The 72089-nt window shown below is 39.7% G+C and overlaps 2 protein-coding genes, 1 non-coding gene and 1 pseudogene across 6 annotated transcripts; 3 read left to right on the top strand and 1 right to left on the bottom strand.

Annotated features, from left to right (window-relative positions):
- Nucleotides 1-6076, top strand: part of LOC123576151 — an 8960-nt pseudogene extending 2884 nt beyond the window's left edge.
- A 35373-nt stretch (nt 6077-41449) lies between these two features.
- On the bottom strand, nt 41450-43619 carry ACTRT3 (actin related protein T3). The gene is made up of 2 exons (XM_045503026.1): nt 43381-43619; nt 41450-42556 (listed from the first exon to the last, which is right to left on the bottom strand). Exons 1-2 carry the CDS (start codon nt 43581-43583, stop codon nt 41638-41640), a joined length of 1122 nt encoding a protein of 373 aa, XP_045358982.1. The 5' UTR covers nt 43584-43619; the 3' UTR covers nt 41450-41637.
- Nucleotides 43620-45183: 1564 nt separating this feature from the next.
- On the top strand, nt 45184-45256 carry TRNAV-AAC. The gene has a single exon. It is a non-coding gene; the product is annotated as a tRNA-Val (tRNA).
- A 1235-nt stretch (nt 45257-46491) lies between these two features.
- MYNN (myoneurin) lies at nt 46492-62236 on the top strand. Of its 4 annotated transcripts, XR_006718518.1 has the most exons (9): nt 46492-46872; nt 47701-47997; nt 52151-52944; nt 53707-53866; nt 55873-56051; nt 56910-56993; nt 58009-58095; nt 59768-60088; nt 61711-62236. XR_006718518.1 is itself a non-coding variant. In XM_045503019.1 (8 exons), the coding sequence occupies exons 2-8, from the start codon at nt 47732-47734 to the stop codon at nt 60028-60030; spliced, it is 1833 nt and encodes a 610-aa protein (XP_045358975.1). In that variant the 5' UTR covers nt 46492-46872; nt 47701-47731; the 3' UTR covers nt 60031-62236. The 4 variants fall into 4 exon arrangements, 2 of the variants coding, with proteins under 2 accessions (XP_045358975.1, XP_045358976.1); XR_006718519.1 differs by lacking the exon at nt 56910-56993; XM_045503019.1 differs by having other exon boundaries at nt 59768-62236.
- The last annotated feature ends 9853 nt before the right edge of the window (nt 62237-72089 follow it).

Genomic DNA, 72089 nt, shown 5'->3' with positions numbered 1-72089 from the left:
ACACATGATTTAGAGTTTTTGCTCAAGAGTGTGAATTTAGTTGAGAAACGGTCTCCATTCGTCTGATAGAAGTTTTTAAAGTAATTATTATTGAGCTTTACTATGTACTGGGTGTCTGATAAGTTTTATAATATTCGATCCTTACAGCCATCCTTTTGCAGACAATGAAAGTGTGGTCCAGAGGGATTTAGTTGCCAAAGGTGATACAACTATTAAATGGAAGAGCCAGAATATAAACTTATGCATTCTAAGCCCAGAACCCATGCTTTCAATCACCCCGCATATTGCCTCCCAACTCCTAGCAGCACCCCTCTTTTAAAATTTCCCACCCTCTCTTTACACTATCCCTTGCCCAGATCACTATTATTTACGAACTTCAAGGAAAGTTTGCCACCTTGCTCCATGATATTAACCAAAAGCTGCCCCTCCACTGTTTCTCTGCCATCCCTCTGGAGCTCCTCCCACCTTAACTGCTCTGAAAACTCCTAATGCCCTGTGTCTGTTAGGATACTTTGGGCTGTAAGAATCTAAACTCCAATTTAGGCTGGCTTAACTGATAAGGATATTGATCTTATATAATAGGAATGGATAAGGTTGAATCACATGATTGAGCACTTGGCAATGCCATCAAGGATCCAAGGATCAAGGGTCTCCCCACTCTGTAAACTTGATCCAAAGGCTGGCCCCCCTCAAGAGTTTACAGTGGCTGCTAGGAGGCCTGGCACCACATGCTCCCTTGCTGTTGTCCCAGTTCAGGTGAGGGGTGGGGGTGGGAACTCTCTTCCAATCACGTCTGAGTGGACCAGTTTAGGTCATATGCCCACTCCACTAACAAGGGAAGGCTCCAAGTGATTGGTTTAAACCCAAATTCCTGAACCAATCTTTGGCTAAGAGGATGGGATTAGCATGATTGGTTTAGATTTTCAGAACCTGAGAGGAAATCACTTTGCCCTGCCCGGGTAGAGGGAGGACATATATCCTGGGTCCGCTGAGAAGGGAAATGGCTGCTACAACCATTGCTCTCGCAGTGTGTCCATCAGGGTCACTGCGTATAGTTTTGCATTGTTTTTCATTGTCCAAGGTGCCTAGATGAATGAGGGTTGATTGCTCACCCAGCTATGTGCCCTGGTCTGCCTCCCCTTACCTCCAAATACAATCAGAGTCTCCTTATGTTCACCAAGCCATGTAGCCACGGGGCTGTAAACTCCTAGAGGAGGCGCCTCTTTCTAATTTGCACGGAGGTACCTGTGGTTGGCATGCTCAGATTCCCCTTCAAGAAAGGACTAGCTGTCCAGCTGTGAGGAGTGCAATTAGTTGACAGCCTCCAGCTGTTCGCTCCTTCAGAGGCTGCCCAGCTTTCAAGGGGAGTTCATGTTTTTTTCGGCCTGGCCACAAGTCTGCATCGTGGTCTGATGGCTACCCCTGGCCAATCCTACTTCTCACCCTTCTCCATTCACTGGTGTTAACGTCTCAATAAGCCTTTAGCCTCACTCCGTTTTAGGACCTGCTCCCCAAAGAGCCCAATCTGCAGCAGTACCCTGATAACTAGCTGTGACTCTACCTACAACTTCTATTTCTGCCCACATAACTTGCATCTCCAGAAAACATGTTCTTCAACCTCTATATTCCACTCCTCCTGCTAAAACTGCTTTTTATTTGCCTCCTGACCTTCAGTCCTTGTGCCTCCCCCATTCTTAGTCCACCAGCTACCATCTAGTTTCCTTGTCATGCCTCAGCCTGGACCCCATCTCAACCATGACTTTGCTAGCACCTGATTTCTCCACCCTTAGGCCAATCCCCAGCTCTGGGAAAGCTACAGTAAAATGTCCTTCCTCCCCTCCTGCTATGAGTCTACTGAAAACTGGGTTTAATGACTTAATGACAAATCCACGCTATCTAACTTTAATTGGGCCCTCAGGGCTGCTCAGTGATTATTTTACTAATCTCTGTAGACTCCCACTGCATTGATGCCAAATGTTTTCCTCTCCTTGTTTCCTAATATCCCTTCTTCTTAATTTCTCCTCACACCCTGAGGATGAATTGTTGACCTTCTTTTCATGTTGATCAGGTTTGTAGCCCCTAAACTTCCCCCTTAGAGCTGACAGCTGACATCTGTTGTTTTTACCTACTCAGATCCATTATACCTCAATTTTCTTTGGAGGAATGGCCCCTCTTCCACCTCCAGTCTGTGCAGCTCCAGTGGACTGGCTCCCATCTCCAAAGCTGGGTATGTGACTCAGGCTGGCCAGTGCACAGTAAACAAACAGGCATGGGCTTATGAACCAAGCCAAAACAATGAACGCCTTGTCAGAATTATTTGGGGGAAGGGGGTGGGGTGCTATAAACTTTCTTTGGGGATTGCTAATCTGTAAAGAAAAAAGCCTGGTGCTGTAAGACTCCATCTTGCCCTTCAAGGGAAGAGCCTGTCTAAGAAAAAGCCAGAGGGAAACATATCTGGTCCTGGTGGCATCCTAGAGCTCCTGGATCCACCTATCTTGAAGCCATCATACCACAGGACTTTTCAATTCCATAATCCAATAAATTCTTCTTTTTCTTTTAGCCAGTTGGAAACATGTCTCTTATACTTGCAGCCAAGGGTCCTGATCTATAACCTGCTCTGAATCTCCAAATGTGTGAATATCTCTCCCTGTTTTTGACTTGTTCTCATCTGTTTCTGACAGAGGTACCATTCTTGTTTGTGTATTTTGTCTTCCGGCTATGCCTTATTTTCTTTTTTTTTTTTCCTCGATTTTTTATTTAAATTCTAGTTACTTAACATATAGAGTAATATTGGTTTCAGGAATAGAATTTAGTGATTCATCACTTACATATAACGTCCAGTGCTTATAACAAGTGTCCTCCTTAATACCCATCATCCATTTAGCCAACCCCCCACCCATCTCCCCTCCCAAATCTCAGTTTGTTCTCTATAGTTAAGAGTCTCATTATGGCTTCCTTCTCTTTCCCCCCCCCCCTTCCTATATGTTTTGTTTCCTAAATTCCACTTATGAGTGAAATCATGTATTTGTCCTTCTCTGTCTTATTTTGCTTAGCATAATATACTCTAGCTCCATCCATGTCATTGCAAATGGCAAGATTTCATTCTTTTTGATCACCGAGTAATATTCCATTGTGTGTATGTACACCACATCTTCTTTATCCATTCATCAGTTGATGGACATTTGGGCTCTTTCCGTAGTTTGGCTATTATTGATAATGCTGCTATAAACATTGGTGTGCATGTACCCCTTTCAATCTGTATTTTTGTATCCTTTGGGTAAATACCTAGTAGTGTATTTGTTGGGTCATAGGGTAGTTCTAATTTTAACTTTTTGAGGAACCTCCATACTGTTTTCCAGGTTGGCTGCACCAGTTTGCATTCCCACCAACAGTGTAAGAAGGTTCCCCTTTCTCCACATCCTCTCCAACATCTGTTGTTTCCTGTGTTATTAATGTTAGCCATTCAGACAGGTGTGTGGTGGTATCTCATCATGGTTTTGATTTGTATTTCCCTGATGATGAGTGATGTCAACCATCTTTTCATATGTCTGTTAGCTACCTGGATGTCTTCTTTGGAAAAATGTCTATTCATGTCTTCTGCCCATTTCTTAATGTTTATTTATTTTTGAGAAAGAGAGAGAGAGAGAGAGACAGAATGTGAGCAGGGGAGGGGCAGAGAGAGACACAGAACTGGAAGTGGGCTCCAGGCTCCACACTGTCAGCACAGAGCCCACGAACTGTGAGATCACGACCTGAGCCAGAGTCGGAGGCTTAACTGACTGAGCCACCCATGCGCCCCACTTCTGCCCATTTCTTAACTGGTTTATTTGTATTGGGAGGCTATGCCTTATTTCCATTTGGGGCCTTGTTGTATCAATTTCCCTTTCCCTTCTTCCCCCATTTCCCATATTTGTAACTGGTATTGGCTGAATAAATATTACCAAACTATTTCAAAAGTGTAGTCTTTGATGAGAACACACAAAAGGCATTTCTGACAGTGCAAGAATGTAATTCTTTGAGAGGGACCTTGTTCTTCAGGTGGACAGGGGAAATAATGAAGGGAGAAGCGTCCTCGATGGCACAATCTATCCTTCTGCGTCCCCTTTTGTATATTCCTCAAGAGGATGCTACGATCTCACCTCCACACTCTCTTTCTCTGGCAGCTAGTACATCCTGCTCTTCACGAGGAATTGTTTTGTGGCACAAAAGGATGTTCTGTGTGATAGGTTCTGCAGCGTCCAAAGGACTCTCAAGGGGGGAGCAGAGCAGAACGGTGTGCATCAACAGCCTTCAGAAACTCTTCAGTGCTCAGTTGTTGGGTTGTTTTCTTTTTTTTTTTTCTTCTTATTTTAACTTTATCTTAGGTAATATATTTACATGATATGAAATTCAAAACTAACTAAAAGGATAAATACAGATATAAAGCTTTCACTTCCCCTCTCCTCCTCCTTTTCCATCAAGTTTTCTGTAATTTACATACAGTAAAATTCACTCTTTATGTGTACGGTCCATAGGGAGCACAATATGCCTACAGAACTTTTAGGCATCTATTTAGAGCTAATATGAGCACTTTAAGGAAAATGTAGAAGAAGCCTTACAATTACCTAGGTCTCTCTTTAACCTTCCCCCCTTTTATGTTGTAGTTGCCGCTTATATTACTGCATCTACATGCATTGAAACCCCCACCAATCTTACATTTTTGCTGCTAACAGTCATACAGCTTTGAAGTAACTTCTGAGGAAAAAAATATTCTGTTACATGTATCCAAACATGTGTTTGTTCCTCCTTCATTCCTGCTGTTCCATCTTTCCCTCTTGAACCTTTTGCCTTTAGCTTGAAAAACTCCCTTTTATCATTTTTTTAGAGCAGGTCTGCCAGCAATGAATTTTGTTAGTTTTCTTAGTCTAGGGATATCTTTATGTCACTGTCATTCCCAAAGGATATATTCACTAGATGTAAAAGTCTCAGTTAATTCTCAGATCTTTTCTTTAAGCAGTTTAAAGATGTTGTTCCACTGTCTTCTAGGCTCTGTGTAATGTGTTATTTTTCTCTGGCTGCTTTCAAGATTTTTTTTTTCTTTACCTCTGGTTTTCAGCAGTCTGATTATAATGTGTCTGGTATGGTTTTCTTTGAGTTTATTTTGTAACCTTATATGTTTCACCATATTGGAAAGTTTTCAGCAATTATTTCTTCAAATATTTTTTCTGAACCAATCTCTTTTTCTTTGGGGGACTGAAATGACACACATGTTATATCTTAAAATATTATCCTGTAGGTACCTGATGATCTGTTCACTTTTTAAAGATATTTTCTCTTCAGTTCTTTATTTTGGATGATTTCTATTGATCAGTCTTTAAATTCTGCCATCCAGTGGCCTCACTGTTACTTCACACATTACATTTTTCATTTCTAAAATCTCCTTTTGGCTCTTTGTTTATGATTTCTATCTCGCTCCTCAGAATTGCTATCTTTCCTTCACTTCAAATGTGTTCAATTCCACTTTGTGGAGGGCGATCATAGTTGTTTTAAAGCCTGGTAACTTCAACATCTGGATCATCTCCGAGTAGGCATCTGTTGATTGTGTTTTGAGAATTGGTCGTAGTTTCCTGCTCCTTTGTCTGCTGAATAATTCTGGATTGTATTCTGGACATTTTGAATATACACTGTATTATGAAACTCCAGGTCCTATTAAAGTCCTCCGTACAATGGTGACTTTTTACATTTTTAGTTGGCCAGACACCCAGAACTCCAAGATGGCATCATCTGCACCAGTGAAGATGAAAAAGCTCACGGATGGTAAACTAGCAGAGTTGCCAGACTGTATACTGATGAGGGATTTCACCCCTAACGTCACTGTTGGAGTGTTTCAAAGAGGTTGCTACTGTATTACAGCAGGTATGTCAATGTGAGGAAAGGGGGCGTCTCTAGGATTTCGATGGTGCTGGCAGCTTATGTGCTTTTCAGCGACTGTCATTCTTAACAAGGGACTCAAACATAAGCAGCTACACAAGTACTGCTGAAGAGGGCCCAGGGTGGAGGCACATTCTACATTCCTTACCATAGCCTTTGCCGGGCACCCTTGAGTCCTTTCATGTCCGAATTAAGAAGTAACACCCAGTAAAAGATGACTGGCACGTAGAAACAAATAAACAAATACATAAATAAAATCTAACGAGCCACTGGGGCGCCTGGGTGGCTCAGTCAGTTAAGCGTCCGACTTCAGCTCAGGTCACGGTCTCGCGGTATGTGAGTTCGAGCCCCGCGTCGGGCTCTGTGCTGACTGTTCAGAGCCTGAAGCCTGTTTCAGATTCTGTGTCTCCCTCTCTCTCTGACCCTCCCCCGTTCATGCTCTGTCTCTCTCTCTCTCAAAAATAAATACATGTTAAAAAAAAATTAAAAAAAAAAATCTAACGAGCCACTAACATGGTTAGTTTCAGACTCTAAGTTCTGTCTCCTTTGGTCAGTTAGTTTGTGTCAGTTCTGTTTTCAAATCTTCTATTCTGCTGCTTTTTTCTGTACCACACATGTGCTTCTTAGGGACTAGTCTTTGAATCGTGCAGTAAATTACGATATAGATCACTTCAGTGTCTTTGTTATACAGCCAGGGATCATTTTATGCATACAAAGCTCAGGTTTGAGACACAAGATTCCAATACAGCGTTTTCTTTCATCAAGTCTAAGAATGATATGAATGTTATAATAGTGTTCTAAAGTTTTTTTTTTATTACTGCTTCTCATGCCATTGTTGTTATTCTCCTCCCATGTATACTTAATCATGATTTTTATTTGAATCACAAAACTACTAAAATTTATTTTCTTCTATTGTTGAAAGAATTTTGTTTCAAAATTTTGGGGGTTTTTGTTTGTTTGTTTTTTCATGTTTACGAATTTTTGAGTGAGAGAAACAGAACGCAAGCAGGGGAGGGGCAGAGAGAGATAGACAGAATCTAAAGCAGGCTCCAGGCTCTGAGCTGTCAGCACAGAGCCTGATACAGGGCTTGAACTCAGGAACCGGTGAGATCATGACCTGAGCCAAAGTTGGATGCTTAACCGAATAAGCCACCCAGGGGCCCCTGTTTATTTGTTTTTAAATGTGTATTTATTTTTATGAGAGAGAGAGTGTGAGCAGGGGATGGGGGGGGAGGACATGGACAGAGGACCCAAAGCAGGCTCCGAGCTGACAGCAAAGCCCGTACAGATGAAGAGCATTTTTCACCACTTTACACTGATTGTTATCCAATTTTCCTTTAGTCTCAATTTATCTCACTTTTACAAGGAGGCTTCATGTCATTCTATCTCCTCTGAGGATAACAAATGGATTCATGTTTTGTTCTTCCATTCACTAAGTATTTAAGTGCCTATCATGTGCTAGATACTGTTCTAGACACTATTTTAAAAAAAATAACTAGCTAAGCAAAGAAATGTGAGTCTTTTGAATAATTATCAACAACTTTCAGGGACAGACATTTGACACAATTTTCTTGCATCTTCCATAGCCTCTATTTACTTACAGATATCTATATGTTCTTTTGATAGTTCAGCCACTGGACTTTTACTGGTATGTTATCTAGTAAGATGATATTGCTCATGTGTTTATAATGAACTAATGAAATGAATAATATAGAAAAAAAATAACTAGCTAAAAATAAATAAATACTGACACTAGGATGCATACATTACCAGGGAAATTGGGGAACTTATTTCTCTGTAGTTTTTAAGATAATTATTTGCCTATTCCATTTTATTAACTTGAGGATAGCTTAAGGTGAAGGGAATAGACAGCCTCCTTTCAATGTGCTGAGTTCAGTGAACTCTCAAGACTGAAATATCAAGGGGATACCATCAAACAACCCAAAGCGTCTCTAAGAGAAACCAAATTGTGTACAAGCTCTTGTCTGTCATGCTGTCTCTTCTCCTATCATGCTTCTCTCCAGCACCCCATGAGTTCTGAAAGGAAAATAAGAGCTATGATCTCTGAAAAGTACTGTGAGTTAATGGCCACAGTGCAAATATCCCAGCTTGTTGTCTTCGCAGAAATGCTTCATATTCAGATTGCTCCCGTTTCTTCCACGTTGGTAAAGTCAATGGGAAAATATACAGCAGACTAACCAGGATTTTTAAAAAAAAATAGTTTTATTTTTCCGTACACAAATTCCCAGTAAGTGTGATCAGCGTAAAGATTTTTCACATCAAATAGAATTTGGCTTCAGTAAAGAGATGACCATGATACATACCCAACGTAATACCAATGGCTCTTTAAGAACATAAAAATGTAAGGAGAGAATATAATTAGCTTGTATGATTCAACCTGGGTTTATGCCCATTTACTGGCTGTGTGATCTGGGATAACTTGTTTAACCTCTCTGGGTCCCCCTTTCTTCAATTATAAAATTGAGAGAACAATAGCTATGCTAGAGTTGTCGGAATTCAATGCCTAACTTAGTAGATAATTAACATTAGGTAAATATGAATCCAAAGGTCAGTAAAACTTCTAGAAGAGAGTATATACCTCTGTCTGGAGAGTGTCCTTGGGAAGAGTTTAACTCAGCCACTTATATATTTTACAAATTGAAGAAAGCAGAAGAATCTCCTAAAACGTTGTCACATAAGGCAGAAGAACAAATCTTCTCTTTTAACAAATGTTTCCTTACTGCAATACCCAATTCAATTAGATTAGCCTGGATGTTTTTGGAAGGACCTGACTGTAATAATGCATAAAAGTTTTTCTAATAGCTGGCCAGGAGCTTTTGCTGACACTTAATGAAATCTGTTTAATTGCTCCAGCAACCCCTATATTGGCTGTTATGCTGGGGTCATTGGAAAACTCGACCCTGTGGTACTTGGGATACAAGAACACCTTCTGCTGATTGAAGCCTGTACCCTGTGGAAATGTTTTAATGTGATCCTTGAAGCGTGTCCTAGGAAATGCTGTCAACACATATTCTTCCTTGTCAGGCCTTTATTTGGTCAGGAATACTCAAGAGCTCTGTCTTTCTGCCTGTGGTTTACCACATTGTCTCCCGTTTGCTTTCAAATCTGGTTTAGTTGTGTTCAATGAAGCAGAGGTAGCTGAATAAGAGGGACATCATCAACATTACTCCTCCAGGGAAAATTTCCCATCAGATAAATCACTAAACCAGCTACCATGTTCTGATGCGCAGAAGCCACATCCTTGCCACATGATCATTCACTCGCAGAAAAACATGTTCTCAACATAGTGAGCAAAGGGGCATGCCCAACAGACCACGTGAAAAGCTGGGGTTGATGGCAAATACCCCAGATGAAGAATTTCAAAAGAAGAAGGAGAAGGCAAGAATAAAAGGGCAACTTATTCAGAATTCATACTATCACAGGTGGGTTTTTTTAATTACAAATAAAACTTTTTTTGGAGACTCCTATTGAACATAAACTAAAAGGTTTATGAAAACTCATAGCTGCTCGTATAAACATAAATGATGTATATTATGGGTTGATAAAGTAGGGTGACTAGGTATTGCCAAGCATAAAATTTTGCCATATCCAGAGGTGGTGAGATATATCCCCAAGGTGTGTTGCTGCTGTTGTTATTTGTTTTTAGTGCATCGGAATTCTCGCAGAATAAGCAATTGCCTTAACGCTGATCATCTGACCAATTAAAAGTCTTAATGTCACGAGTTTTTTACCAGTTCTGAGAATGGAGAATGTCCCAGTGCACAGAACTAACTTGATACGGGTTTTTACTCTCTAAAACAACTGGTACTTAGAGTAAAATTAAGGTTCACATTTCTTTGTATAAGAGGTAGACTTTTTAGAAATGTGGTCATTAGAAACATCTTGATTTCACAAAAATAATTCTATTTTACAGCCTATATCGATCCAAGGAAAAACTTTCAAGCCCACTGTCTATGTTTTAACCCACTTGAAGTAAACTGGAATACTTGTACTGTGTTTTCATTTTAGGCATCTAGTCCTTTCATATTAAGGAATGATACTTTAGAAAAAAATTTTTTTAATGTTTCTTTATTTTTGAGAGAGAGAGAGAGAGACAGAGGGTAAGCAGGGGAGGGGCAAAGAGAGGGAGACACAGACTCTGAAGCAGGCTCCAGGCTCTGAGCTGTCAGCACAGAGCCCTACACGGGGCTGGAACCCATGAACTGTGAGATTGTGACCTGAGCCGAAGTCAGATGCCCAACTGACTGAGCCAGCCAGGTGCCCCCAGAATGATACTTTTAGACTTGGAACCTTTTCTTCCTAATCACAGAATTCAAAAGGGAATGAAGTTCTTCAACCTGACAGTAATGAGTAAGAGCCACACTGGCCTTTCTCTTGCTCTTCAACGACCAACGGCCACGTGAAGCATCTGGATACTCCTCCCCCAAGAAGTTCCGAACAGTTACAGGGTGACAGACCTCCATACCAGAACACTAAGACATTGAACTAGAGAAAGATGAGAGGATATTTCTGAGCCAAAAAGAAAATGCGAGAACAAAAATCCACAGAATAACTAGAAATTACTATAGAAGAAATGTTCAAGACCGCTATAAGCACAATAATGAATCAAACAAAAACAGGGGCACCTGGATGGTTCAGCTGGTTGAGCACTGAACTCAATTTTGGCTCAGGTCATGATCTGTGGTTTGTGGGATCAAGCCCCACATCAGACTCTATGCTGACAGCACACTCTCACTCCCTCTCTCAAAATAAATATATGTTTTTAAAAAAACAACAAATGAGGTTAGAAAAGCCTGAAACAGATCTTATTCCTGGATAGGAGACAGCGATTCTGAAAAAAATTTTAACAATACCAAACTAATCTGTTTATTCTAATCCCGAACTGTTAGTAGTGGTTACCTGTGAGGAATGGGGCTGGGGGAAATGTTTGCAATGCATACATGACAGACAAATCTTCCAAACAGCAATTGCTAAGAAACAAATAATAATAATAATTCAATAGAAAAAACTTCACTAACAATTGAATTTCAGGTATTTCTGTTCTCAAAAGCCCTTGGCCATTCCTGCCACTGGCTCTCTTCTGCACTAGGAGGAGGACCCAGAGCTCTTCTGGGGAAGGACAAAAGATAGGAACAAACAAGTCACAGAGGAGGAAATGCAACTTGGCCTTAAATACATGAAAAGAAGCTTAGCCTCATTTGTAATAGGAGAAATGTAAAACAATACCCCGTTAACATGGCTGTGGGAAATAGAAACTCTTATACATTGTTTGAATATTATTGTATCTCTTGTATGTTATAAATTAGTTACATTTCTATGATGGGCAATTGCATAATATTAATTAAAATTATAGGGATACCTGGGTGGCTCAGTCATTAAGTGTCTGACTTAGGCTCAGGTCACGATCTCACAGCTCGTGAGTTCGAGCCCCCTGTTGGGCTCTGTGCTGACAGCTCAGAACCTGGAGCCTGCTTCAACTTCCGTGTCTCTGTCTCTCTCTGACCCTCCCCCACTCATGCTCACTCGCACTCTGTCTCTCATTCTCTCTCAAAAATCAACATTAAAAAAATTAAAATTATACATGCATGTATTCTTTGATTCAACAATTTCAGTTCCTATAGATACACACACATAATGACACAAAATGCAAAATGACACAAAGTTCATTGATGAAGCACTGTTTAAAATAGCAAAAGATTGAAAAATGCTGAACATCCTTTGGTTGGGGACTGATTAAATAAAGTATGCTACATCCATATAAAAATATCATTCAGTTGAGGGTCACCTGGGTGGCTCAGTTGGTTGAGCGTCTGACTTCGGCTCAGGTCATGATCTCACAGCTCATGAGTTCGAGCCCCGCGTCGGGCTCTGTGCTGACAGCTCAGAGCCTGGAGCCTGTTTCTGATTCTGTGTCTCCCTCTCTCTCTCTGCCCCTCCCCCACCCATGCTCAGTCTCTCTCTCTCTGTGTCAAAAATAAATAAACATTAAAAAAAATCATTCAGTTAAAAAGGAAAAAATTCTTTATGTACTGATATTAAGAAAGCAAAGTACATGAGAGTGCTTAAATATTCTAACATTTATGTATAAGAGGGAGAAACAAAAATACATATTCAATTACATAAGAATATATATACATGACATATATATGTATATATATATAAAACAAACATAACAAACAAAACATATGTATATGTATATATATGTATGTATATGTATATGTGTGTGTGTGTATATATATATATATATATATATATATATATATATAACAATAGTGACTTGGAAAAAAGGGGCCTGGGTTTCAGGAAATACAAGAGAAGGGAAATTTTCATGATTTAACTTTTCATAACTTACGGATTTTTGAACAGTGTGAATGTACCACCTACTGAAAAAATTTTAACTAAATTTTAGTTGGACATTTTTTCTTTTTTCTTTTTTTAATGTTTATTTATTTATTTTGAGAGAAAGAGAGACAGCATGAGTTGGGAAGGGGCAGAGAGAGAGGAGAGAGAGAATCCCAAGCAAGCTCTGCCCTCTCAGCACAGAGCCCGATGTGGGGCTCAAACTCACAAAACTGTGAGATCATGACCTGAGCCGAGATCAAGAGTCAGCATCTTAACCAACTGAACCACCTAGGTGCCCCTGGACATTTCTTTCATTATGAATTATTTGCAAATCATCTTTTTTTACACCATGAAATGACTTTGTAATTATGTTCATGAAAATCCAGTTTTTTACCATGGTAAAGGCAATTATATTTCAATTAGAAGTATTAATTGCTTTCTCATATTTAACTTTAACATAAAATGTATCACATTGCCATTGTTTAACAAACAAAACATTTCCAAATATTTTAATATTGAGACAGGTGCAGGAAGATAAATGGGAAAATAGATATTATATTATATTATATTATATTATATTATATTCACAAAAATATAAAGGAACTGAAGTTAATTTTTAGACAATATTGTACTATCTCAAAACCTTATCATTGGTTTAAATTTGTCACACAACCAGCATATCCCACAACAAATGGATTCTTGTTCACATATAAAGAAAGAGTGTGTGCTTAAACAATGGCTTATTTACTGATTAGGGGAAAAAATAACACATTGAAATCAGTGGACTTCTGCCCTTGAATGTAATGAACTGGTCTATGGATAAAAGTTCCACAGTGCCTAGTGGTGAAGGGCACAGGATTTTGGAGTAAGACCCATCTAGATTGAATCCATCACCTATGTGACCTTGGGTGAGTTACTTCACAGGCGACAGTTTCCTACCCCACAATAGATTCCTCATAAAATTGTTCATTAAACAAAATAATGCACATAAATGGCTTAGCACAGGCACCTACTTAAACTCTATTTTCATTATGAACCTTGGCTCTCCTAGTCAGACACATGTCACCAAAAAGGCCCACAAGTAGTCCAGAAACTCTATTTGAGAAGTCACCTGATTCCTCAGGCAAATCCCCTGTGAACATGCAAATATTTCTAGAAAGATATTAATCCAGCAACTATTAATATTTAGCATAGTACATTAAATCAACGTTACTTTAATAGCTAGTAGCAGAATTCGTCTCAGACAACAGTCTGTTTGGTGAGATACAGAATCCTGATGTGCCCGTTTGGTTGTAGAATCCTTGGGGCACAGCTTGAATGAGGCAGGAATAAGACAAAGAGAGCAAAACTGTCCTGTGGAAGAAGAGAACCCGACTCTGTGGGCTTAAGGGACACATGCTGGTCTGAGTAAAAGGGAAGACTTTGAAGGAAGAAGAAAGGGAGCTGATTCCTCCACCCAGTCCAGAAGAGAGCAAGTGCCCAGTGGCAGGACTGGCCAAGAGCTTTTGAGAACAGAAATATCTGAAATTCAGCTGTATTTACGCAGCTTCATGACCCCAACCCTTTCGTAAGATCTCCACGTAACCCTGAGTTGTCAGGACTTGGAGCAGTGAAGGGATTTGAGTGATGCCCAAGAAGAAGACACATGCAAAGGCAGGCAGGAAGTACAGACAGTAAGATAAACACACAGTAGAGACTCCCAGAAACAGAAAAGCAGGATCAAAGGGCCTTGGTTTGGGACACAGTCTCCTCCAAAAGCCTTCAGACATAGTGGGGATGAGGGTAGGGGCAAGGGATACCTCCTTCCCCACTACCTCCTTGCCTACTCAGGAGGGGCTGAGTCAGTTTGATGAAGTCTCAGAATGGAGTGATCTGGCTGCATGTTGGTTGCACTAGCTGTCCTTCACCCTGGCTCTCCAAAAGTGGGGGAAAGCTAAAGCAGACCCCAGAGCATGAAGCCATGGTTGACAGAAGGGTAACACCGGTGGGGTTAGAAGAGAAAGCCTAGGAGGGATGATACATAGGGGCATCAAATGGGGACAACTTAAAAGGAGTTTGTTGTTCTGAATAGAAAGTAGCACCCATGGCTTGAGCAAGCCATATACTGATTACATTTTAAATATTATTTACCTAAAGTTAAATTTCGTATATGTTATATGGGTAAGTGATCAGATACCATATTATCTAGGATAAGTTACTGAGAGGAAATATTAAACCTGTAACATGACCAAAAAAAAAAAACCTGAAATTAAAAAAAACAACAACATGAAAATGGTATTTTCTTCCCAGCAGTCTATTTAAAAGAGTTAAATTAAGACACGAAATGATCATATCAGCCTTAATTCTTCTCTGTTATTAATTGAACTCCTTCTTGGAAACATGCAGATAAAAGTTCCACCTTGGAGAATTTGAGATAAGAGTGAATGGAAAGGAAGAGAAATTAGCGGGCTTTACCAGTTCACACTCAGAACCATCACGCTCTATTTGTTCAAAGCTGCCCACAGATGCATAATATTAAATTGAACCTTTAATGTATTCTGATGTGGGGGAGCTTACAATCATAAGGCCTGTTCTTAGGTTCACACTTTTCTTTGTACATAGTAGGGGCCATAAAACCAGGTGAACAGCGAAAGGCTGTTGGGAAACAAGATAAATGAGAGTTCCGTGGGTTATAAAGAAATTCAAGCTGCTTCCTGTGATGAAATATACATAGATGTACATACACACTGTAGATATTCCTCAGCTAAATATAACAGACCCTATAATGCATTAGTTTACAGATATACTAATATGATAAAAGAAATGATGAGATTTGGATCTTTGCCTAAGGAAGACTTGTTATAAATAGTAAAACTGGCCCGATGTCCAGTGATCCTAAAAATAGTTAAGCTTCTACTGTGAAACCCATCACTTCACAGGAAATAATGAGAGAAACACAGCCGTACTCTATGGAAAAGATCCACCATGAAATAGCCAAGATAATTTCCTTCATTTGACCATAAACCCATCAAAACTTCATGGAATGTGGTTACTTTATTTATGCAGTAACTGTGTTCAGTTAACCACACATGCCGTAGACTTCTTAAATAATGAGAGAGACAGACAGACTGCCATTGGACCTGTTCTTTAATAGGAATTCAAGTATCAGTGAAAATCTCCAGAATCCTAAGGAATTTTCTACTGACATCAACAGTCACCAACACAGACTGACCCAGAAATAGATTATATCTCATTCCTCCTTGGCTCCTCAAAACATTTATTTTTAAAATCTGACTACTTAAAGTGAACCACTTTTTAAAAAGAACCCAAAAGGACTATTACCCTTTTATATACTACAATTGGATATTTTTATTCCAGGAGGATGATCATCACTATAAAAATAAGGGAAGAGTCATTTTTCAATGAAAATTGGCCCAGTGTTAATGCGGTCCATAAAAACATGTGAAGTCTTGATCAGTATGATGTCAAGGAAGCTAGACCTATTTGATACTATCAGCTATGCCCCACTTTTTCTTTTTCTTTGTACTTTGTATAGGGGTTGCCGCTTGGGGATGCAGTAGCAGTCTCTTGCCATGCTTCCCAGCTGTTCTCTTCAAAATAGTTGTTTTCTTATCCACAGTCCTCCAAAGAACAAACTATCAATGAGACTGTTGTTTTTTTGTTTTTTTTTTTTTAATTCCAGGATAATCAACATACAGTGTTATGTTAGTTTCAGGTGTACAATCAATGAAATTCTTTTGGCAAAAGGATGACTTATTTTAAGATACAGAACAGAGAGGGGCCTGGGCGGCTCCATCGGGTTAAGCGTCCAACTTCAGCTGAGGCCATGATCTCCCGGTTTGTGGATTCCAGGCCCACATCAGTCTCCCTGCTGACGGTGCAGAGCCTACTTGGGATTTTCTCTCTCTCCTCCTCTCTTTCTGCCACTTCTGCATTCGCGCTCTCTCTCTCTCTCAAAATACATAAACTTTAAAAAATAAAATATAGGGGCGCCTGTGTGGCGCAGTCGGTTAAGCGTCCGACTTCAGCCAGGTCACGATCTGGCGGTCCGTGAGTTCGAGCCCCGCGTCAGGCTCTGGGCTGATGGCTCAGAGCCTGGAGCCTGTTTCTGATTCTGTGTCTCCCTCTCTCTCTGCCCCTCCCCCGTTCATGCTCTGTCTCTCTCTGTCCCAAAAATGAATAAACGTTGAAAAAAAAAATAAATAAATAAAAATAAATAAATAAAAATAAAATATAGAACAGAAAGTTCTAGAAAAGTTATAGTTATAGAAAATTATAGCCAATAAGCAATCCAATGAGTACTATATTTTCCATATTAAAGATATATTTTAATGAAGATAGCATTCATTATGGAAATTCCTAAAGTAAAAGCTAGGGAGTTGTGGTATGTCAATATATTTCTCTCATCATAGCACAGAATACCACACTTAGAGTTTTCAAAGACATAGATGATGTTAGATGTTAAGATTTGTTTACTGTTCTTTCACAGAGGTAAAGCTGTATAACCTGTAGCACAGCTAGTTTTTTAGGCCATTAACTGTAATTTTTGAACTTTTTGAAACTGGGGAGCCATTTCTTCAAACACGTGTTAGAAATCCACTTTATAAAGACGTGCTACTGTCCCTGTTGATGCGATCAGAAGGAGGGTCACATGAAGGAAACCTCTCCCAAATCCTAGTCTTACCCGCCCCCCCCACCCCCCTCCCCCCACTTACTCCTTGAGAAGCAAAGCGTAAACGTAGGCATTGGGTATAAAACTGGCATTGTTTTATTTCTTTATTTCTTATTTTATTTCTCAAAAATAAAAACGTGTGAAGCTTAAAATTTTCTCGGCAAAAAAACCACACATTGGAACTTAAAAAAATAAGCAAACAATCTCTATGGGTATGTAACAAGATCTGAGCATAAATTTTAACAGAACTAGCTAAAAATTGTTAGCTTAACCTCTTGTTCTTGCCTCAGACGGTCTACTGCTAGGCTGTCTTTGTTCACCAGATCCAGCAGCCTTTCCTAGACCCGCCAGCCTCTCTATCCTGGAGTGAAAGAAGGCATAGTTTTCATCTACTCATATACTTTTGCACCCCTTCAACCAAAATTTTAAAAGATTGTACTGACATGCAAACTGCTTCTGTCTTCAATTTTACAATTTTAAATAGACTGATTCCACTTTACAGGGTGGAGGGAATAAAAATCTGTAAGTCTTTGGTCATTACTGTGATTGAGGCTTTTGCTACAGGTGAACAGATATTGCCATCTACTGTTGAGAAAAAATAAAATGGCTAAGCCAAAACTTTTCAACCTTACTAAGGTTTTGACAGATCATAAATTTAAAATGGAAAAAAAAAATGGCTTTATGAAAATAGTTTCTCCTCACTTGTACAACTATTTAGTATTCATAAAGTAGTTTGAAAACTAAAGAGAATAGAAAATATAGCAAACCAGAAAAATTTCAACCCTAACATCAGAAAAAATTGCTCTGTGTAATTATTCTCACCTTGGATTACAAATTGAAAGTGAATCATCACTTTTTCAGTCTCCGTGTGGTACACAATTTTAGATACTACACTAAAAATGAAATATAAGTAAGTTATCCCTTTTAAATTATCTTAACATCATTTCAAAATTTAGGATAAAATTTATTTTCTTTGTTTTTTCATAAAGCCACTAGAAATGCATAAGACAAAGTCAGTTTTTGACTTTAGATTTAGCTATAAATAAATGTTCTCTAGAAAAATAGGGTAGTTAACACTTAGCCTCCTTTAGGCTTCTAATGGTACATACTTAAGTTCAAATTTAGAGAAAGTCCCTGTAGGGCAAAAAGGTACTACGAAAGCAATGTATCTGAGTCAGACAATCTAGCACATTAAAACTCACCTACTAGTAAGGGGAGACAGAGTTCTGTGACTCCAGATCTATCAATGTGAAGAATGACCTGTCCTTATTCTGATGGCTGGTGTTGAGCCAGAGGACATGATGTGGTGGCCGAAATTCAGTTGGGTTTGCACATAAAAAAGTATTTTCCCCTTTAAAGAGTATTTATTTAACTCCGTCAGCAGCCGAGCACCACACCACATCCTATGCCCGCTATCTCACAGTCTAGAGAAGCGGATGTGAAGCGTGAGGTGTGGATGGTGTGGAGTAAGCCCCTTCTACGAAGAGAAAGGAGAGAGACCCCAATCTTGCAGCGTGTTAGTCCCAGTATGAAAACTGATTGCATGCTATGCGCCATGTATGTTACAGACATGTATGTATACATGTGTCTGTGTATATGTGTCTGGAGGGATTAATGTATTGGTAACTGATTTTGCTATATCAGCAATTCTGGTTCATATGGCTTATCTTGCTGTCTTCATTAAGGTGCTTTCATCATAACTAATATTGGTATAGCGTTTACTATTTAAAGGGCCCTCGCACATGTCACAAGTCATTTGCTCATTTAACAAATGTGTACCGAACACCAGCCATGTGCAAGGCTCTCACAAGCATCAGAAATACAAAGCTAAAATGAAACCATCTCATCCTTCAAAGAGTTGGATAGTCTAGGTGAGACGAGAAGGAAGCAACCTCACCACTGGGCTTATAAAACAATGTTAGAAGTTCCCTGACGGAAGAATGAAGGGGCCCTATGTAAAAATGAAAGCTAGTAGGCCTGTTTCTGTTTGGGGGACATGGCAGGAATCAGGAAAGTGATAGAAAGCCAAACAGCACATGAGGCAGCAGAGGGTACACTTCCTGAGAATTATGGGTCATTGTTGGACGCCACATGCTCAGCGGGCATCAGCCGGTGAGTCTGGTGAGACAGCATCACGCAGAGTACTTCCAGGCATATACACCTAAGTGTCATATATGCAGCAAGATATAAAATAGAGGTTATAGGAGAACAGCTTACCAGCAGAGAAGTAGTGAAGTGTTCATAGTCCCCTGAACTCTCATTATCCCACAGCTCAGGCCCTGCATAGATGGTCCACATGCCCCAGGGCTAACATCCCAATAGAAAGAGGTCCTGCTCCATAATACTCTAGGGAATAGGAAACATCAATGCACCACAGAGGCCCCTGGTCAGAGTTGTAGCCTTGATAGAATGAGAGAAACTTTGAAGCCCATGCACTGGTATCAGCTTGTCTTTCTGGTCTACTCTGAGTTGCTAACCCAGCTATCTAACCTACTAAAACTGCAGAGGAGACACGACTCCAGGACATGCAGATTTATTCCTCCTACGAGGAGGAGAGAACAGGAACTGAAGGCTCCTGTTTACCAAGCTAAGTTGATTTGAAACAATGGGCATCAGGGAGCCACCAACTGTTCTTGGGCAGGAAAGTAAAAGGATCTGATTCACATTTTAAAGAAGTCACTGACATTAGAAAAGATAGGTGGCGGATAGGAAGCCAGCCAGGGAGATACTGTAGAAGGGCAGGCTGGAGGGTGTGACTCGGGGCAGAGACAGAGAGCTGCACGCTCAGGAGTGACATGAATGTCAGGACATGAACGACAGAATGGACAGACAGGACTTTAAGACTGGTTAGATTTAGGGGGAAGGGAAAGAACAGAGTCTAATGCAGAAGAAGGAGATATTTCCTTTCTTCTTCCCAGGTTCTTCTAACTAGTTTAGGAATTGACATGAGACAGATGAACAGGAGGAAAAAGAAACAAAGTTTTATTACATACTGCATGGAGGTCCAATAGTGAAATTGAGACCCAAAGAAATGACCAGGGCAAGCAGTTTTTATACACTGTAGACAAAGAGACAATACGTTTGTGAGGAGTTAACAGAATGAAGAAAACAGATGTTTGGGAGCTTTAAGTAGTAAGAAATTCTAAGCAGAATTTAGGCTGAGGTAATAGGTTTTTTAAAAATAATAAGATTTATTTCTACAGCTCTCTCAGCTTTAAAGTTCCTAACTGATGATAAGGATATCGGTTTACTTCTTAGTACAGGGAGGGTATCTTTCATATGGGAGTTTTATTTCCTGATTTCAGGGGGACAGAAGAGATCCGAGTGTGCCTGCATCAGACCTTCCCCAAGTAGCTACAATTCAAGATAATCAATATGCCATTGGGATACATTTTGAGGTGGCTAGCCCTGGGCCCCTACACTAATATTGCTTGGTCTCTGGCTGAGTGACAAGCTGGATTGAGGAAGAGGATGTAGAGAGGGAAGTGAGAGACAATGAGGCTATTTTTTTAGCTTTCTATTTTGAAATAATTATTGATTCCCAAGAAGTTGCAAATATAGAACAGAGAAGTCCCATATACCTCTCACCCACTTTCCCCTAATTACATAGCTATAGCACACTATCAAAACTAGGAAAATGACATTGGTACAATGTACGTGTACAATTCTTTGTCATTTTATCAAATGTGACTCATGTAGCCCACAATACAATCAAGACATAAAACTATTTCACAAAGATCCCCTCCATGCTACTACCCCTTTATAGATACATCTACCCTCCCCTTTCTCCACCATTCCTATTCCCAGCAACCACTAATCCTGTTCTCCACCTCTATAATTCGATCACTTAGAGAATGTCATGTGAACAGAATCATACAGTATATGACCTTGGGTGACTGGCTTGTTCCACTCAGCATAATGCCTGACATTTATCCAAGTTGTCGTATGTATCATTAGCCTGTTCCTTTTTATTGCTAAGTAACATCCCATAGTACAGATGTCCCAGCTTGGTTAGCCATCACCCACTAAAGGACATATTGGTTATTTCCACTTTAGGGCTGTGGAGAATAAAGCTGCTATGCACACTAGTGTGCAGGTTTTTGTAAAAACATAAGTTTCATTTCTCTGGGATAAATGTCCGGGAGTGTAATTTCTGGGCCATATGGTAAGTATATGTTTAGTTGTTTTTTTGTTTTTTTTTTTTAAGAAATTAAATAAGGCTTATCTTGCACATTAAGTATGATTTTGTTCCTGTTTTGAAAGAAATGAAAAGCATGATGAATAGCAACCAAACAGACTTCGAGACAAATAGACTTGGGCTTGAATCCGGCGCGGCCACCATCCACCGTGAGACTTGGTAAACTACATAACCCTGCTATATTTATACGCCATTTTCTTTCGTGTGTAAATTTCTGTAATCTTTTAGTGGCTTCAGAAAAGCCCCAGAATGATAATTTCTTGCTTTGCTTGAATGAATAAAGATAGGTAGGATTCCTAGGATGAAATGTATAATTATGCAGTCATCAAGTAAGGAAAAGAGGAGCTAGGCTGACTAGAACTGAGAATGTGGGAGAAGGTGAGGTTAAAATCGGCAGCGACTGTCCTGGTTTAGACAATATATGGCCAAGTTCAAGTCACCGGCAGAGGCACCAAAAGCCAGAGATATACCCAAGCCCAGGCAACCAGAGTCAATTATCAGGAGTTCCACAGACTAGATGAAGCAAGTGGTGGAGTAGGGGGGAAAGGGTGGAATTTCTGATTCTAGAACAAACTTTTGCTTTTTATCTATTTTCTGCTATGTGCTGCTTCTGTGAAGCCCTGCGCCTTTGGGTGTTAGTTCGAGCCAGGAAGAGATCAAAAAAGAGATCATAAAAGCCTATCTTTGAGGAGAATAAAGGATTAGGTTACCTCATGTAAAATTAGTAGAGGCAAATGTATTGAGATGCTTTTGGATGCAAATAACAGGTAAGCCCAACTGAAGGAGCCTCAAATAATAAAGAAACCTATGATCTCATGAACAAAGTCCAGGGGCAGGGGATTCCAGAGCCAGTCAAAATAGCAACGCAGCAGTGTCATCAAGAACCCCGTCTATCCCACACTTCCCTCTGCCATCTGCCTCACACTTTCCCAGTGCAGGGTAATGTACATAGATGGACAATGGGGTAAATCACAGGATAAATTCAAGAAATGTTTTTTGGGGTTTAGAATCAAAAAATTTTTAAAGTTTATTTATTTTGAGAGAGAACATGCACATGCACACAAGTGGGGGAGAGGCCAGGGGAGGGAATCCCAAGCAGGCTCCTTGCTGTCGTGCAGAGCCCAGTGCAAGGTTTGATCCCATGGACCAGGAGACTATGACTTGAACAGAAATCAAGAGTCAGACGCTGAACTGACTGAGCCAGCCAGGTGCCCCTAGAATCAGAAAATTTAAAAACTAATCCTGATTAATTAAAGGTTGTAGTTAGTTGAATTCTAACTAATTGAAACTCTTCCTTACATCATTCTTCGTATTTTATACTTTTCCTAAGATTCCTCTCTAACATGAGAATCAGGCCACTTTCATGGGTGTAGATGAATTTTCTTTATTCTCATTTTCAGGACATGAAATGATGACTCAAAATATTTCTTTTAAGGAAAGAAGTTGTATAACTTAAATTTGCACAGCAATGTACTTTCACATGGCTTGTCTAATCTTTATAAATCTTTGTGAGTTAGAAAGAACAGATATTAATAAGCTCCTTTTAGAGAGGAGGAAACAGTTTCAGTGAAATGCCCAACGTCAGTGAGAAACTACACGGCAAAATTGAGATTTAAGCCCAGATATCATATCTCTCATTTTAGTGTTCTTTCTACTTTCAGGGACAATAAGTCTGATTTCTCTGGCTAGTCAGATTTCACATGTGAAGCCATAGTCTCCCCATTACTACACTCATAATTGTTCGAATATAAGAGTTGGTTTTCAAGTTAAGAAGACACAAGCACTGGGACTTCCTGGCTGGCTCAGTTGGTAGAGCATGCAACTCTTGATCTCGGGGATGTGAGTTCGAGCCCCATGCTGGGTACAGAGATGACTTAAACACTAAAAAATAGAGAATACATAAGCACTAAGATCAAATTGTGGGAGGACTCCCAGGTCAGACACTCAAGCTAATACTGTAAATTTCAGTGCAGTTAAAGGATGGCTATCTCTCATCTCCTTCCACCACCCCCCCACCCCACGAAAGAGCGGAAAGAAGAAAGGTTGAATAAGTAACATGGGGCATAGCGAAATTGGAAGTACAAAAACAGCGCCACTCAAGAGAGAGTATCACAGACCTTGCTCACCCTCGATTTAATCCTATATAAAATTCAGATAATAGTTAGCTATAGTACAATGTTTTTGTACTACTAAAATAAGGTAATTATTTTCACATATTCTACAAAGAGTTGTTTGAGGATTAGAAGAATGAAGGAATCCTTGCATGTGACCTAGGCTCTAACTTCACATGGTGGGGGGGGAAAGGGGACTGAAAAGTTCCAGCCTCCTAACCATGTGGTTGATTCCTCTAGCAACCAGACTCATCCTCAGGTGCTTTCCAAAAGTTACCTTATGAGCATAAACTCGGGTATGCCTAAAAGGGGTTTGTCATGAATATCAAGACATCATTATCACTCTTGTCACTTAGGAAATTCCAAAAGTTTTAGGAGCTCTGTGCCAGAAATGCAGTACAAGACCAATATGTATTTCTTATTCTAAATAACAATATCACACCTCTCCAATTTACCAAAACTACTCTTGCCAACACACAGGATGACCCTGTAATGTATTGCACAATCCAGGATTTTTTTTTCTTTTTTTTTTTTTAATTTTTTTTAATGTTTTATTATTTATTTTTGAGAGAGAGAGAGACAGAGCATGAATGGGGGAGAGTCAGAGAGAGAGGGAGACACAGAATCCAAAGCAGGCTCCAGGCTCTGAGCTGTCAGCACAGAGTCCAACACAGGGCTTGAACTCACGGACCGTGAGATCATGACCCGAGCCAAAGTCAGACGCTTAACCGACTGAGCCACCCAGGCGCCCCCACAATCCAGGATTTTTGAGACTAAAAAGGAACATTATTAATAATTACATTGGGATGTACACACAAACGGGCCCTGTCCTATATACAAACTTAGACTTTCACATCTCACCTCAACATGAAAACAGTGAATCATTGCTTTTTCTAAAAAACTTGTTTCCCTCATATTATTAAATCCCATCTATACTTATCCCATTTGCTCAAGCCAGAAACCTGGGAATCATGCCCAATTCCCTCTTCTATTCTCTTATGGCCATTTCATAAAATATCTATCATAGATCTACCTACAAAGTATAATCAGAATACATACACTTCTCTCCTCTATCCACTATGTAAACCCTCCTCTTTCACCCATTGTACCTTAGCCCATCACCCTGTTCATTTCCTTCACACTCTGAAATTACATATTTGTTAATTTACTTGTCACTGTATGTCTTCTCTAGTTTACTGCCAGGACCCCAGTTTGATCACCCAGTGCCTGGCATTCCTAGCACCTAACGTAACACTGAAACATAGCAGGTGCTCAGTAAATGGTTATTGGATGAATGAATACATGAATAAACAAATAGAAACAATAAACATTGTGCCGAACACCTCTGGGAAATACTGGTATAAGTAGTGTGAAATTGAGAATAATATAGCTGAGTCTTTGTGCCCTATTAAAAAATCAGCATCTGAATCTCTGAGACAAAGACCAAACAACCAAGGTCAGAGTTAGTGCTGGAAAAAGGCAAAATGAAGACAGGAGTGGAGAAAAGTAGAGAGACCTGGTGAATTCAAATCATCCCCTCTGTTCCTCTCTGCTCTCAATATAACTGTTTCATATTTTTAATGTTTTTTTTTTAATTTATTTTTGAGAGAGAGAGAAAGAGAGAACAAGTTGGGGAGAGGCAGAGAAAGAGGGAGACAGAGGATCTGAGGCCAGCTCTGCACGTGGGGCTCCATGCGGGGCTTGACCTCACAAACCGTGAGATCATGACCTGAGCTGAAGTCTGCCACTTAACCAACTGAGCCACCCAGGCGCCCCTATAACTCTGTTTTAATTCCGTATCTTGCACTAGCAGAGAAAATTACATTAATGAGCAGGTCAAAACAGTATTTCTGATTAAGGAACACCACTCTGTCTGAGAGCGAAGGGGAAGTCTGTAAATATGGAAGTCAACCACTCAGAAGTATCATCATCAGCAGTGTTACTTTTTGCTAGAGTCAGCTTCTTGCAGTAAATACCAAAGGAAGACTTACTCCATACCAGGAATAACACCTTGGACAGTCATCTAATTCCATGCGTTAATTCTTTTAAAACATTAACTTTAAGACCAAAATAAACTAGATAGATATTCTCACTTCAGTTACACCATCATTCATGTGAATCCCTCTGTCATAAACAAGCCACTGAATAAGGTGAGAGCTAGCGTGGGGGGAAAGGACAGAATGGGAGTGGAAGATGGAGAAGAGCAGGAGAAGTGCGAATTTTCACTGCTGTGTGCCACACACACAAACACACAAACACAATTTTTTTTCACCACTATGAATAAACATTTCAAGCACACTCTGTGGTTCCAAGTTCCTAGCCTTTGGACCTCTATCTCTGATTAGCCTAGGGCTGTTGTCCAGATTGCTTCTGCCTCAGAATTACAGCCCTTGTGCTTCTGCTATTTGATATTATATTATATTGCTTATATATTTATAAATCATATTACACAATTTTAAAATAAAATATATATAACAGGGCACCTGGGTGGCTCAGTCGGTTAAGCGTCCGACTTTAGCTCAGGTCATGATCTCACAGTCTGTGAGTTCAAGCCCCACGTCAGATTCTGTGCTGACAGCTCGGAGCCTGGAGCCTGCTTTGGATTCTGTGTCTCCTTCTCTCTCTGTCCCCTGCCTCTGGTCATGCTCTGTCTCTCTCTCTCAAAAATAAACATTAAAAAAATAAAATAAAATATATATAAATTAAATTAAATAAATATCGTGTGTCGTAAATAGTCACAAACCACATCCATGGCACTTGGTAATTACAAAACATTTCTAATAGGAAAACATTTACTTGCAAATACAGTATCTGAAAGTCTCAAGTCCTGTCTTTAGAAATGGTAATGATACCTATCATTGTGTCCAGGGCCTGGGAGTACAAAGTGGGAGAAGAGGGGGTCCAGAAGTCCCTGAGACACACCTCCTGTGGTGGAAAGAACATTTCATTCTAGGACAGAAGCCACTGTCACCCCCTTCTGGGACTGGACCACAATAAGATTACTTGGCAAGACAGCAATCATATTGCAGTCCTTCATGCCAGTCCTTCTGCATTAGTTAAGGTACTTTTGAGTGAAAGCAACAAAAACCTCAACTCCCAAATGGCTTAAACAATCAAGGCAATTTATCAGTTCATGTATTTAGAAAGTCCAGAAGTAAAGCAAGCTTTTAAGTAGAGTGCATCAAGGGCCCCACCCCTCTTGCTCTGTGTGTCTCTGGATTCTGCCTGTCTTTATGTGTTGACTCTGTCCTCAGACTGGCTTCCCTTCTAATTCTAATAGCAGAACATTGATTTCTTGCTCCTTCATTGCCATTCAAGGAGAGAGACTCTAATTTCACTCAACCATTAAACTGTTCCAACCATTAAACTTGTTCCAACTGGACCATCCCAGAGCTGCTCACAATGGCAAAGAAGATGGGATTAGAACCATCTGTATATAGGCAAGGGTCAATCCATTCCACCTACAATGCATGACTACAACTGAATGCAGGAGGAAAAGTATAATACAGAAGAGGCACCACCACGTCCATATCCAGACTACGTATTGATTTCCTTCGTCCCTGTAACAGAAGCACAAACGAAGCTGAGAAATAGACTCAGAGTTTTTAACCATGCTCTGTCTCTTCCGCCTCTCTGCCCTCCCACTCCCTTCCCCTACCCCACCCCCTCTTGTTCTCCCTGTCATCTCTAACTCCTGCTTTGTTAAAATTGATTGGCAGTGAAAGTAAGGAAGGGAGAAAATGAGGAAAGATAAGACAGGGAATATATAACGTATCCTCCATTTTAGTAGAAAGACTCTGGGAGAGATTCAGTGATTCAATATTCAGTTACCCAAGTTACCTGCAGCTATGGCCAGATCTAATGCTCTATATAAGTAGATATATATGGTAATCAAGGAAAATTCTTTTTTTGAAAATTTTAGAAGACAAAGCAAAATAGGTAGATTACCCAAAGTCACTCTACAAGTCTGAGTAATTCTCCTTCAAACCAAATACCTTTGTGTTAATCATGCATTCTTTTATTTTTTTAAGTTTATTTATTTATTTTGAGAGAGAGAGAGAGTGCATGTGTGGGCGGGGGTGGGTGGGGGGGCCACGGGGGAAGGACAGTGAGAGAGGGAGAGAGAGAATCCCAAGCAGACACAGAGCCCAACGCAGGGCTTGATCTCACAAACCACCTGGACTGAGATCAAGAGTGGACTGCTTAACCAACTGAGCCATCCAGGCGCCCCAGTCATGCACACTTAGTAACTAAGTAAAAGAATAATCTAAAAACATGGCAAATGTTGTACATAATAATTATTCACAATAGCAAGAAAAAAATTGAACACAACTTAAATATCCATCAATAGGCAAAGTGTTATGTAGAACTGGTGTATCCATTGAATGGAACATTAGGCAACAGTATTAGCTAATGGATCTGAAGTCTTTTGTAGTATCACAAAAAAAAGCCTATGATTTACTACTGTATTGACAAAAGCAGGACTCGGAAAATAATTAGGTAAAATGTACCTATCAGATATAATCATGTAAAATATACACGTAGAAAGTGACGGGAGGGGTACCTGGGTGGCTCAGTCGGTTAAACATACGATCTCAAGTCATGATTTCGAGGTTCATGAATTCTAACCGCATTGGGCTCTGTGCTGGCAGCTGAGAGCCTGGAGCCTGCTTTGGATTCCGTGTCTCCCTCTCTCTCTGCCCCACCCCCGTTCACACTGTCTCTCTCTCTCTCAAAAATAAATAAACATTAAAAAAAATTTTTTTTCAACGTTTATTTATTTCTGGGACAGAGAGAGACAGCATGAACGGGGAAGGAGCAGAGAGAGAGGGAGACACAGAATCGGAAACAGGCTCCAGGCTCTGAGCCATCAGCCCAGAGCCTGATGCGGGGCTCGAACTCCCCGACCGCGAGATCGTGACCTGGCTGAAGTCGGACACTTAACCGACTGCGCCACCCAGGCACCCCTAAAAAAATTTTTTTTAAAGAAAGAGACTGGAAAGAAATATACCAAATAATACTAGAGTTTTACTGAAACGTGATTGTTTTCTACTTCTCAGCTTTTTTTGTAACACTGTTACACTAATTTTGTAACTGGAAAAAAGAAAAACTGGAAACAAGAAAATATACTTGGCAGATATCTACTTAGCAGCTTGCGTCTGTCTGTGCTGGTAAAACAGCAATTACAGGGGCACCTAGCTGGTTCAGTGGCCGGAGTGTGTGACTCTTGATCTCAGCGTTGTGAGTTCAAGTCTCACACTGGGTGTAGAGATAACTTAAATTTAAAAAAAAAACAAAAACAACAGGGGCGCCCAGGTGGCTCAGTCGGTTAAGCATCCGGCTTCGGCTCAGGTCATGATCTCACAGGTTGTGATTCCAGCCCCGCATCCGGCTCTATGCTGACACCTCAGAGTCTAGCGCCTGCTTCAGGTTCTGTGTCCCTCTCTTGCTCTGCCCCTCCCCTGCTCGTGCTCTCTCTCTCTCTCAAGAATAAATGAAACATAAAAACAAAAAACAAAAAAAAACCAGAAGTCACATTTAAGTGGCCTGTCTCTATCCCAACAGCACTCATTCACTTATTCAACAGCTAATTATTAAGCAACTATTACATATGCACCAGGGATGTATCAATGAGTAAATGACGTGGTCCCTGTACCTATCTTTACAGCCTAGCCAAGAAGACAGACTATAAGCAAACAATTTGTTACAAATGAGGAAAACATGGGATGAAGGTAACCAAATAATGTCATAAAAGGAGAGAGAACCGGCTTTAAAAGGTCAGAGAGGCTTCCAAGGAAGTAGTATCTAAGTTGAAATGAGAAAGAGGAGGTGGCTGAGAACCCCAAGTGCAGGGCAGGGCAGTTGAAGCAGAGGGCCTAAGGTGAAAAAGAGCTCGGCAAGTCCTGGGGACTGAAATCAGGAGACCCGCATGGCTACAGCACAGTGCAAGAGGAGAAAGGGTGTTGAAATGAGGTTAGAGGGGTAAGCAGGGACCAGATCTTGCAAAACCTTGATAAGAATTTTGGATTGTACTCTGAATGCAATGTGAGCCATTGAAGGGTTGTACAGAGAAGAAACACGGTTCCATCTGCACCCTCATAAGATCACTCATGGCATTGTGGGAAATGACTTGATGGTGTGTAGGGGACAAGATGCAGAGAGGATAGTTGGAAGATCTTTGCAGCCAACTGTATTTCTTAGAGCAGTAGCAATGGAAATGAATTAGACTCAAAGACTCAGGGTATGTTTTCAATATGGACCAGAGGATACGGTGGGGTAAGGGAAAAGTGAGTCAAGGATGGTGTCCAGATTGATACTTTGAGCAACTGAGTGTGTGACAGTGGCACTGAGAGAGAGGGGAAAACAGGAAGAAATAGATTTGGGGGACAAGATGAAGACTTTACATTTAAATAAGACCGAACTGCCATATAGAATGTGTATATAATCTTTCTCTTCAGGAAGACCTTTAAAAATGGAAAGCACGTTTTTCACCTTTGGAATCTTAACATCTTGAACAGTGCAACATGTGACAGGGTAGGCATTTAGTGAGCAATTGTTAAACGAACTTCACAGCTTTGAAAATATTTCATTCATTCCAATGTAAGAAGATTCTAGTTGCTGTGGAAAGCCCGATTTTAGACAGTTTCCCTTACCAAGACTGACAAGGAAAAACATTGATTGGCCGGTAACTAAAAAAGAGAAAGGGGCACCTGGGTGGCTCAGTTGGTTGAGCGTCTGACTTCAGCTCAGGTCACGATCTCATGGTTCATGAGTTCGAGCCCCGCATCAGGCTCTGTGCTGACAGCCTGGGGCCTGCTTCAGATTCTGTGCCTCCCTCTCCCTCTGCCCCTCCCCCACTCACACTCTGTCTCTCAAAAGTAAATAAACATCAAAAAAAAGAGAGAAAGAAAAACTATGAGATTCTTTTTTTTTTTTTAATTCTTATTTATTTAGTTTTCTGTAGTTAAACTAAAATGGGAATTAAAAGCTTTAATGTGTGTGCTTAAATTCTTGGGCCAGCCACTGACCCCTTCAAGTGATTTTACCTCCCAGTGTTTCAGTTTCTCCATTTGCAAAAGGGAGATAATGGTAGTTGCTTTATCTCACAAGGATGTCATGAAAATAAGTCAGATAAATTGCTTTGCCCTCCTTGGAAAGGGGCTCCAGAAAGTAAGCATTATTAGATATGATGATGAATACTCACAACTTCAAAGATATTTTTAAATTGCCCCCCAAGTCTTTGAACATGTTAAGCCTATGAATAGCACAGTGTTAGGTGTTTATACATTTCTGGCAAGCTTTCACCTCTTGTTAAAGCAGTAAATGGTCTTTGAACAAATGTATTTCTCATTCTTTGATAACTATGCTTCCTTGTTTGTACACTTGAAAGATGATTATCATCTGGCATGTGAGGTCAAGTCCAACTCCTTGGTGCCATTACAGTTCAATTGCAGCTTTAATTGAGTTTTTCTTCCAAGGTTGAAAATAAGTCATTTGGTTCACTTTAGTAAGCTCCTTGCACTCTAAAAAGTGATTGTGAGGTGAATACAACTATTTTCTGCAAATGATATAAATAATGTTTTTCATTTTAGCTACAATATCCTCATTCGAAAATTGATATGAAAAATCCGGTATTTTTATTTCTTCACTGTTGTATTTTTTTTTCTGATGGGTTTCCCTAAAATTGCTTTTAATAGCTATAATTATACATTTTAACATTTCTAACACAGACAGTCCCCGACTTACAGCGGTTTGACTTACAATTTCTTTACTTTAGGAAAGTACAAACGCGATAAGTATGCTTTCAGTAAGAGCCATACTTGAAATGTCGAATGTTGACCTTTTCCCAGGCTAGCAATATGTGGTGGGATGCTCTCTCGAGATGCTGGGCAACAACAGGGAGCCTCAGGTCCCAGTCAGCCACGCCATCATGAGGGTGAACCAATACACTTACAACCTTCTGTACCCGGACCAGCCATTCCATTTTTCACTTTCGGTAGAATATCCAGCAAATTACATAAGATATTCAACACTTTATTGTAACGTAGGCTTTGTGTTAGAGATTTTGCCCAAGGGTGAGCTAATGTCAGTGGTAGGCTAGGCAAAGCTATCATGTTCGGTACGTCAGGTGTACTTTTGACTTATGAGATCTTCAACTTACAACGGGTTTATCAGGACATAACCTCATCGTGAGTCAAGAAAGACCTACATAGACAGCCATGGTACACACATAAATATCACCAAAGTAAAAACCTACAGACCCCAAGACAAAATACAGGATAGTAAACATCATCTAGGACATTTCTTATTACAGATGTGCATCACGTTCATAATTAGTATGATATTAGAAAAACTAACAGACCATTAGCACTACCATTCTTATCCACACTTCTCTTACCTATATGCCTAACACAAATCAAAACTCTTCCTGCTGGAATAGCCAAAACACTCCCAGTAGAGTGCTGCAAAATCATTCTTTGCAAAGTAAGAGAATAACACCTACTTCTCCTCTCTTAAAGAACCCCCTCTCCAGGTAAGTCTCACTATATCCACTCGACAGATGTGGAATTTGAAGCTGGGTGCTTTACACTAGATCCCCCAGCTAGGTCAGAACACAGGCTAAATATGCTTGACCACAAGGATAACATCATTCGTATTCCTTCCTCTTTCGTTTTTCTCTCCAGGAAGAATTGAAGCAACACAAAGGAAGACACCGTACACTTTGATAACTCTCTAGGAGGGGAGATCTGAACCAGAATAAAGGAAAGGTAGGGGTAAAATGGCCTCAATTCTACCAAGTGATGGTAGAAGCCTCCCCACAGCTTCACCAGGATCTGACAGAACGGACACTGATGAACGATAGGCCTCCCTCAGGCAGAACCCCAGGAACAAATGTCCTAGGCCCTAAATATTATGAAGAAGGAGTGGCATTACTATTTCAGAATATTATTAAAGTTTAATTTTGAAAGTCCTGCCTCCAATGATATACCCAGGGGCCGATAAAAGATGCCATCAGCAGGGGCACCTGGGTGGCGCAGTCGGTTAAGCGTCCGACTTCAGCCAGGTCACGATCTCGCGGTCCGTGAGTTCGAGCCCCGTGTCAGGCTCTGAGCTGATGGCTCAGAGCCTGGAGCCTGTTTCCGATTCTGTGTTTCCCTCTCTCTCTGCCCCTCCCCCATTCATGCTCTGTCTCTCTCTGTCCCAAAAATAAATAAACGTTGAAAAAAAAAAAATTAAAAAAAAAAAAAAAAAAAAGATGCCAACAGCATAGCGTCTTTTCAAATACGATTATCCTGGGTGGGCCTTGAACTGGTGGGATGGCCCAAACTCCCACATCTCTAGGGAAAGGATTCCTGGCATCTGGTATCGTTGAATTTACCTAGGCCAAAGGTCATAAATTAGTGGCCTATAATGAGCCAGATTTTACCTCAAAAGGCTCTTCAGTTGGCCCACTGCAATGACTTCTGCCACCAACCACCTAAGTCAGGCCAAACTGCACAGGCTAACGACACAGTCCTCCACAAGTCTGCCCTTACTCCAGATAAGGGTCACAAGTTCAAGGGCCCCAGGCCACCCTCCCTTCTAAAGTGCTGGCTACAAATTTAGGGGTTCCTGCTGCTTCCTCAAGTTTGGTAATTTGCTAGAATGACTCACAGAAGTCAGGAAAATGCAATACTTATAATTACAGTTTTATTATAGCAAAAGGACAGGGAGGAGAGATGCAGAGAGTAAGGTCTGGGAAAGTCTCAAATGTGAAGCTTCCACTGTTCTCTCCTGTGTACTCAAGGATGTATCATCTTCCCAATACACTGATATGCGACAAGGTGGATTACTACCAACCAGGAAAGTTCATCCAAGCTTCCATGTGTCCAGAGTTCTTACTAGGGCTTCATTATATCAGTATGATTTGTAAATCATGTATCAGTCTCTGCCCCCCCATCCCCTTCCCAGAAGGTTGGGTTGATAATCCCCCATTTGCTCTTTCTGGCACGACCAGCCCCATACTGAGTCATCTCATAAACTATTAGTCATCTCACAAAGTATGAGAGACCCACCATGAATAAGAAAGGCACTCCTATCACCTGGGAAATTCCAAAGGTATAGAAGCTACTTCCCCAAACTCAGAAACAAAGACCAGCCCAAATTATTTATACACCCACACGATATTTAAATGTTATTTCAGATTAGCTACCAACATTTAAAACTGTGTTCACATAAAAATCTAAATGTTTTGTACTCCCCGAAAGTATTGGCAATCTTAGCCTTCCATTCCCACAAAGCTGCTGCCTGCTTTCTAAGGGACACTCGTGTCTCCCCACCATCTCCCTAGTCTCTACTTTCTTATTCTTGGAGTGATTCACTCCTTTGTTTCCTTCACATCCACGGCAAACATTTAAATTTACAAACCCTGGCCTAGGCCTTGGGTGTTTTGGCTGTTTTTACTCCATCTCACATTATTAACTTCAAGGAATACGTGGGGAGGGAAGGGCAATTACCTTTTGCCATTTCATTATCTTACTTTCAAGCTACTCTTCCTCTACACTTCATATGAGTCTGGGTGCATGTGTGCATATACGCATGCCTGTACAGGTGTGTCTTAGAAGGTCTTGAGCCAGGCTAATATGAAAGGTTTGACTGCAGAACCAGGACAAGCTGAAATAAAATTCATGTCATCTTCAGAGTCAAAAACTAGAGCCAATGGAGGACCTTAGAAAAGAAGCCTCTCATTCTAAAGACAAAGCAAAACCTATGTTTCTCAATATCTTTAAAGCTCTAGCTTCCTTCATAAGCGTAAAATTCTCACAACCTCCTTTATTATTTGATATTTGGCATAATTAACTGAAAAAAATAAGTGGGGCAGATACTATTATTTTCAAAATTCACATACCCCTTTCTCCCACTATACCGCTCTGTAAATCACTTGTTTAAAGAATATAAGAGGCATGAAACAAGCCCCAAGTACATCAGTGGCCACGTGGATGGATACCTATAGTCTCTCTTAGGTACAAGTATCACAGAGACCTTGAGTTTTATCTTCAGTATTCATGGGTTTCATATTTTGAATTTATCTACTAAAATTTGTAAACCCAAAATCAATACCTGCGATGTTTTTACAGTCATTCACAAACACATGCAGAGCAGTAAAAAATTTCAGTCAACTGATTTTGAAGGTTCCCAGCAGAGGCCAAACAAGGGGACACTTTACATTCTCGTTCCAAAAATAACACTGGGAAATAACTGCCCTTTTTGTGTTCTATTTAGGGGCACTTTTTTGGTACTTTTGTGCTTTTTGTGATTGATTTTGTTATTTAAAATGACCCCCAAGCATAGTGTTGAAGTGCTATCTGGTGTTCCTAAGTGCAAGAAGGCTGTGATACGGGGGCATCTTGGTGGCTCAGTGCGACTCTTGGTTTTGGCTCAGTTCACGATCTCATGGTTTGTGAATTTGAGCCCCGCGTCAGGCTTCACGCTGACAGTGCAGAGCCTGCTTCGGATTCTCTCTCTCCTTCTCTCTGCCCCTCCCCTGCTCGCTCTCTCTCTCAAAATAAATAAATACTTTTAAAAAAAGAAAAAAAAAAGGAAGGCTGCGCTATGATCCATATAGGAAATGCACGTGCTAGATATGCTTCATACAGGCATGAGCTATATGAACTTGAGTACATTACTGATATATGCATATTAAATATATATGTAAATGTCAATGTTATATGTTAAATAATATAGTATTAAAAATAGTAAGTCAATCATATATTGAACATATATTAAGATATTAATATATTTCTTTAAACAGAAACACACATAAAACAAGATTATGCCTTAATCGATTGGTGCAGATGTTGTGACCAGAGGCTCACAGAAACCTAATTCTATATTTCCCCCGAGAGAAATGGTTCAGTATTCACTAGTTCAATGTTTATAACTTTATAGAACTACCACAAATGACAAGGATCAGCTGTACGTGTAAAATAGTGAAGCACACATGGGACTTTCCAGCACAAAATCACATCAAAGGCGGCTGTGGAGGGAGTGGGGGTGGGGGTGGAAACTAAGCTCACAGGCAAGTAACCATTAAGGATGCGATTTCGTTTTAAACCAGAAAATGATGGTGCAATTAATGCTAGTCATTCTTCCCAGACAAACCAATGCAGCATTAAGATGCCACATGGTAAACAGAGCACTGAACTTAAAGTTGGGAGGCCTTGTTGCTGGTCCCAACTCTGCAAGTAATTAACTTAGGTAAGTCATCTAACCCCATTTAAGCGTGTTTCTTTATCTGCTAGAGGGATTTAAGTCTTGTAGCAGTAACTCACATTTGCCATAATTATTATCCACAAAAGCTTTCCATGTAAATTATATCATTGGATGACCCTGATGGTCCCTTTTTACTCCAAAATTGTATCACTTAAGAGAATTACTTTGCCAAACTAGAATAAATACATCAAATGTTTATAATACTAAGAAGAGCTTTCCTTTGGAATGTTTATAAGACATTAGTCAGAGGGAGGACTTCAAATACAAGAACTAAAAAACAGCTGTGGACTTATTTTTAAATTGTATTTATTCAATTAATATTTTCTTTTTAAAAATGAGAGAAAAACATTCCCAGTAGATGGCCATCCTTGCCACAGGCCCCATACCACCACAAATCTTGTAAATGCGGAGAAGCTAAAGTACCACTAGGTGGAGCAGGAACAAAAGACATTTATTTATAGTTCAAGGAACCCTGGCAGTCTTCAAGAGGTCTTAAAAGGTCACCTTCTGAGTACATGGAAGCTTGGTGAAGCGGAGTTATCTCAACCTACTCGCCCTGTGTGCTTTCCAGAAAACCATGCTGACTGAGGAAAATTATTTTTCTTCTTAGAGAACATTACCAGCAACAGCGAATTCCAGCTTTTTCACATGTCTATAATCGGGCTAAGAATTGTGTTGGACAACACTGAAGGACCTATTTTAGGTAACGGGCTGAGGTACTGCAGACCTACACGTTTACAAATTTGCTGACACGGGTCCTCCAGACTGGTTCTTTCCGTTGTCAGGGCGGGACGTGAGCAGAATTATCATCACCCTGGTAATTTGTCTTCATAACGCAGGCCCCAGGGGCACCTGGGTGGCTCAGTCGGTGGGGCGTCCCACTTCGGCTCAGGTCATGAGCTTACGTTTGTGAGTTCCAGCCCCGCGTCAGGCTCTGTGCTGAGAGCTCAGAGCCTGGAGCCTGCTTCAGATTCTGTGTGTCTCTCTCTCCCTCCCCCTCCCCTGCTCATGCTCTGCCAGTCTCTCAAAAATAAATGTTAATTTTTTTTTTTTAAATAAAAAATAAATGTTAAAATGCAGGCCGCGGGCTACCATCTCTCCCAGCAACAACCCCCTGAATAGCTGTCTTAAGGAAGTGAAGGCACTCGTTTGGGATGAATCCATACGTAAATTTGGATTTAGTCTTTGGGGATAACTGGGCAGAAGGGCCTGTAGGTTGTTTCCTTTAACCTAGTAGGCCATCAGTTTATTTTCTTTCCTGAAAGAACACCAGATCCAAATGGGGGGCGGGGGTGGTAATATATTTCCTTCTTTTCCGTTTGTCGCCACTTAATGCTTTGCAACCACTGGCAGAGGCAAAGAAAATTAACAAGCTAGCACCATTAAAGGAACAATATTCACTGTTTTGAGAACACACTAGTTCTGGTTAACAAATACTTACGAAATGTTTAACAATCCCATCGAGGGGACTGGCTGCGTGATCTACTTTCCAGATCTACTTTCGTAAAGGCAAAACCTCAACAAAACCCCCAGATCAGCTAATACATGAGGTACAAATGGGCAACAAAAACCAGAGGCAGGAGATTAGGACAAAAACCCTACAAAAGAATGGCTCGCTGACTGCTTGGCTCACTGCCCATTCATTTGGGCCAATTTCATAAATGTTCTCCACGCATCCTTCAGCCAATCTGCACGCACCCTAGTCCAATCCGCGGGTATCGCGACCCCACAAGCCCACCACTGATGGCGAAGGGAGACCGACGCGCACAAAAGGAGTCCCCCGCCCCCCCGCCCCCACCCGTTCCCTTGGAAAGCCGACTGCGGGCCTCCAACAGCACCTCAGCAGGCGGCATGTGTCTGAGCCCAGTCCCGGGTGCAAGTCCCACAGCTCAGGGAAGCACACCGCGCGCGGGGACCTGCTCCCGTTTCTCTCCCTGCGGTCAGAGCCTCGCCCTTGGCCCCCCCAAGGGACCCGCGGCTGACAGAGCCCAACTCTTCGCGACGGCAATGGGTGCCTCCGGAGAAGCCCCGGGCCGACCGCGGCCTCTAGGCGGGACGCGGGGGCTAAGGAGGCGAGCCACCGCAGGGTCCTGGGAGGGGCGAGCAAGTCAGCAGCTGACATTTTTTGTTTGCTCCAAACTGTACGGTGGACGGCGGTAGGCCGAGGCTTTTCCGCCCGCTGAAAGTCAGCGAAAAAAAACAGCGTGCGGGAAACAAAAGCGCGGCGCCTACGCCCTTCTCAGTTAGGGTTAGACAAAAACTGACCGCTTCCCCTCCCAGGCCCACCCTCCACAACCCGAGGTGCAAAACGCCGCGGCTCCCTATAAAGACAGTGGCCGCCGTATGCGCCGATTGGCTAAAGCCCTCCCGTCGCGGTTCTCGCGAGATCCGTCCTCACCCACCCAACCCCCCCTTTTTTTTTTGGAATGCTCTATTTCCGGCCGTGAGGACAGCTGCGCCCCTCCCCCCACATTTCCTGGGAAAAGCGTTAGGTATTTCCCGATGTACTTTGAAAGTAAAAATGAGCTTGTCCTACTGCACGGCTCCGTTTTCCATGCCTTAAGGACCGGGTGCACCTGCCTTAAGGACCGGCCTCGGTGCGCTCGACCACCTTAAGAAAATGAAGTTCACAGAAAAATTTTAGGGCCTGGGAAATATGACAGTGATTCTCAACTCTAGTCACATTTGTTAGAGATCTTTAAGAAAATAGATTCCCGGATAGCCTTGGCTAAACCAGAAGGTTGGCTGGACTCGTTGGATTGCCTTGGAGTTCCTGCCCTGCTCCCTTCTCCTTAGAAGGCCTCTTTGCAACGTCTTCTTGAACATAGGATGGGTTTTATTAAGTATAACTACTTCATGCTTAATCTTAACATTCAAGATTTGAATTTACCTTTTATTAGGAAATGAAAGCTTTCAGTCATTGACTTTGCTTTAATGTTGTGTCATGATTAGGTTAAAAATCCACCGTAAATTGTACCAAGTTTCTGTAATGGTATAATATTGTTCTACATATAACTGGCTGATCCTAATTGTAGAATTCATGTTCAGTTGGGTGAATTCTGTGGAGTTGTCGCTATTGACACCTCAGTCTGAAAGAAAGATAAAATATTAGAGGGGTTGGTTTCCAACGATTTTTAAGGGCAGGGAAAATATAAACGTGATTTTCCATTTTATTCCCTATCCCTAGATTACTTGAAAAGGATCATCTATGATCCCATGTTAGAGGCTGGAGTCAGTACAGAATATTCCAGGTAGGTTGTTGAGTTAACTACCTGAGACCACCGTTCAGAATTGTTTGCCTGACTAATGTAGCAAGCAATTTACTTTGGGATTGCTTTAAACTTAAATCTCTTAACCTGTTTAAATATCAATTTTTTTAATTTGTAAAATGGGAATAATGCTTGTCTTGCTCATTGAGAGACTAAGAGAAAAATTACCAGGTGTACTCACAACTGCAAAGAAAAGACCTCCCCCCACCCCCCCTGCCATTCCCAGAACCAGCCAGGGCGTGCCCGGTTGTGGTCTGACCTAAAGGCGGGAACCAATCAAGTTCTGCTGAGTGGTTTGAAAAAAAGGCGGGAACCAATCAAGTTCTGCTGAGTATTCAAATTTAAATGTCAACCAATAACAGCTCTGTAACCGCAAAAAAAATCCCTAACTTGTTTGCGCCCATCTATAAAAGAAGCTGTAAGATCCTGGCTCGGGGCCTCTTAGCGTCACCAGCAACTAGTGCGCGGAGGACCGGGTTCGAACCTGCAATAAACGACCCTTGCCGCTTGGCTTTGACTCTGGACTCTGGTGGTTTGTTTTCGGGGGGGTCTCTCGAATTGGGGCATATCACTCATCTCTCTGGGATGTTGAAGTTTTGCTTTGTGTTTTAAGTTTATTTTTGAGAGAGAGGTAGAGAGAGCAAGAGGAGGAGGGGCAGAGAGGGAGAGACAGAATCCGAAGCAGACTTTACACTGTCAGCATGGAGCCCAATCCTGGGCTTGAACCTATCAACCACGAGCTGATGACCTGAGCTGAAGGCAAGAATCTGATGCTTAACCCACTGAGCCACCCAGGCCCCCCTGAGATGTTGAAGTTTAAATTAGATAAATGTGTAGACAGCCCTGTTTTCTTTTAGAAAACAGTTTCAGAATTCTGAAGAATAAGTTCATGCTCTCTACAGTGCTTGTGAATCTGGTGAGTGCAGCATCAACTGTTCACAGTGCCCTCAGATAATCATTTTTTACACGGTATCCAATCTAGTTTTCCTTATAATCACTGACGTGGGAGAGAAGTACCTAGGAATGAAATGCACCTCTTCACAAATGCTTGACTCAGGCCCACTTCTCCTTGTACAATGTGCCCATCATTATTACACCTTGGAATCTTTGCCCTAATGTTACCTCTGCCCAGAATTTTCTTTTGGTCAATTCTCCGTATCTACATACCTACTGGGAGTGCACCATAGAGAGCATCAGGGAAGGGGACAGAGATGAAAAGGGAAATCCCACAATCCCTATCTTCTAAGAATATATCTATTGCGGGAGAAAGACAAGCAAACTAAAAGATAAGGCTGCATAAATTAAGTGGTCAGTAGAAGAACAAATAACAATGCGTTGGAGGACACAATGAATTTTGACTGCATGGAGGAAGTAGCATCTAATTCTACAACAGAAGATAACAGATTTCATTGTATTCTAAAAGTATCTAGGGGCGCCTGGATGGCTCAGTCAGTTGGGTTGGGCCTCTGACTTTGGCTCAGGTCATGATCTCCCAGTTCGTGTGTTCGAGCTGCATCAGTCTCTGTGCTGACAGCTTGGAGCCTGATTCTAATTCTGTGTCTCCCTCTCTCCCTCTGCCCCTCTCCCACTCGCACTCTGTCTCTCTCTCTTTATATTTTAGTACATAGTTTTATGTACTAAACAAAAAAGAATAAAATTAAAAGGTATCTTTACAGAGTTTATCCTATTTGAAATTTACAATGACCCTGTGAGACAGACAGGGATTAGCAGCCCCACTTCATGGATAAGAAAAATTTATCTTCAAAATGTTCGTGCAGCTGGTAGGTGGTAGAGCCTAGACCTAAATCCACATGTGCTGCCCCTGAATTCTGAGGAAAGGGCATTACGTTAGGTTTAAATTTCAGCTGTCTTTCAAATCTAGCCCCAGAGCCAAATCTACCAGAAAGTCTTCCACGAGACCTCAAGGTGTTTTCCTCCTTATGAGCCCCCAGACCATTTTATGCTTCTCTTAGGACACCAAATCACTTTCTACCTAGTATTATTATAATTAAGGCATAAATCTCACCTCTTCTACTAGACTGCTGGCTTCTTAAGGACAGGATCTCACTCCTGCTTTAGCAGTCATTGTGCTTAACACAGAGCTTTGCACAGAGCAGATATGAAATACTTTGAGTTACATGAATACTGCCATCATTATCAAGAACCCAGGTCATCTCAGACTCTTCCCCCATCATATCTAACTAGATACCAAGACTTGTCGGGGTTTTTTGTAATTACTTCTTCTGAATTCCTATTGTCTATAATCTTGAGTCTTATGACTTGACTACTTTATATCTAGACTAATAACTGGTTAACGGATCACCAAATCTCCAGGGCCTTCCCAGCCCAATTTATTCTCCAAACCACTGCCACATTCATCTTAATTTCCTATGTTTCCTGCTTTTCATTCTTTAATTGTTCTCCTTTGCCTGTAGGACATGTAACACAAAGCCTCCCTTTCCAGTCCTTGGCCTTCATTTACTTTCCTAGTCATTGCTCTTAGTCTGCTCAATGTGAGCTCTTTATTTCAATAAAAGCAGTCTATTAAGCATGCCTTGAATATGCTTTGTTCACTATGTAAACCTCAACAAACTTAAATCTGTATCACCCAGTTGGCACACATGTTGCACTACAAATTTTTCCAAGGGAAAGATGAGAACTTCAAGGTCAAGAATAATGTTTCCTCTAGCATTTAATTTGGTTCTACTCCAGAAACAGGTTGTTTGCTTCACCCATCACAGAAATGGAAGAGACATGGACATTCCAACAACTGAAATACTTTGTTCTCTCAGACACATATAATATCCAAAGTTTTCTGTCACATATACTCAAAGCATTTTTTTCTAACCAGTTTATCTGTATTCAGAAGCATCTTTGATGTACTACGTTGGGTCCAACTTCTTTAAATTCTGCCTTAGTGATCCACATGTCCTGGAAAGCAGACAGGGATGCAAGAATAGAGCCTCCCATCCACACTGATAGTTTCCTTTCGGGGGGAACTGTAACTTGCACAGGTGTATTGGCAGGTACCATACTTGCTACACCTTTAACTAGCCGCTTGTCTAAACCGGGGAAAGAGGTTGATCCCCCAGCAAGGATAATATTGGAGAAAAACGAATTCCTCAGATCTGTATCGCATTTCATTATGCTGTTGAAACACAACTTATCGATGCCAGGGGTCTGAAGATTCCTAAGACGTGGAGAGAAGAGGGCCTCTGGACAATGAAAGAGTTGGTCATAGAGCTTGATCATCGTCCCATCAGGTAGCTGGTAAACTTTCTCTAAAGAATCACGTTTCTTGGCCATTTCCTCTTCGTAGTTCATTACCACATAACAAGAAGTTTCCTTAATGTCTGCAACAATCTTTCTGTCCGCAGCACTAAGCAGCATGATGCCCTGCTCCTTCAACAGTGTCATGAGGTAGTTGGTGAGGTCAAGGCCTCCCAGATCTAGCTGCTGGACACCATGAGGCAGACAGTAACCCTCAAAGATGGGCACACACTGGGTAACCCCAGCACCTGAGTTCAGCACAAAACCAGTTGTGAAGCCAGCAGCAAAGAGAGCCAGCACCCCCTGAATGGACATATAAAAGGCAGGCACCTCCAGATGCTCAAAAAACACTTCGGTGATTTGTTGCCGGTTGGCCAGTGGGTTCAGTGCTGGCTCCGTAATCAAGACTGGGCCATCACAGGCCTTTAGTTTCAGGTTATGATCATAGATATGCTTCCACATGACCTCCATGTCCCCCCAGGAAGTAATGAGACCACGTTCCACTGGGTAGCTGTAGGAAAAGCAATAAGATCAGTGACAGCTTCTTTTTTTTTTTTTTTTTTTTTTTTTTTTTTTTTTTAGTGGCAGCTTTTAATTTTTTCAGCACCTACTCTCTTCAAACCTGGGTTAATCCCCATACTTATTACCAGTACCCTTTGTGGGCAGTGACTGTCACAGCCAGTTAGAGAAGGTAACTGCCAGCAAAAGTTTGCATAGCTGACTTCCTCTGCAATTTTTGTTGCTTTCCATTTGTCCCCGCTTTGGAAGACAAAGAATCTTTAAAAAAAAAAAAAAAAAAAAAAAATTGGGAAGTCTTTGGAGCACCTGGCTGGGTTAAGTCGGTTAAGCATCTGACTCTTGATCTTTGCTCAGGTCAGGAATTCCCAGTTGGTGGGATCAAGTCCCAAGCCCTAGGCAGAGCCTGCTTGGGATTCCCTCTCTCCCTCTCTCTTTCTGCCCCTCCCCTGCTCCCTCTCTCTCAAAATAAATAAACTTTAAACGAAGTTTAAAAATTGGGAAATCTTTACATAATAGTACAGTTTTAATATCAATTAATTGAAGAAAATAACCCACAGGGAGAAAGTGACATCCTTAAATAAACTTGTACATTATGAACGGTGACTTTATTTATACGTTTGAACAGATCTGTTTACATACGAAGAGCAAGTAATGCTAACCCTTTAGATGTCTGGTACCCTCAGAGATTTGTGGCCTGCACCAGCGGGTTGAAACTTCCTGTTCCTGTCTTCCTTGTCCTCTCACCCTTATGCCCCTCATCTAGACCCTCCCTCTTTCCGCTCCACTGGGGTCCTGCCCGCTGTGAGAAGACGGTACCTGATGGACAACGAGTTTCTCCGTTCCTGCGCTTGGTCACCTACACACGTTTCCAGCGCGCCCTCCGCTCCCCAGCCCTGTCCTTTGGCCCGGCCGATAATGTTGGGGTAGACGAACTGGGGCTCCCGCGACCCAGCCAGGCCCGCCTTAATCACTCCTGAGCCGTTGTCGATCACCACTGGTAGCTGGTAGTAGTAGCTCATGCCGCCTCCTCCTCCTATCGCCTGGCTGCTCCGGCTGCCCTGGCTGCGGGCTACACTAGGGAGCGAAAGTGCGCAGCGCGGGCCCTTGGGCAGCGCCCGAAGGCCTACGGCCTGGAACGTGGCGTCACAGAGGCACTGGTTTGACCACGGGGCCTGCGCCTGGCAGGCGTGCCCTGGAGAGCCCAGGCCCATTGACCCTCTAAAGTACTGCCCCCCGCCCCCTTGCATCTCACAGGGGCTGGGTCACTTGCCACCCCCTGGAATCCCGGGATACCAATATCAGGAAAACCCAACTTTCTTCCCTAATGATATAAATCTAACCCTTCAACAAGGGGCCTTCCCCAATACCTCGATGAGTCATAAAAAGTTTTCTTTTCCAAAGCCTTTGAACTCTGGTTAATAAGTGTCTGTCCATGGGCATGTTGAAAGTTCTAGAATGTGCCCTTGAACCTAGGAAAAGGTGGGGAGATTTGACTAGAGAAAGTTGTCACAGAAGACGCCCGGTTTGTGCTTCTGGAAACCCTTGTCAACCTTTGAAAACACAAAGGAAAGAATGCTGGGATTTAAAGTGGGCTTTATATACTTTTATTATTGTTTCTATACACCAGGCAAATACTTTGTTGCTCTTCTTCCCTGCAGTTTCTAAGCAAAATGTAGTCAAAACCAAAATGGTAGAAGCTCACTTTTTTGGATTGATTGATTTTTAGCAATCTCATCTGGTTATCCCCCATGTAATATGAAGGTCATTCCTATTTCCTAAAAAATACAGGTAATGGTCTCACGGTTTCCTGAGTTGGAGCCCCGCATCCGGCTCTGCACTGACTGTGCAGATTCTACTTGGGATTCTCTCTCTCTCTCCTTCTTTCTCTGCCTCTTGCCTCTCCGCCACTCTGCTGTCTTTCTCTCAAAATAAATAAAAACTTAAAAAAAAAAAAAAAAAGACGTGATTTTTAGGCATAAGGGTGTGTCTGCCTCTTTGCAAGAAAAGTGATATTCCTTAGGTCCTATGAAGTTTAGGTTTAGAAAAATTTAAGTACATCGTGTGCCAAAAAGTGCATCTTTGGTGTCTGATTTTTTACCCCCTCAATTTTACACACTATGTAGAGGATTTGAAAACACCTCAGCAAGTTCGAACCTCTGGTTGGTCTCTGAAAGCAGGGGAGGAAATTCAAAAGCTATTTACTTGTCTCTCCACCAGAGGTTGAAAGGGTCACCTAAGTAACAGCGGTGGCACTTGGTGCTGCAAGCCTCTGCAAGAGGAGGGAGGCCACTGAAGCCCCGCACTACACCCTGCCTTCTGAGCAACGTCTCTCCAGGAAAGGATACGAAATAAAACATTTCTTTCCCACAGAAGTGTTACCCAAAGAAGGGCAAGGAGCGAGTGCCTGGTTTCTGCAGCGGTGCCTAAGAGTCTGAAAAAAAGTGCATGCAAATTCCAACTTTCAGAATAGTTTCAGCACTATACAATTAAACATTTAGTTGTTTTCCTTTTCTGATTGTTTTATTTTTCCTGTTAAAAGCTATCTCAACATTACGTGCCTGCAAACTCCAAATTACTACTTCCATATGAAGGACTTTCTGAACCATAAGCCCTAGCAGGGTTTCCGTAGTGTAGTGGTTATCACGTTCGCCTAACACGCGAAAGGTCCCCGGTTCGAAACCGGGCGGAAACAGTTTTTTCTCTACAGGGTTTCCCCGAAACGGAGCCATGTGGTTCTCACCAATTATTCCAGACTTTTAAAACACATTCTTAATAGCAACTTACTGAACAGTGAGAATTTAAACTTTCACCCTGGTTATGTTATTCAGCAAATGTTTTTATTGACAGCTTGCCATGTGGAAGTGCTTCAAAAAAAAAAAAATTCAAATCACAACCTACTACTTAAAAATAATGTAACATACAGCCTAGAGAGGAGCTCAAACACAGCGGTAAAACTGTTAGCCTTGTTGCCTCCTAAGCACCTTTTGTGTTACAAGTCATGCAGTTTTCCATTAGTTTTCCCCTTCAGACTGCAAATTCCTCATTGCCGGGAGACCATGTTTTAGTCTTATTTTATACATACTTAGTGTCGTGCTTAACACCTGGTAGGGACTCATATTTCTGAATGAACTACCGAAAAGGGTTTCAACAAAGTATAAAAGTGGAATCATAAAGGTGTAATCTAGAGCCAGCCTCAACTTTTCCCCTTATAAACTTTATGGTAGTGGCTTTATTCACAAATACATTTCTTACCGCCTAAAGAAGTTAAAGAGCAAAGTGTCGTTGAAAAAAATCTCAGAAGAAATGGGTAAATTCCAGTTGAGACTGTCTTTTAAAATGAAGTCATGAGTAAATAGTCTATGGTCCCAACACATCTTTAACAAGAATAAATGTAGTTCTGGTTTTCTTAGAACTATGATATCCGTAAGTACTAGGGGAAAATTCACCCTAAAATATCAACACGACTTATCCTACTGTTTCTGTGCCTCTTGTATGTTACACAGATAACTGGCATTCTTTTCTTTCACTGTACAAAATCTGAATTCGATGTAAATTATTACGTTAAAATATTCCTGGTCCAGACGCAGAACCTTTTGCGGTATAAAGCCCACCTTCCTGCAATGTTGCGTGTGCCCAGGTGCCCTACTGCTTTGCCCCGCTTTCTTGCACCTCAGACTTTTAACACCAGGTAAGGATATCCTGAGAACTAAGCTACAGTTGGCTGATGCAAACACAATTAAGGGTTCTCAAGAGCTTTCGGGTACATAAACTGAAAAGGAGTGACCAGTCTCAGTTCAAAAATCCTCTATGGCCAGGAGCCTAAGGACACAAAGCAGCTGTTCCCACTCTCCGGGTCCCGAGGAAGGAGAGGATGATGGGAGAAACCAAGAAACTACAAGTCCCAGCATGCAGTGCGCAATCTGGCTCCCGGAAAGAGGACTTTCGGGCGGTGCTGCCCGACCACGGCCCTGAACGCGAGATGCTGACTATCGGCAGACCAGCATGTTTAGAATGAGGAAGACAAGCGGGTCGCTGCGAATGAACCCTTAAGTCCCGTATCCATGACGTTCGCAGTTTCGCTGGAGACCCTGGTATGCAGGAGAGCGAAATCTCTGCGGGCTAGCCCGGTCCGTCCTCGCCGGTACCAGACCTCCACGATCCCAGAGCCTCCAGCGTTTCCTCTGGACGCCCGGGCCGGATATGATGTCTCCGTAGAGGAAGACGGAAGAGGCGGAGCGGGGAGCGGTGACGTCCTTCCAAGATGGCGGAGAGAGCGTGAAGAAACTGTTGCCCCTTGATTTGCTCTAGGTGAGTCTTTCTTCACGCCCCAGCTTGTCAATCCTGCTTTCTCCGGACGCGGCGTCAGGAGTGAGCAGGCTTCATGGAGTTTGAATTCAGGTCGAGGCGGAGATACTAACATGGAAAGCTTGGGCGAGGCAGCCCCGGTGTTGGCTTTGGCCACAACCTCTGCTGTGGGAACCCGAGGTAGTCGTGGGAGCTGGCCGAAGGGCAGTGCGGCAGAAGCCGGGAGAGACTGGCTTTGGTTGTCACTCTCCGTTGCCGCCGGGAGGGGGATGAGAGGGGGTGTGGCCTCCTCCGGGCGAGTGACGGAACCTTGACAACTCTGGCTCTCTGCTCCTTCTCCGCCTCCTGGGCACCCGCCCCGCGTTTTGAAGCAACTCTGTGCACCACGGAAAACAGGTTGTGGGGATTTGAGAACGGTTTTAAAGAACTCATACTGTGTTTTTTTTTCCTCATCTGTCCAAAGGAGTCATTTCTTAGTGGTTTGTTAATTTTTTCCCCAACACATGCATGCGTACTGAGCTTGGAAGTCTGGAGGTTCACCTGCTGCAAAGCGTGAAATCTTGCGGTGCTTTTTTTCCAGCTCCTGGAAGTGTTTTCACGCATCGCCGTATTATTGATGTGTCCAAACGATTGTGTTAGTTGGCCAAAGATAGACACTTAACCTTCAGCATTTTTAACTAATCTGTTTGATAAGAATTTTCTGTGGGGGCAGCAAGTGAGGACTTTATTCTTGTTCATGTTCTATGTCCCTTCTCCCCTTACCAATTGCTTGGGTGAAACGTTTGATGAAAACTTCGGGTTACTGACTTACTGTCTCTTTTTGTCTTTTAGAACAAGGGTAAAATTCCATTCTGATATCAAAATGCAGTATTCGCACCACTGTGAGCACCTTTTAGAGAGACTGAACAAACAGCGGGAAGCAGGTTTTCTTTGTGACTGCACCGTAGTGATTGGGGAATTCCAGTTTAAAGCTCATAGAAATGTCCTTGCCTCATTTAGTGAGTATTTTGGTGCGATCTACAGAAGCACTTCTGAGAACAATGTCTTCCTTGATCAGAGTCAAGTGAAGGCTGATGGATTTCAGAAACTGTTGGAGTTTATATACACAGGAACTTTAAATCTTGACAGGTAAAGTACACATTTTGTTTTCATTTCTAAAAGCTAGTCAACGGTCTTTAGAGCTAAAGTATATTTGTAGCTTTTCCATTCAGTCCCTTAACTTCATATATTGCTGTGCACAATGCTATTGTTGTTTTTAATAAAGATGTCAGTATTACTGATTTGGGATGAACAGACTACATTTCTTAAGCGCAAAAAGCACAGATGCTAATTAGATTAAGGCCTTTTTTCTGGCACATTTGATTTATGTGCTGAAGCAAAACCTGCCATTTCAGTTATGGAAACTTGAAGATCATACATAATGAATTCGAAGTGAATTCCAGTTTCCTTGGTCTTTATATTCCTCTGAACTTCTCTCTTCCTCACTCTCTCCCCTACCTCTTAACGTGCTTGAGGTAGTAGGGGAGTGTGGATGAAGAAGGATGATCCTCTGTGTTCATTTCATGTATTCCCATTTCTAACCATAGATGGCAATGTGCAGGACCTCTTCCTGATCTTGATTCAAGAAAATAATTTCCTTGGAGTGTAAATGGCAGTGACTCCTGTTACCTCTGTAAAGCTATTAGTACTAATGCTTACACCAGATACAAGGTGCTAGAATGCTTCTCTGAAATGCTTAATGCTGTCACTCCACTAACGGGAAGTAGGTTCTGAGGAATTTAATAATGCAGTCACTTGTGTCTCCCATGCATAGTGGACTGTATAATTAATTTAATCCTGATGAATTTACTAGTTGTGGGGGGAAACGTAGAGAGGAAAAAAGGAAAGAGAAACCAATCAAATTACTCCTGTCTTCTTTCTTCCATCTCTTATGGAAGTCATAATCTGACATAAACAGGTATGCTCTTTAGAATTAGATCTAGCCTGTCAGTCATTGTATGTCTTTGAGCAAGATGCAACCTCTGAGGGCCTCATTTTCCCCATCTGTAAAAATGAGATTGTAGTAACTCCCTTGGTATTAGTGTGAAGATCAAGGATTTACTTGAAGGCCCACTTCCCATTGAACATTAGTTTCGTTTATTTTCTCTCTTCCACTCTCCTCTCTCCCTTTAACTCCACAATTTTTGGAGAAAAATCAAGAAAGAAACAAAAAGGAAACACCTGAAATTTTGCTGTCCACTGATAATCACTATTAACATTTTGATAAAAATCTTTCATTTTCCAGATGATCTCTAGATATACACATAGATATTAAGCAGAATTCTTCTCTCTGTTTTACATTGCAACTTATTGTGGAAATATACTTCTTTAAAAAGCTAGAATCAAAATGTTCCTTAATTCTTTTGAAAAGGAAACACACTATTTTTGAATTATTTTTAAATTTTAACATAATGAGATTTTCAAGTCAGTTCTCTGTGGGTTGATTAAAGGAACACACGAGTTTCAGATTAATCTACATGACAAATTATTTAAATTTACTGAATAGTTGACTCTACAGGTGCTTCATCTAAATATTTAGAGCACATTATGTAAAATAACCACAAAACCAGTGAATTTTGCTTGATCTTCAATTTAATAGTTTCCCATTCTCAATTAACTTTTCCAAATAATCTTGAATTGATTTGAACACACTGAAGAGCAGCTTACTTTGAGCCTTCATGCAAAGCACCAGTGTGAAAAAGAGCCAGATTTTTGTTCAGTCTTTTTTGATACATATCTTTCCTGGGAACTAGTTGTTTGAGCCCCACCACAAATGTGAGAAGACTTACATCAAAAGTAGAAAGTGTATAATTTAGTGATTAAACTTAGTGAAGAAAGCAAAATAATAGAGAATTAAGTGGACTCAGGAGCCAGATTACCTTGGTCGAATCTTATTCTAACCTCTGTGATCTTGGATGAATTACTTAATGTCTTTGTACATCTGAGCCTTCATTCGTACGTAAAATGGGATTATTACAGATTGCAGAGACCTGTCTTGAGGATTAAATAAACTATTCATGTAAAGCATTTAGCCACATACCTTGTAGCATGTAATTAAATGACTTTCAGTGACTGTTCAAAAGATGAAAGCAGGTTTGCAAGCACTGTAACTTCATGCTTGTAACAAAAGCAGATTAGTCATTGGTGTAAGCAACTGCTGATTGGTTCTCTTAACTGTAACTGAGATTATAGTTTGTTTATGAAATAGATGAATAATTGGTATGCAATACTGTGTCAGTACTGAACAATTAGTGTGCATCTCAGTGCTAGTTTATATTGGTCTTAAAGGCTACCAGACCTTGTTATGTGTTTGGTAGTTCACTGTATGAATCACTAAGCACAATTATAATTTGAGACCTAAGTATAATGAGTGATAAATTTGGTTTCATTCTAGTGCTGTCTCTCATTTATTGTAATGATAATAGACTATGTAACAAAATTAATAAAAATGCTTAAGGACAAAGGTAACGTTTTTAGAAAGTGACAGTGCTACTGTATGCATGCTAAAAATATTTTGTATAAAAGATGAACAAGATTGTGTTTATATTGGGGCTATTTGTGTTATATCTTTGCAAATATAGAATTAACTTCATTACAAAGATCATCCGTTATGTATTCCAAAATTATAGCTAAGGGACAGAAGAAATCTTTAATGTTTTCTTATCTAGGGGAAAGACTCCATTTGCAAATAGATTATATTCTTAAAGTTTATTTATACTATATTTAGGAACTTTAGGTATATTTTCCTAGAGAATAAAATGTTCCCTAAACTTGTGATTAGGTTTCCAAACGGGCCTATAAATCTATTTAATCTATAATGAGCTGAGAAAATAACTGTGTGTATAATAAAAGGCAATTTTTTAAAAGCTAATGGAAAACTAAATTTAAAAAGAGGAAACATACAGGTGCTACTTGAGGTAAAGAAGTTTTCATCAGTTGATGAGAAAATGGATAGAGATCTGTAAATACTGTAGTATACCTTCAAAGACCTGAGTGGTTCATGAGCTAGTTAATGTTTAATTTCGTTTCAAATTTTACTCTTCTTAAAAAAAAATAAAGATATATTAATAGCACTATAATTGTATTATCAGCTATGACTAAAACTTTTTTCTGGCTCTTATAATCGTGGGAAAAAGGAAAAGATTTTTTAAAATTTTTTCTGAAGAGTTAAATAATAATTGGGGAAAAGAGCAGGAAGATTACTTGAAGGGTGTGTGTGTGTGTGTGTGTGTGTGTGTGTGTGTGTGTGTATGTATCCATCCTCAGATAATTATGAAAGGGTCCTATTTTCATGTTAATACCAACTCAACTCTCAGATTTTATAGCTAAGAAAAGCAAAGTGCCAACAGGTGCTGACTTACCCTAATTAGCTCACCTAGTAATGCTAGAGCCAGTGCTAGAGTAATCAAACAATTTTTCACTACATTGTAAACTTTTGGAGTGCAGGGACTATTTCTTATTTCTTAATATCCCTCTTAGTGTACCACACATGGTAGATGCTCAGTAAATACTGACTAGAATGTTGAACAGGGTGAACTTTAGTCTTTCTATATAGTTCTAATAATGACGGACTCTCCAACTAACATGGGTTGAGTATCACACACAGGTGGGAGGGTTGTTAGAGCTTTCTGAAACCTTGTTCCATTGAAGTGTAATCAGTAAACCAGCAACACTGGCATCACCAGCAACTGTGTTAGAAATGCAGACACGTGGGTCCCGTCACAGATCTACTGAACCTGAATCCTCATTTAACAAGATACCTGGGTGACTCACATGCACGGGAAAGTTTGAGAAGCACCGTTAAAGTCCCTCACAGGGGAGCAGAGGAAGGTAGGAAACAATTTTTTAGACTCTTGCTGTTGCCAATCCCAGAAAAGGTAGTTGCTATCTGAATAGGCCTCCGGATGAATGGGAAGAGGCAATAAGTTGCCAACAGCTACTTTTGTGTTCCAAGTGTTTTTTAAAACACACAGAAATTTTAACATTTTCTTATAGTGGTACATTTGTAGTTATGAATAACCATTATTTTTCATCTTTTGAAGTTCTGTAAAACTGGAGATTTTTGCCTAAAGATTATTCTGAATGAGTAAATGAATTTTTGTAAATTTATTCTTTTAGTTATGCCTTTTCATCATTCTGCTTCGTTAGGTCTTTAAAAGACATTGAAATATATGTGCAGCTCTGTTTCACAAATAGTTTTTATTTGTTCAGAATATTGTCATTTAGCCTTGTTTCCTTACAGTTGGAATGTTAAAGAAATTCATCAGGCTGCTGACTATCTCAAAGTGGAAGAGGTGGTCACTAAATGTAAAATAAAGATGGAAGATTTTGCTTTTATTGCTAATCCCTCTTCTACAGAGATATCTAGTATTACTGGAAACATTGAATTGAATCAACAGACTTGTCTCCTTACTCTACGGGATTATAACAGTCGGGAAAAATCAGAAGTGTCTACAGATTTAGTTCAGGCAAATCCTAAACAAGGGGCTTTAGCAAAGAAGTCATCTCAAACGAAAAAGAAGAAGAAGGCCTTCAACTCCCAGAAAACAGGACAGAATAAAACAGTGCAATATCCCAGTGACATTTTAGAGAACGCATCTGTTGAATTATTCTTAGATGCAAATAAATTGTCCAGTCCTGTAATAGAACAAGTTGCACAAAGAAATGATAATTCAGAACTCGAGTTGACATCAGTTGTGGAAAATACTTTTCCAGCACAAGATATTGTGCAAACTGTTACAGTGAAACGGAAACGTGGAAAATCACAGCCAAACTGTGCTCTGAAAGAACATTCTATGTCTAATATAGCCAGTGTCAAGAATTCTTATGAGCTGGAGAGCTCTGGGGAAGAGCTGGATCAGAGGTATTCCAAGGCCAAGCCAATGTGTAACACATGTGGGAAAGTGTTTTCAGAAGCCAGCAGCTTGAGAAGGCACATGAGAATACATAAAGGAGTTAAACCTTATGTCTGCCACTTGTGTGGAAAGGCATTTACTCAATGTAACCAGCTGAAAACGCATGTAAGAACTCATACAGGTAAGACTGGTTTGTGGGAGATATAATTGCTTTTATACTGTGACTGAAATAATATTTTTGTACAGTACATATTAATATACAGTGTTGACTGTGACCAACATTTGGTATATACTTGTATTCACAAAAATATTTGTTTAGCATGTTAAGACCGTTGAAAATTTCTTTGTAATTGTGACCAAGTATTTAATGGCTATTTTGTTTTATTGCAGCTGATACTCTGAAGTCCTAATGTATGACCTGTGTATACCATTTTCCTTCATAGTTAAAATGAACATACACTTGATTCTAGCTTGCTAAGTATTTAACAGAGACAAAGATTAAGAGAACTGATAAAGGGGAAAAGTAATTACAACTCAGTACAGTTCTCAGATTTTGCCAATACATCTCACCTCCTGCTTCCTAATCTTTGTCAACTTCTGAACACGTTTCTTAGCATTACATACACATTTCATTCTTCAGCCTCTGCATTTACTTTTGTTTGGTACACTTAGATTTGTACCTTTTAAGATGCAATATGTATTTCTTTCATTGACCACCTTTTCACTATTATGAATTGAGAAACATTGATTTCTTTTAATTCTATCAAGGTTTTGATAGTTGATCTGGAAGAAAGGTTCTGTTTGCTTTATTACTTCTAGCAGTTAACAATTTCCAAATACTGAAAATAGTACTGTTGATGAACTCTTTTGAAAGCCTATGTGGCTTAAGCAACTAAAACAATATCTCCTTTTAAATACAAATTTTATTTGCTTGTTCTTTTAGGTGAGAAGCCATACAAATGTGAATTGTGTGATAAAGGATTTGCTCAGAAATGCCAGCTAGTCTTCCATAGTCGTATGCATCATGGTGAGGAAAAACCCTATAAATGTGATGTATGCAATTTACAATTTGCAACTTCTAGCAATCTCAAGATTCATGCAAGGTAAAAAAAAAAAAAAAAAAAAAACAAGTTGTTTGATCTTTGAGTCTGGCATTCACCTTAGTCTTATGAATAGACTACTGTGTTAGTATTCAAGACGGTAGAGTTCTAATTGTGGTTCTACCATTAAATTTTCTTAGCATAGTGAAGGAACCAGAGGAAGCCATGGTGGCTGGAGGGGAGTAAGTGAAGGAGAGAAATAAGATCAGAATGAGAAATAGGTGATATGATCTTGCATGCATTTTTTTTTTTTTATCTTGCTTACATTTTAAGGGGTGGCTCTGGCTGCTATATTGGAAAACAATTGTAAGATTGCAAGAATGGAAGCAAAATTAACAGGAAGCTATAGATAAAATCCAAGTGAGAGTGATGATGATTTAGGCCACAGTGATGGCAATGGAAGAGATAAGTAGTAGTCAGATTCTGGACATATTTTTAAAGAATTTGCCGCAGATTGGATGTGGGGTATGATAGAAAAGAGGGTAGAATCAAAGATTCTGAGATTTATAGCCTGAGCACATGAAAAGATGGAATTACCATGAACTGAAATGGAAGAGAGTTGTGGATAGAGCAGTTTAAGAGGGCGTGTAGGCATTTTGAGCAGAGATCTGAATATGTTAAATTTGAGCTCTTAGTCATCTGAATGGAGATGTACAATAGACAGTTGGTTATGTAAGTCTGTAATTCAGGGGACTGGTTTGAGCTGAAGATACAAATTTGGGAGTCTTCAGCATATAGATAATATTTAAAGCTGTAATACTGAATGAGGTCACCAAGAAAATGAATGTGGATAGAGAAGCAATCAAAAGGACTGAATCATGAGGCACTCTAATTTTAAAAAATTCTGGGAGATAGTCAAGAACCAGCAGAGGTGACTAGCCAATATAGGAGGAAAACCAACAGTACACTGCCCTGGAATCCAAGTGAAGGAAATTATTCCAGAAGAGAACAATCAGTTTTGTCAAATTTGGTGATAGAGAGGTGAAGATTGAGACTTAACTGTTGGATTTACCAAAGTGAGAGGTCAGCAGTGCTCTCAAGAAAAGCAATGTTAGTTGTGACTAGTAGAGAAAAATTAAAGTGGAACAGTTGGAGACTCAAATTTTTGATAAAGAGGAGCCAAGAAATGGAGGAGCAAGAGGTCAAGGTTTTTTTGTTTTGTTTTGTTTTTATGTTTATTTTTGAGAGAGAGAGAGAGCCAGAGTGTGAGCAGGGGAGGGGCAGGGAGAGAGGGAGACACAGAATCGAAAGCTGGCTCCAGGCTCTGAGCTGTCAGCACAGAGCCCCACGCGGGGCTTGAACCCACTAACCTCTAGATCATGACCTGAGCCAAAGTCCGATGCTTGACTGACTGAGCCACTTAGGTGCCCCAAAGGGTCTTTTTTTTAAAGATCAGAGACATCAGTATATTTGTATGGGAAAAAGGAACTGTGGAGGAAATTATAGGAGTGTTACCATTGAGTAGGAAAGAGATAATATCTTAAGTATGCAAATGGGAGTGTTTGGATTCAGATGAATTGTCACCCTCCTGTTAGAGTTAATGAGAACAACAGATACATAGGTACAGATGCCTATAGGTGGAAGGTTGAGATGGTAGAAATGTTCTTCTGATTGCTTAAATTTTTCTCAGTAAAACAGGAAGCAAGGACATCAGCTAAAGATAAGGATGGATGAGGAGTTGCTGGAGGTTTAAGGAAAGAGTTTTAAAGAGTGAGTGAATGGACAAGTGAAAATAATTGCCTGCGGTATTAGGGACACACTTGACAACCATATAAAGATGACGGCAAAATTTTTTTAACTTACCTTAGAACTAATGTTTTGATAACATTATGCCAAAACATTTATTTTTGATTTGTATACATTGAAACTGTTGATTTTAAGTATATATTCTTGGTCTGTTAATATGAAATAAAATACTACATGAAAAATTGTATAAAAAATGCTTATTATATAGATTGGATCCAAATTGTTTTACTTACCACTATATAACTTTATTTATTTACTAATAGGAAGCATAGTGGAGAGAAGCCATATGTCTGTGATAGGTGTGGACAGAGATTTGCTCAAGCCAGCACGTTGACCTATCATGTTCGTAGGCATACTGGAGAAAAGCCGTATGTGTGTGATACTTGTGGGAAGGCATTTGCTGTCTCTAGTTCTCTTATCACTCATTCTCGAAAACATACAGGTAAGAATTTGACAGAGATGTTTAAAATAAGGAAAGTTGTAAAAAGAAAGGGAAATTGAGCCCTTACAGAAAGTAGATTATAGATTTTGTTGTGTATCTGTTGTGTGTGTGCTTCTTGAAGCCTTTTGTGTTTGTGGTTTTCACATAAATATTAGCTATAAAAGCAGACTTATTTTCTAAGATAGTACACAGTGGATGGAATTTTTTAATTATGTAACTATATACGTTAAAAATCAGGTAATTTTGACGGTATATAAACTTGAGTTGAAATGTATTTTATGACCTTAGAAAAACCCCCTTAGCCTCTTGTTTCACTTCCCTCGGATAAAACAGTAGAGTGAAATTAAGGGGTGAAGATGGGTTTAGGTAGAACATTGATTTTTATGACTTTTCCTATGCAGACATTCTGAGATTCACAAATTAAACAGCTACTTCAAGTGCAAAATACCAGTTTTGAAGCACGTTGTACTCAAAGATTTTCAGTTTTGATAGAGTACCTCTTAAAATAGATCTTTCCTAAATAATTTTATTCCTCTTAATAATATAGTAGATAGCAAGAACTAAAGTCCTGGATTGATGAATTTTTAATCACGTTTGTAATCATAAAAATTGAACTTCTTGCCCAACTCTAGTCTACTAGAAGGATGTTTGCAGAAAGTTTTATTATATGAAAAGCATCAGGTTACATGAACAGTGTAATTACTAATCTAAGTTGGATCACACTGAAGATACCTCTAAAATACAATATAAAGAGGTTTTAATTCAGTATTTTAGAACAGGTTACTTTAGATTATTGTAATTGATAAAATATTATATTGGTATAGTACACCACTTCGCTATCTTTTATTTTCCATCTAGGTGAAAAACCATACATATGTGGTATTTGTGGGAAAAGTTTTATTTCCTCAGGAGAGCTCAACAAACACTTTCGATCCCATACAGGTCTGTGTTTAGGGAGAACGTATTATTTTTTGTTCTCTCTAATTTCTTTTTATGTAAACCTTGACTTTTAAACCATTATGGACTATATGGTTTCTAGTCGTACTCTACCTATAGCAATATTTTAATGTATAACTATCAACTTTCTGTTTGCTTTGTTTCTTTAGTTATTTGGAGTAGTGTTAATTAAGTTGGGTCTAGAATTGTATAGATTTTCTAAAAAATATGCCAGATAGTAATAGTTTTTAGATGACTTAGATTAAATTGCAAAGATGTACCAAGAAATGAAAAGGAATATATAATACCAAGATAATACTAGATTTTCTTATCAAGTAGTGTTCAGTAAGCAAGTTTTTAGAATGAATGTTAGAATTGATATGTTTCTTGTAAGAGTATTGTATAATATGAAGAAAATATGGAACAAAAAAAAATTAAAACAAGGGAAAATGCCACTTTGAAGATGGACTCTTTTCATTTTCTTTGTCATTTTAAAAATTATTTCTCACTATTCCTATCTAGAATACTATGAGCCCCTAGTAGACATTTAATAAATTTATTGGCGGCTTCTCTGCTCTTAGGCTTCATAGTTTGTAAAGCATTGAACAGTTCGTATTCAAAGGAATTATAATTTTGTAGCATTTTATTCTGTCACTGTTTGTACAGGATTTTCTAATTTGTAGGCTGCCAGAAAGCAGAAATATTTACATATTTTCCCCCAGCTGTTCCTCTTAGTATCTGGCATATAACTGGCACTCACTAAATGTCTAATAGTAATAAGAGTAAGTTAAATTTCTCTTAACAGAAGGGCTCAATTTTTCCTGAAATGGGGATGCTCAGTATAACAGAGCGCCTAATGTTATGGAAGTTTTTGTTTGACTATATTATAACCACGTGACTAAATGGTAATTTGAAACTAAACTTAAACAGTACAGTAATGTTTACACTGCATTCGTAAACATTGATATTTTTGTCTTAGCTTCAAAAATATTGAGTTTAAACTTTTTAACTTGCTTTTCAGGAGAAAGGCCATTTATCTGCGAATTATGTGGAAATTCTTACACAGATATTAAAAATTTAAAGAAGCACAAAACAAAAGTCCATTCCGGTAAATGTTTGTGTTTTTTTAAAAATTTAGGGCTCTCATAATGGTGCTACTCCTAAAATGTTGAGATGCACATTATAACAGTTTAAATTAGATACATATTTTTAAAAACTAGATAAATACATATTAGGAAGGTAGCTTTATAATTTGTAGATAAGTTCACTAGAAATTTCTTTCCATATTGACCATCTGATAAACAGTACTTGAAATATTTCCTCTTTTAAAAACCTGATTTATGAAGTTACAAGAAAGAAAGAATATATAAACAAAACGTGTATCACTATTCTCCAGACTAGAGTCTGGGTTACCTGGGGATTAGTTATGCGACAAAAAGGGCATCATGAACACATGAATCCAGAAACATGTAAGAGGAAGTAGGGAAATGGGTAGCTCCAAACTGTTACATAAAAATGAAAAGCCAGACTATAAAATTTAAGTCTGTTGCTTACAATGAATCCTTGAAAAAGTTTCACTATGTTTGTCATAATTAAAAACAAAATACTAGGCTTCTTCAGTGTATAGAGATGTTAACAAGTCTTTGATAGTAAACAGCGACATCATAAGGATTAAGAAGTAACATATGAAAACTGCAATGTGAGTAATTCAACAAACGTTAAATGCCTCTGCCTCCAAAGTACACATAACTGCAGAATAATACGAAGTTGAAAAACGCACAGTCTTAGTCCTCAAAGAGTTTACAATCTGGTGTAGGAGACGAGAAATCTAAATATTTAACTGTGATTACAAGACAAAATGTAGGGTATAGTAGAGACAGAAGTGCTAAAGAAGAGATTAAGTCCTTCTGAGGTGAGTATTGGAAAAACTTAATTCTAGGGAACTTGAAGGAGAGAGAGGGGTTCAGAGAATGGAGATGGGAAAAGGAGGGTTCCTCCCAGGCAGAGAGAATATTGTAAAGGGAGTCACCGGGATAAGGAAGTGCAGGTTGTATTGGCTGTTTGAACTGAAGAGTAGTTAGGCAAGAACAGAATTCTAGTTTTATGAAAGCAAATATGCAGTTTTATCTAATGAAACAGATTGAAATCATGTAAAAACTTTGGGGTGGCAGAAGCATGGTAAAGCTCATGGAAAATTTGAAGGCAAAAGTGTATCATAATCGGTGTGATAATTTATGCCCTTGAGCAGAATTTCTCACTTCTGAAAAATATACAAAAGTGCTGTATCTCTGAACTTGAACTCAGAGAATAGTATGAACTACTCATTAATACGTTCAGAGAACAAATCTGTTATGTGTATAGCACTATTATTAAGTACTTTGAAGGAATCAGAGAAGTATAATTTGACATTTACCCTTGAGGAGTTTAGTCTGAGAATAGAGGCCATACCAGTATGAAGCAGAATGTTCAGTAGCAATAAGAGACAGATGTCACAAGGTAGTATACAAAAAATTGACAAGTGAGTGATAAAATAGGTAACAGCTCACCCTTGTCTAGAACAGTTAAATCCCTTTTAAGTTCAAGTTGGTGCTTAAACCTAAGCTTGAGGCCCATATTGGACTTGTGTAAATAATGAGGGTAAATCAGTATAAGAGAAACAGCATGAGTAAAGCTGTGGAGGTTGGAATGTAAGTTCCGGGAATGGTAAGCAGATTTAGTCTATCTAAGAGTTTTTGTTTTGTTTCCAAAGATAGCATAAATTTCTTTCTCTTCTATTTCAGGTGCAGATAAACTTCTAGATTCTAGTATAGAGGATCATCCGTTGAATGAACAAGATTCTATACAAAAAAGTCCTTTATCAGAAACACTGGATGTGAAGCCTTCTGATATGACTTTACCATTATCTCTTCCGCTTGGAACTGAGGACCACCACATCCTTCTGCCTGTCACAGATAACCAGTCGCCTACATCAGATACGTTGTTGAGATCAACTGTGAATGGGTATTCAGAACCACAGTTGATTTTTTTACAGCAATTATACTGACTTTGTGAGGAATATGGAATTGCTAAGACGTCTTTGGTAGTAAACATAAACATCTCTGGTAAGGTGCATATATTCATATTAAATTAGCATTCATTTGAGTTATGACCATTATTTTCCATTCAGCTGAAGTAAACACCTGATGCTGCATCATAACTGCAATGCTTGTTTTGATTTTTGGCTTCTATGCCTAGATTATAAACATGACATGTTAAGGAGTGAGTTATACTAAAGTAGCACTATTTTGAATGGATGAGTTTTTTCTCTTAGAGCTGCCTTAATTCATTTTTATTTTGCATTTTAAATTGCTTTTCATTTATTTAAGTGGAATCTTTCCATTTATATGAGTCAGTTTTGACCTGCGGGATTTTTTAGTTTTTTCCCCTCAAAATTTAAGCAAAATCTATGATAGTGTCAGGCCAATAGTGTTGCTGTACCAAGTCCCATAGACCAGTACATAAACTATGGGGGGAAAGTGAATTTTCATTCTTCTACTTAAGAAAATTTAGGTACTGAATAAGAATTGTGCTGTTTCTCTATTAATATATTCCATTGGAGGTAACTTTTCTAATGACACAAAAAGAAGTGTTTTTCTTAAAAGCTAGAAAACTGTATATACATTTTTGTTCATTTAGGCCTCAGAATTCTGGAGAAAAGCAGTGATCAGTACTTTTGAGTTATCCAAGACTACATTTATTTGCAAAATGAGTTTTAAATAGATCATATGGTATTTTTATCTTAATAAAGACAGCTTCAAAATTTGATTCAGGTTATGTTTTAATAGGTTTCTAGATTACTGGAGATGAGGAAAATATGAATTTTGAAGATTTTTGATAAGCCTTGCTACACCTGTTACGCACTTTTTAAAATACTAAGTTCCAAAAAGAATTTTTAAAAGTAAACCTAATGCGTACGCTAAATCACTTGGCTTCTCAATTGACACATTGTAATTACATAAAGAATTAAGAAATTAGCTTCATTTATCAGTGAACATTTGACTTACCAGAAAGCCAGTTTGCTAAATATTTTACATTTTTCTATAAGTTTTGAGTTTAAAATTTTATGAATCAAACCACAACATTTGGTTGTTGTCAGACTGCCTACAGTAGTCTGTCTTCTTCTTACTGAATGTAAAAAATTCAGTATCATTCTGATATTTACTTCCCCATCCCACTTTTCCCACATAATTCATTTATATTACTGCCTGATCTTTGGACATTAAATTACCAGTTCCAAAGAGTCAGTTCCTGTGCTGCTGATCAAACACCATGGTGACATTATTTCTTATTTCTGCCATGCATTAGTTGTGGCTTATTTGTTTTCTGTAATAAAGTTAACGTGGGGTTTGGGGTTTTTTTGATATTGATTTCCTTAATTGAATTTTCTCTGGCATCCTAGTCAGAAGAACCAACTAGAAGAGGATGTAATGAGACTACTTAATTCTTGTACACTGTAGAGATGGCCACCGTTTCGCAGCACACTCACCATTTTCGCAGTAGTTTGCCACCAGTGGGACTGACTTCACAGTTTGAAATATTCCCTTTGTGTAATATACATCAAACTTAGGATTTAACTATTTATCTAAGAAATCTAATTATGCTTGTGTATTAATATGCTGGGTTTAAATACAATTTACAAAGTTATAAAATGTTCAACTAATCTATTCTGGCTTAAATTCAATAGGAATTTATTGGAATGTGAAGAAATTAAAGAAAATTAAAAGACTCAGCCTCTTTAAGAAGTCTGCTGAAATGGAGAGGTTATATTTAATTCACATCTTCATTAATCCAAGCATCTAAAGAATAAAATTTCAAAAATGGCTACAGTGATGTCAAAATTTTATGAGAGCTGTAGTTACCAAATTTCTTCTAATAATGGTAATTAGCATTTTATATAGATTAGTCCTCAGATTTATTATTTTTAATATTATTGGATTGGAATGGGTAAGGTTGATTTACTGTGTTTTTTCTCCATCACGTTATCTGCTTCATAACTAAAATACTTTCTTTTAAAATTGACATGTCTCGATGGTCTTCCAGAGTGACATGTGAGAAATCTTGAAGGCTGAGGTCCCTGTCTTGTCATTCTTCTCATAATGCTATACAATTTTTTATGATAATATGCTTATATTTTAGTTGTATCTGGTGTCATTTTAACACTCAATTACCGTTTAAATAAGTCCGGTTTTAAATATATTTGTTACAATGCAGTTTTGGGAAAGGTCTATTCTTAACTAAATATTATTACGTTTTTGCAAGTGTTTAGGATGTTGAAGCTCTCACTGAGAAATTATTTTCTAAAATAATTTTGTATGTATTAGATTATTCCTACTGTATTGTTAGATTTTAGACTTTTTAAAAAGAAACCATAGATTATATATAAATGATTTTTTGCTGTTTTTAAATGGTACTTGTTTTATGTTTAATTTCATAGGATAATTTTGATAGACAAATTTTAGAAAAAAAATTTTTTTAATGGTTCTGATGTTCTATTGCAAAAGTAGTTTAGCACTTCTGTATGTTTCAGTTCTACAGAAACTGTACGAGTGAGAGTAGTTGAAATGTACATGTATAAAAACAATGTACATATACTTGTTTTTAAAAATATCCTAGAATAATAGTTCTGACATTTAATGCATATCAGAAACATTTTAAAATAACACTATCCCAGTCCCACCCCACCTTAGTCTTACTAAATCATACAATCTGTGGGATATATATGATGGAAAAGCCCCATAGCAGATTTTAATGTAACCAGACATTGAGAACCAATATCCTAAATGTTTCTTGGTGTTCTTTTGGAAAGCATTTAAAAATGAAGCTCTTGATATAAATTTCCATCTTGTACTTAGATTTTGAGTCTTTAGAACTTTACTAGAAATACCACCGAGTAAAAAGAAATTGTATTTTAATGCAATTTCTGTATATTCTACATTTTTACTCTTTATTTATAAACAACTTGGAGATTTAGTTATTGAAGCTTTTTTTTTTTTTTTTTTTTTTTTTTGGTGGAGCATTAATTTCTTGAGACAATGATATGGTTACTCTTTTGTCCTCTGCAACCCCTGCCCCCCATTCATTCAAGAGAAATTTGGGGGGCATATGGGTGGCTCAGGCGGTTAGGTGTCTGACTCTTGATTTTGGCTCAAATCACGAACTCATGGTGATGAGATTGAGCACTGTGTAGGGCTCTGCGCTGGGCATGGAACCTGCTTAATATTCTCCCTCTCCCTCTGCCCCTTCACTGCATGTGCGCATGCTCCCATGCGTGCACTTTCTCAAAAAAGAGAGATTTGGTTTATTTGTTTAAGGAATTAGATCATTATCATGTAAACATAATAACCACCCAGAAGTAGGGTATTTAATGTCGAGAAGAATGCACTAAAATAAATACCATAGGTGTGAATAGATACCTGGATTAAAATGTCTGGCCAGTATTTCAAATGCTAGAAAATTATTGAAATCAATACATTAAACCTACAAAGATAAATAAACTAAATACCACCCTAAGTCAAATGGGAAGGAAAAGCCTGAATATAACTGGCAGTAAACAAGACAATGTCAAGTGTTACAGGGGAAGGCAAGAAAGAAAATATTGAGCAGTCAACCAGAGTTGAATGGGCAGAAAAAGGGCCATTACTCCCATGGATAGGCAAACAAGAAGAAATGGATGATAGGAAGGAATGTGCACACAGCTAACTGAAATAGGCAGAATGAAAAAAGTATGAAACAGGGAGGAGTGAAAGACATGTCCAGTGCCTCCATCATCTTACATGAAATAGTCCTCAGTCCTCTGCCTGTGCTGAGGAGTAGGATTGGATAGCCAGGTTTATAACCCATGATCTCACACACCCAAGCACAGTTGACTGCTGAAGGGCAGGGATTAGATAGCCACATTTATAACACATGATTCCATACTATGTCCACAGCTAACCGAACACTTTACCAGGGAGAAACAATTCTTAGGCCCGACTGAGCGGTTAGATTCTCAAGAATATGAGTTTTGAAATTCAGAGACTGTTAGGTTTTGGTATACATGTGAGTGAAAAGATCGTTTAGAACTGGCCCAGAGTCAGTGAAGCAAGCCGGAGTCTACAGGAAATTATGAATAAGCAGAGAAAGCTGATCTATAGAGTGAAGCAAGGGAGTGAAATCAGTTCACAGAACCAGCCACTAATTCCCTGTGAGAGAGGTGTGGCCTTGGTTTCTGGCTTTGCAGTCCCATTCTTTAAGTGGCACAGTGCTGTGCTTCATTTCCTTGTCCCTGGGTGCCAGTGATTTTTTTCCCCTGTTAGATCCTTAAGGTAAATCCTTTTCTTAAACAGGCATGAATGAATCAGTGTCTTTTCCTTGCAGTTAGATAGCTCCAACTTAGACACCTAAGTTTTGATCCTTAATGATTGAGAAGATGGTGATCCCATTAACTGTGATAGGGAAGATAAGAGGCTTATAAAAGAGAAGACTTTAGTGGCTCCTGGGTGGCTCAGTCGGTTAAGCATCTGACTTCAGCTCAGGTCATGATTTCACAGTCCGTGAGTTCAATCCCTGTGTCGGGCTCTGTGCTGACTGCTTGGAGCCTGGAGCCTGCTTCAGATTCTGTGTCTCCCTCTCTCTGACCCTCCCCCGTTTATGCTCTGTCTTTTTCTGTCTCAAAAATAAATAAATACTGAAAAAAAAGTTAAAAAAAAGAAGACTTTATTTTAGATGCACTGAGTTTGGTGATAAAACAGCCATGTGACAATGTCTAGCTGTAGTTGGAAATGGAGCCTTAAGCCCAGGAGAGGTTAGAGCTAAAGATACAGATCTTGTAGCATAAGACTGATAATTATCGTGATAGAAATGATTCAGGCAGCCCTAGGAGATGGTACAGAACAAACGATGAGGAAATAATCTTCAGGGAAATACATTTAAAAAATGAGCCAAAGATGGGGTGCCTGGATGGCTCAGTTGGTTAAGTGTCCAGTTTCGGCTCAGGTCATAATCTCACAGCTTGAGAGTTTGAGCCCCATTGATTGAGAGCCTGCTTGGGATTCTCTCTCAAAGAGAGAAAGTGAGGGAGAGAGGGAGGCAGGGAGGGTGGAAGGAAGGAAGGAAAGGAGATAAAAAGTGATGAAGAAAATCGGGGTGCGGCAAGTTTCACAAGGACAAAAGTGGCTTTACACCAGTCATATGGCACAGAGAAATTAAATAGGTGCAAATCAAAGACAACTTTAGGTTGGGTAATTGAAGCATGATGATCCTTTGAGAAGGCAGTTATAGTAAGCTTAGGTGGATATGGTTTGAGTGGTAGCTAAGACATTGAATACTACTATTTAGCTTGAAAAGCAGAGTGTAGATCGAGATCAGTTTTTGTCAAACGTAAAAAATATCAAGCACTTTTTTGTTTTCAAACTTGAAACATCGCAAAATGAAGAGTACAATATTTGTAACACCATAATCAAGAGGCTGTATTTGAGCCTGAAATTAAAGGATGATAAGAGAAAAATGGAAACATACACATGGTCACAGATTTATTCATGGTTCAGATGTGCAGAGGAAATAGAGTATTCTGACAGAATGTGCATGTGTTTACTCTTGAGCTCCCACCCAGTGGGAAGTCTGGAAAAAATTAACCTTTAGTCCCAGCCAATTTAAAACTTAGTCTAATATAAAGGAGATACAATTTATAATATTTTAAGGTAATGCTTAAACTTTTGGAAAAATGCTGTCTTATTTCTGCCCTTTGTCTTCTCTTTAAACTGGTGTCCAGCTATACGGAGGGTGCTTACATGACATAATGGCATCAGGGAAGACCATGTGTTCAGGTCTTCATTCTCTGGGCATCCTACTGGCCTCTGATGCAGTAGGCAACAGCTTGTAAAATAGGTGATCAGATTTTTCCTAGCTTGGTCAGAGCCTGGTGGTTCTTGACTGAATTGGCCTCGCCTTAGTTTTAACAAACGTGGAGAACTCAGACTTCTGCTGCTCTGTCTCAAGCAGGCCAGTGTAGATCAGGTTGCAGGTTTAACCTGTGCCACCCCACCACAGGCTTGAAGTAAGCCTGTTTGCCTGCCATTCATGAACTTGCTTCCCACTCAGCTAGCTACCTTCCGAAGGTAGCTAGCTACCTTCGGAAGGTAGCTAGCTACCTTCCCTTGGGAGAATGTAGAAACTTGGGGGGGGGGGGGTCCCTTCTATTCCACACAGGAACAGAGATTAGCCTGGACAGGCAGATCTCGTTACCAAGGTTTATTTTCTTGTGACTGTTTCCTAGACTGACGAGAGGCCACCTCGTTCCAGAATCTGGTAGATTCCTCTGCTACCCAGCATATTACAGAATACTTCAAAGCAATAAAAGACTATTGCTACATTAAACATAAGTAAATCACACAGACACAAAGGGTATAAGATTCCTTTTCTATAAAATTCAGAAATAGGCAAAACTGTTACTGTGGTGTTAGAAATCAGGAAAGTGGTTGCCTGTTGGAAGAAGGTTGGAGGCACTTCTGGGAAGCGTGTGGTATTTACTATCTTTATGTAAGTTGTGGCTGACACAGGTGGGTTAGCATCTCTTCACTGAAGATTTGTATACTTTTCTATATGATTGCTCTACTTGCGTTTAAAAAAGTACATATTTAAAAAACTGAAGAATGAGAAAACCAGAGCATTGGTTCTTAAACTTTAATAGATTAAAGATGACCTGGATTGTAAAAATGCAGATTCCCCAGACTGTCCTCAGAAAATTTGATTCAGTAGGTCTCACTCTAAGAAATCTGTAGTTTTAACATTTGCCCCAATGTGTTCTGATGCTCCACATTTTAAAAATGCTGATTTAGCATCTCTAGTTTAATGAACGTAACTCTCTGGACAGACATTCAGGTATATGAGGTTTGTCATATTAATTGTTGCTCAAGTCCGAATTTATTGGATCTCTAATTGCTGGGAGAAATTTCCTCACTAGCTTAATGTTTTACAGATGTAATGACAGTTGTTTAAAATGTTCCTAAGTTTTCCCATAGCTTAGTTTTATTGCATCCACTGAATTCTGCAGTTTTTCAAATTTGATTAAAAAACAAAAAATTTTATTCACTTTCTATTGCATTTTTAACAATACAAAAACATTTGATTTTTCTGAGATATACAGCCTTTTATTTTTATTTTTATTTATTTTTAATTTTTTTTAACATTTATTTATTATTGAGAGAGAGAGAGACAGAGCATGAGCAGGGGAGGGGTAGAGAGAGGGGAGACACAGAATCCGAAGCAGGCTCCAGGCTCTGAGCTGTCAGCACATATCCCAACTTGGGTCTCAAACTCACTAACTGTGAGATCATGACCTGAGCTGAAGTCAGTGGCCTAACCAACTGAGCCACCCAGGCGCCCCGAGATATACAGCCTTTTAGATACAGATATTTAGTTCTAGATTATTCAGCATGTAATAATGTTAAAAGAACTCTATAAAAAAACAACCAGTCTTTATATCCGCATAGCAGAGATCTTAAAATGGAAATAAAATAAGATTGGAACACGAAGAGAAGAGAATGTTGGCAAGTAAGGTTTGATAAAACCTGTTAAGTAAAGTCAATAACTAGTAAAATCAGTTTAAGCGTCAGGATACATAACGTCATTTATAGAATTCTGTAATCTATACAGTATAATTTTGTTCCGTTGTAAACATTTGCAGATCTTTAAGTGATTTTTGCATCAATGGAAGGTCATGTTATTTCTAAAATTCCATTACCAGATTGTGGTAGTTTTCTATGATACAACATATAAATAATATTTATCTAAAAAAAAACCTTGAAATCCATTTCACACGTTGTTATTAACATGAACTGTTATGTATTTTTCAACCAATTCCAGATGTTTTAAGATTTTATTTTTCAGCGCAGACTCAGCCTGATAGCAACCATCTGTCCTGTCCTGGATGATTCAAATTCATCTCTGAAAGCATGAGAATGGATTTGGTAAGGCATTTAGGTCTTTTCTGGCTCAATGACTCTGTAACATTAAGTGAAAATAATGCCTCATACAGTTTATTCAGATGTTCTTCCCTTTACATAACCACCATCATCCTCTGTACGCACCCTCCCGCCTCCCCCCAGGGAGTATAGGAACGCGGTATTAGGTGCTAAATAGAAGGAAAGACCTATAAAACTTCAAAAATCATTAAATACTGAGTAGGGGGTATTCATCTTATTTGTTTAAAGGAATGGACATCGGTGGGGGTTTTTTATTGCTAATTTTTAAAAATAAATACAGCTACGATTTGAGGAATTAACAATACTTTAAGTGAAGGCCAATACTCTGACATCTGTAAAGCTGACCACCACCTTGATTTCACGTCCTTGCTGTCAACATTTAGAGATAGGTGGTATTTTCTTTTAGACTGCAGAACCTCAGCTCAATTTAAAGTAACCTTTTAGGGGCGCCTGGGTGGCTCAGTCGGTTAAGCATCCAACTTCAGTTCAGGTCATGACCTCACGGTCTGTGAGTTCGAGCCCCGCGTCGGGCTCTGTGCTGACAGCTCAGAGCCTGGAGCCTGCTTCAGATTCTGTGTCTCCCTCTCTCTCTGACCCTCCCCTGTTCATGCTCTGTCTCTCTGTCTCAAAAATAAACATTAAAAAATTTTTAAAAAATAAATAAATAAAGTAACCTTTTAAAACTGTCCATGTCTTTTCACACTTTGCTTGACAAGTAAATCATTCAGATGAAGCAGCCTCTTCTTGGTATGTGTGAATAAATTTGTGTATGTAGGTCAAAGCATCATAGCGTCAGTTGCCTCATCATAGGAATCTTTTTTTTTAACGTTTATTTATTTTGAGAGAGAGCGTGTACAAGTGTGCATGACCCAGGGAGGGGCAGAGAGAGGGAGAATCCCTTTTTCTTTTTATTTATTTATTTATTTATTGTTTAATTTACATCCAAGTTAGCATATAGTACAACAATGATTTCAGGAGTAGATTCCTTAATGCCCCTTGCCCATTTAGCCCATCCCATCTCCCACAACCCCTCCAGTAACCCTTTCTTCTCTATATTTAAGAGCCTCTTATGTTTTTCTATAAAACAGCACCTGTTTTTATATTCTTTTTGCTTCCCTTCTCTTATGTTCATCTGTTTAGTATCTTAAATTCCTCATATGAGTGAAGTCATATGATATTTGTCTTTCTCTAATTTCACTTAGCTCACCAGCTCCATCCACGTAGTTGCAGATGGCAAGATTTCATTCTTTTTGATTGCCTAGTAATACTCTGTGTGTGTGTGCACATACATATACATATACATACATACACCACATCTTCTTTATCCAGTCATCCGGTGACATTTGGGCTCTTTTCATACTTTGACTATTGTTGATAGAGCTGCTATAAACATGGGGGCACATGTGTCCCTTTGAAACAGCACACCTGTATCCCTTGGATAAATGCCTAGTAGTGCAATTGCTAGGTCATAGCGTAGTTCTATTTTTAGTTTTTTGAGGAGCCTCCATACTGTTTTCCAGAGTGGCTGCACCAGCTTGCATTGCCACCAACAATGCAAAAGAGATCCTCTTTCTCTGCATCCTCGCCAACATCTGTTGTTGCTTGAGTTCTTAATGTTAGCCATTCTGACAGGTGTGAGGTGATATCTCATTGTGGCTTTGATATTTCCCTGATGATGAGTGATGTTGAGCATTCTTTCATGTGTCGGCCATCTGGTTTTCTTCTTTGGAGTGTCTATTCATGTATTTTGCCCATTTCTTCACTGGACTCTTTGTTTTTTGGGTGTTAAGTTTGATAAGTTCTTTATAGATTTTGGATACTAACCCTTTATCTGATGTGTCATTTGCAAATATCTTCTCCCATTCCGTTGGTTGCCTTTTAGTTTTGGTGATTGTTTCCTTTGCTGTGCAGAGCTTTTTATTTTAATGAGGTCCCAATAGTTCATTTTTGCTTTTGTTTCTCTTGCCTCTGGAGACATGTCAGGTCTCCAGAAGTTGCTGTGGCTGAGGTCAAAGAGGTTTTTGCCCGCTTTCCCCTCTAAGATTTTGATGGCTTCCTGTCTTACATGGTCTTTCGTCCATTTTGAGTTTATTTTTGTGTATGGTGTAAGAAAGTGGTCCAGGTTCATTTTTCTGCGCTTCGCTGTCAAGTTTTCCCAGCACCATTTTCTGAAGAGATTTTCTTTATTTCATTGGATATTCTTTCCTGCTTTGTCAAAGATTATTTGGCCATCCATTTGTGGGTCCATTTCTGGGTTCTTTATTCTGTTTCATTGACCTGAGTGTCTGTTTTTGTGCCAGTACCATATTGTCTTGATGATTACAGCTTTGTAATACGTCTTGAAGTCCGGGAACATGATGCCTCCAGCTTTGGTTTTCTTTTTCAAGATTGGTTTGACTATTTGGGGTCTTTTCTGGTTCCATAAAAATTTTAGAATTGTTTGTTCTGGCTCTGTGAAGAATGCTGGTGTTATTTTGATAGGGATTGTATTGGATATGTAGATCGGGTAGTATTGACATTTTAACAGTGTTCTTCCTATCCAGGAGCATGGAATATTTTTCCATTTTATTGTGTCTTCTTTAATTTCACACATAAGCTTTCTACAGTTTTCAGTGTATAGATTTTTTACCTCTTTGGTTAGGTTTATTCCTAGGTATTTTATGGTTTTTGGTGCAGTTGTAAAGGGATTGATTCCTTGATTTCTTTCTGTTCTTTTTTATTGGTGTATAGAAATGCAACCGATTTTTATGCATTGGTTTTATATCCCGCGACTTTGCCGAATTCATGTATCAGTTCTAGCAGTTTTTTGGTAAAATCTTTTGGGTTCCCCATATAGAGTATCGTGTCATCTGTGAAGAGTGAAAGTTTGACTTTCTCCTGGCTGATTTGGATCTCTTTTATTCCTTTGTGTTGTCTGATTGCTGAGGCTAAGACTTCCAATACTATGTTGAATAACAGTGGCGAGTGTGGACATCCCTGTCTTCTTCCTGACCTTAGGGGGAAGGTGCTCAGTATTTCCCCATTGACGATGATATTAGCAGTGGGTCTTTCATATATGGCTTTTATGATCTTCAGGTGTGATCCTTCTACCCCTACTTTCTTGAGGGTTTTTATCAAAAAGGATGCTGTATATTGTCAGATGTTTTCTCTGCATCTATTGAGAGGATCATGTGGTTCTTGTCCTTTGTTTCATTGACATGATGAATCACATGGATTGTTTTGCTGATATTGAACCACCCTGCATCCCAAGTATAAATCCCACTTGGTCGTGGTGAATAATTCTTTTAATTATTGTTGGATCTGGTTGGCCACTATCTTGTTGAGGATTTTTGTATCCATATTCATCAGGGAGAGAGGAAGAATCCTAAGCAGTCTCCGCACCTGAGCCACTCAGGCACCCCATCCTTATAGGAATCTTAATTTGAAAACAAGATTGGCCATAGACAACAGTAATTATTTGCAATCAAATCATTAAAATGTTACTGGCATCTTCTGGCGCCTGGGTGGCTCAGTAGGTTAAGCATCTGACTCTTGATTTCAGCTCCTGTCATGATCTCATGGTCCTGAGATTGAGCCCCAGTGGGCCTCTGAGCTGGGCATGGAGCCTGCTTAAGATTCTCTCTCTCCCTCTGCCCTTCCCAACTCGTGCATGTTCTGTCTCTCAAAAAATACTTAAAAGAATTCTTAAATAAAAAAAATGTTGGAGCACCTGGGTGGCTCCGTTAAGCATCCTACTCTTGATTTCAGCTCAGGTCATGATCTCCCAGTCGTGAGATCAAGCCCCATGTCAGACATGCACTGAGTGTGGAGTCTGGGATTCTCTCTCTGTCTTTCTCTCTGTCTCTTTCTGTCTCTTGCTCGCTCTCTCTCTCTCTGCCTCTCCCCCGCTTGTGCTCTCTCTCTCCCTCTCTCCAATACATAAACATTTTTAATTTTTTTTTTAACATTTATTTATTATTGAGAGAGCATGAGCATGGGAAGGGTAGATAGAGGGGGAGATACAGATTCTGAAGCAGACTGCAGACTCTGAGCTGTTAGCACAGACCCCAGCGCGGGGCTTGAACTCACAAACTGCGAGATCATGACCTGAGCCAAAGTGGGA

The sequence above is a fragment of the Leopardus geoffroyi genome, chromosome C2 (assembly GCF_018350155.1).
Source record: "Leopardus geoffroyi isolate Oge1 chromosome C2, O.geoffroyi_Oge1_pat1.0, whole genome shotgun sequence".
NCBI classification, from domain to species: Eukaryota; Metazoa; Chordata; class Mammalia; order Carnivora; family Felidae; genus Leopardus; species Leopardus geoffroyi.
This window is presented reverse-complemented; position numbering and strand designations above follow the sequence as displayed.

Excerpts from the sequence above, each read along its gene's own strand:
- ACTRT3 (XM_045503026.1), bottom strand. The coding sequence starts at position 43,583 with ATGAGCTACTACTACCAGCTACCAGTGGTGATCGACAACGGCTCAGGA. Across the intron at positions 42,557-43,380 it reads AGAAACTCGTTGTCCATCAG|CTACCCAGTGGAACGTGGTC; the intron begins GTACCGTCTTCT and ends CTTTTCCTACAG.
- MYNN (XM_045503019.1), top strand. The coding sequence starts at position 47,732 with ATGCAGTATTCGCACCACTGTGAGCACCTTTTAGAGAGACTGAACAAA. Across the intron at positions 47,998-52,150 it reads GGAACTTTAAATCTTGACAG|TTGGAATGTTAAAGAAATTC; the intron begins GTAAAGTACACA and ends GTTTCCTTACAG. Across the intron at positions 52,945-53,706 it reads GCATGTAAGAACTCATACAG|GTGAGAAGCCATACAAATGT; the intron begins GTAAGACTGGTT and ends TTGTTCTTTTAG.